This window comes from Oncorhynchus gorbuscha, linkage group LG23 (assembly GCF_021184085.1).
Source record: "Oncorhynchus gorbuscha isolate QuinsamMale2020 ecotype Even-year linkage group LG23, OgorEven_v1.0, whole genome shotgun sequence".
Taxonomy (NCBI): domain Eukaryota; kingdom Metazoa; phylum Chordata; class Actinopteri; order Salmoniformes; family Salmonidae; genus Oncorhynchus; species Oncorhynchus gorbuscha.
Genome location: NC_060195.1, coordinates 40,541,686 through 40,613,774, shown reverse-complemented (window position 1 = coordinate 40,613,774; position 72,089 = coordinate 40,541,686). Strand labels below are relative to the sequence as shown.

Sequence of the window (72,089 nt, the reverse complement as noted above, 5' to 3'; positions counted from 1 at the left end):
GTGGGGGGATGACATGTTTACTGTTGCCTTGGTTTTAAATATAATAGGCACTATTTTACATTTTTATAATTAGTAGGCTGATGCATATATAGCCTTAGCCGACCCCATTCTGTATATTTCTGGTGCCTCTTTTGACACTGTGTTAACTAACCTCCAGACGAGCTTCAATGCCATACAACTCTCCTTCCGTGGCCTCCAACTGCTCTTACATGCAAAAAAAACTAAATGCATGCTTTTCAATCGATCGATTTGGTCGCCTCTACTTCCACTTCTCTGCTGCCAATGATTGGAACGAATTGCAAAAATCAGTGAAGCTGGAGACTCATATCTTCCTCACTAGCTTTAAGCACCAGCTGTCAGAGCAGCTCACAGATCACTGCACCTGTACATAGCTCATCTGTAAACAGCCCATCTATCTACCTCATCCCCATACTGTATTTATTTATTTATCTTGCTCCTTTGCACCCCAGTATCTCTACTTGCACATTCATCTTCTGCACATCTACCATTCCAGTGTTTAATTGCTATATTGTAATTACTTCGCCACCATGGCCTATTTATTGCCTTAACTCCCTCATCTTAACTCATTTGCACTCACTGTATATAGACTTTTTGTTTTATTTCTGCTACTGTATTATTGACTGTATTTTTTTAATTTTTTTATTTTTTATTTTTTATTTCACCTTTATTTAACCAGGTAGGCTAGTTGAGAACAAGTTCTCATTTGCAACTGCGACCTGGCCAAAATAAAGCATAGCAGTGTGAACAGACAACACAGAGTTACACATGGAGTAAACAATTAACAAGTCAATAACACAGTAGAAAAAAAAATGGGCAGTTTATATACAATGTGTGCAAAAGGCATGAGGAGGTAGGCGAATAATACAATTTTGCAGATTAACACTGGAGTGATAAATGATCAGATGGTCATGTACAGGTAGAGATATTGGTGTGCAAAAGAGCAGAAAAGTAAATAAATAAAAAAACAGTATAAAAACAGTATGGGGATGAGGTAGGTGAAAATGGGTGGGCTATTTACCAATAGACTAAGTACAGCTGCAGCGATCGGTTAGCTGCTCGGATAGCTGATGTTTGAAGTTGGTGAGGGAGATAAAAGTCTCCAACTTCAGCGATTTTTGCAGTTCGTTCCAGTCACAGGCAGCAGAGTACTGGAACGAAAGGTGGCCAAATCAGGTGTTGGCTTTAGGGATGATCAGTGAGACACCTGCTGGAGCGCGTGCTACGGATGGGTGTTGCCATCGTGACCAGTGAACTGAGATAAGGCGGAGCTTTACCTAGTATGGACTTGTAGATGACCTGGAGCCAGTGGGTCTGGCGACGAATATGTAGTGAGGGCCAGCCGACTAGAGCATACAAGTCGTAGTGGTGGGTGGTATAAGGTGCTTTAGTGACAAAACGGATGGCACTGTGATAGACTGCATCCAGTTTGCTGAGTAGAGTGTTGGAAGCCATTTTGTAGATGACATCGCCGAAGTCGAGGATCGGTAGGATAGTCAGTTTTACTAGGGTAAGCTTGGCGGCGTGAGTGAAGGAGGCTTTGTTGCGGAATAGAAAGCCGACTCTTGATTTGATTTTCGATTGGAGATGTTTGATGTGAGTCTGGAAGGAGAGTTTGCAGTCTAGCCAGACACCTAGGTACTTATAGGTGTCCACATATTCAAGGTCGGAACCATCCAGGGTGGTGATGCTAGTCGGGCATGCGGGTGCAGGCAGCGATCGGTTGAAAAGCATGCATTTGGTTTTACTCGCGTTTAAGAGCAGTTGGAGGCCATGGAAGGAGTGCTGTATGGCATTGAAGCTCGTTTGGAGGTTAGATAGCACAGTGTCCAATGACGGGCCAAAAGTATATAGAATGGTGTCGTCTGCGTAGAGGTGGATCAGGGAATCGCCCGCAGCAAGAGCAACATCATTGATATATACAGAGAAAAGAGTCGGCCCGAGAATTGAACCCTGTGGCACCCCCATAGAGACTGACAGAGGACCGGACAGCATGCCCTCCGATTTGACACACTGAACTCTGTCTGCAAAGTAATTGGTGAACCAGGCAAGGCAGTCATCCGAAAAACCGAGGCTATTGAGTCTGCCGATAAGAATATGGTGATTGACAGAGTCGAAAGCCTTGGCGAGGTCGATGAAGACGACTGCACAGTACTGTCTTTTATCGATGGCGGTTATGATATCGTTTAGTACCTTGAGTGTAGCTGAGGTGCACCCGTGACCGGCTCGGAAACCAGATTGCACAGCGGAGAAGGTACGGTGGGATTCGAGATGGTCAGTGACCTGTTTGTTGACTAGGCTTTCGAAGACCTTAGATAGGCAGGGCAGGATGGATATAGGTCTATAACAGTTTGGGTCCAGGGTGTCTCCCCCTTTGAAGAGGGGGATGACTGTGGCAGCTTTCCAATCCTTGGGGATCTCAGACGATATAAAAGAGAGGTTGAACAGGCTGGTAATAGGGGTTGCGACAATGGCGGCAGATAGTTTCAGAAATAGAGGGTCCAGATTGTCAAGCCCAGCTGATTTGTACGGGTCCAGGTTTTGCAGCTCTTTCAGAACATCTGCTATCTGGATTTGGGTAAAGGAGAACCTGGAGAGGCTTGGGCGAGGAGCTGCGGGGGGGGGGCAGAGCTGTTGGCCGAGGTTGGAGTAGCCAGGCGGAAGGCATGGCCAGCCGTTGAGAAGTGCTTATTGAAGTTTTCGGTAATCATGGATTTATCGGTGGAGACCGTGTTACCTAGCCTCAGTGCAGTGGGCAGCTGGGAGGAGGTGCTCTTGTTCTCCATGGACTTCACAGTGTCCCAGAACTTTTTGGAGTTGGAGCTACAGGATGCAAACTTCTGCCTGAAGAAGCAGGCCTTAGCTTTCCTGACTGACTGCATGTATTGGTTCCTGACTTCCCTGAACAGTTGCATATCACAGGGGCTATTCGATGCTATTGCAGTCCGCCACAGGATGTTTTTGTGCTGGTCGAGGGCAGTCAGGTCTGGAGTGAACCAAGGGCTGTATCTGTTCTTGGTTCTACATTTTTTGAACGGAGCATGCTTATCTAAAATGGTGAGGAAGTTACTTTTAAAGAATGACCAGGCATCCTCAACTGACGGGATGAGGTCAATGTCCTTCCAGGATACCCGGGCCAGGTCGATTAGAAAGGCCTGCTCACAGAAGTGTTTTAGGGAGCGTTTGACAGTGATGAGGGGTGGTCGTTTGACTGCGGCTCCGTGGCGGATACAGGCAATGAGGCAGTGGTCGCTGAGATCCTGGTTGAAGACAGCGGAGGTGTATTTGGAGGGCCAGTTGGTCAGGATTACGTCTATGAGGGTGCCCTTGTTTACAGAGTTAGGGTTGTACCTGGTGGGTTCCTTGATGATTTGAGTGAGATTGAGGGCATCTAGCTTAGATTGTAGGACTGCCGGGGTGTTAAGCATATCCCAGTTTAGGTCACCTAACAGAACAAACTCTGAAGCTAGATGGGGGGCGATCAATTCACAAATGGTGCCCAGGGCACAGCTGGGAGCTGAGGGTGGTCGGTAGCAGGCGGCAACAGTGAGAGACTTATTTCTGGTGAGAGTAATTTTCAAAATGAGTAGTTCAAACTGTTTGGGTATGGACCTGGAAAGTATGACATTACTTTGCAGGCTATCTCTGCAGTAGACTGCGACTCCGCCCCCTTTGGCAGTTCTATCTTGACGGAAGATGTTATAGTTGGGTATGGAAATCTCTGAATTTTTGGTGGCCTTCCTGAGCCAGGATTCAGACACGGCAAGGACATCAGGGTTAGTAGAGTGTGCTAAAGCAGTGAGTAAAACAAACTTAGGGAGGAGGCTTCTGATGTTGACATGCATAAAACCAAGGCTTTTTCGATCACAGAAGTCAACACATGAGGGTACCTGGGGACATGCAGGGCCTGGGTTTACCTCCACATCACCCGCGGAACAGAGAAGGAGTAGTATGGAGGTGCGGCTAAAGGCTATCAAAACTGGTCGCCTAGAGCATTGGGGGCAGAGGATAAGAGGAGCAGGTTTCTGGGCATGGTAGAATATATTCAGGGCATAATGCGCAGACAGGGGTATGGTGGGGTGCGGGTACAGCGGAGGCAAGCCCAGGCACTGGGTGATGATGAGAGAGGTTGTATCTCTGGACATGCTGGTTGTAATGGGTGAGGTCACCGCATGTGTGGGAGGTGGGACAAAGGAGGTAACAGGGGTATGCAGAGTGGATCTAGGGGCTCCATTGTGAACTAAAGTTTAAGTTTATTCCATGTGTAACTCTGTGTTGTTTTATGTGTCGAATTGCTATGCTTTATCTTGGCCAGGTCACAGTTGCAAATGAGAACTTGTTCTCAACTAGCCTACCTGGTTAAATAAAGGTGAACTAAAAATAAAATATACAACCTGAGTCTACAAAACATTAGGAACACCGGCTTTTTCCCTGACTGCAACTCGGTATTCGGAAGGTGTCTGATGTTTTGTACACTCAATGTATACAGCGCCTTCAGAAAATATTCATACCCCTTGACTTAATCCACATTTTGTGTTAGTCTGGATTAAATATTTTCATCACCCATCTACAGACAATAGCCCACAATGGCAAAGTGAAAACATGTTTTTAGATATTATTGCAAATATATTGAACATTAATACAGAAAGATCTAATTTACATAAGTATTCACACCCCTGAGTCAATACTTTGCGATTACAGCTTTGGTTCATAGACTCAGGTTGGTCTGTATCAGCTTTGCACATCTGAATTCTTCCTTGCATTCTTCCTTGCAGATTTTCTCAAGCTCTGTTAATACTACCCCCCAGCCATAAGAAATTATTGAGTAGCTTTGATGAATAAAGTTGCCCAGAGTAAACTGCCTGCTACTCAGGCCCAGAAGCTAAGATATGCATATTATTTGTAGATTTGGATAGACAACAACCTGAAGTTTCTAAAACTGTTTGGATGATGTCTGTGAGTATAACAGAACTCATATGGCAGGCAAAAACCTGAGAAAAAATCCACCAGGAAGTGGGAAAGCTAAGGTTTGTAGGTTTTCAAGTCTTTACCTATCCAATATGCAGTGTAAAATTTGGTCCGATTACACTTCCTAAGACTTCCACTAGATGTCAACAGTCTTTAGATCCTTGTTCCAGGCTTCTACTGTGAAGGGGGAGCGAATAAGAGGTGTTTGACTAAGAGGTCTGGCAGAATGCCATGAGCCAAGTCAGGCAGGCGACCATGAGAGCGAGCTGCGTTCCTTTTTATTTCTGAAGACAAAGGAATTTTCCGGTTGAAACATTACTGAAGATTTATGTTAAAAACATCCTAAAGATTGATTCTATACATCGTTGACATGTTTCTACGAACTGTAACAAAACTTTTTTGACTTTTCGTCTGGACTAAGTGCCTGCGCCTCGTGAATTTGGATTTGTGAACTAAACGCGCAAACAAAAAGGAGGTATTTGAACATAAATTATGGACTTTATCGAACAAAACAAACGTTTATTGTGGAACTGGGATTCCTGGGAGTGCATTCCGAAGAAGATCAAGGGTAAGTTAATATTTATAATGCTATTTCTGACTTCTGTTGACTCCACAACATGGCGGGTATCTGTATGGCTTGTTTTGGTGCCTGAGCACGGTACTCAGATTATTACATGGTGTGCTTTTTCCATAAAGCTTTTTTGAAATCTGACACAGCGTTTGCATTAAGGAGAAGTATATCTATAATTCTGTGCATAACATTTGTATTTTCATGAACATTTATGATGAGTATTTCTGTAAATTGATGTGGCTCTCTGCAAAATTACCGGATGTTTTGGAAGCAAAACATTACTGAACATAACGCGCCAATGTAAACTGAGATTTTTGGATATAAATATGAACTTTATCGAACAAAACTTACATGTATTGTGTAACATGAAGTCCTATGAGTGTCATTTGACGAAGATCATCAAAGGTTAGTGATTCATTTTATCTCTCTCTTTCTGCTTTTTGTAACTCCTCACTTTGGCTGGAAAAATGTCTGTGTTTTTCTGTGACTTGGCGCTGACCTAACATAATCACATGGTATGCTTTCTTCATAAAGCCTTTTTGAAATCGGACATTGTGGTGGGATTAACAACAAGTTTATCTTTAAAATGGTGTATAATACTTGTATGTTTGAGGAATTTTAATTATGAGATTTCTGTTTGAATTTCACTGGTGTTGTCAAATCGATCCCGTTAATGGGATTTCAGCCATAAGAAGTTTTAAGTTAGATGGGACATTTTTTTCAATTTCTCAATGATAGAGACCACTGTGCCCTTGGAAACTTTCAACAATCTAGAAATTGTTTTATACCCATCCCCAGATATATGCCTCATCACAAATCTCAGAGATCTACTGACAGTTCCTTGGACTTCATGATATCGTTTCTGCTCTGACATGAACTGTCAACTGTGGGACCTCACTGTATATAGACGGGCGTGTTTCTTTCTAAATCATGTCAAAACAGTTTAATTACCTTCAGGTGGACTCCAAATTGTAGCGACATCGCAAGGATGATCAAAGGAAATTGGATGTACCTGAGCTTAATTTGGAGTGTCATAGCAAAGTGGTGTGAATACTTATGTAAATGAGATATTTCTGTATTCCAATACATTTGCTAAAGTATTGTTGCGACATTGTATTAATTAATGTTACGACTGTTGCTCATCGAATGATTAAAGTTTCTAATTGCATGGTTGAATCAAGCAACCATCAAGCAATTATTGACTCATTCACCTGGGGCACCATTGGAAAACTAGTTTTTATTGAGTTTCTATTTCCCAAATTAACTCAAAGAATATCAGAATATCGACTTTACAACAGCCGCTAATTAACCAGTTACCTCTACCATCTCATTCTGAACGTCGTATAGTCCGTGAATCTGCACGGACCCGGGTCTCACCAATGAGTTCGTACCACACCAATCTTAGTTGAATATTTATTTATTAAAAAGCTAAAATGATGATAAAAGATACACATTATAGGCTATTGATTAGAACTTAGTATAACGGGCCAACACACTATGGCGCGTGTTACCCAAAATGGGGATTTCAAAGAGAGAGAGAGAAAAAAGAAATTACACGAGAGAAATATATATGTGGGTGAATTTGTCAGCTATGCTTTTCCAACCCTATCCTTCCCCAAACTGCCGCTCTTATGGGTCAGAATATAATGATGTAATTACGTGGGGAAGTTATCTGTGGATCCTCCGTGTGGACCGTTCAGGCTGCTCGATGATGCACTTCTCCGGTGCGCCTTTCTGTTCGCCCTCACGATGTCAGTGTCTTTTTGGCTTAGGAGTCTGTTCCCTCACCCTTGCTATGGAAGGGGTCTTCTGAGGACAGACGGCTCTGTAGCTCAGAGCTCACAGCATAGGAATGAAACCTCTTAGATACCACGATTCGCTGGGATTGGATGCTAAGGGGTCCGGCTTGAATTCACCCGCTTAGACACAGCTACTCATCCGTAGCTTGGGTAGAAAAATATTTCTTTGTCTTCAAACTTGTGTTGCGTTCTAGATTCGTTGACTTTTTAGACCTTAGCTGCAGCTTGGGTCACGCAGTCTTTACATTTACATTTAAGTCATTTAGCAGACGCTCTTATCCAGAGCGACTTACAAATTGGTGCATTCACCTTATGACATCCAGTGGAACAGCCACTTTACAATAGTGCATCTAAATATTTTAAGGGGGGTGAGAAGGATTACTTTATCCTATCCTAGGTATTCCTTAAAGAGGTGGGGTTTCAGGTGTCTCCGGAAGGTGGTGATTGACTCCGCTGTCCTGGCGTCGTGAGGGAGTTTGTTCCACCATTGGGGAGCCAGAGCAGCGAACAGTTTTGACTGAGCTGAGCGGGAACTGTACTTCCTCAGTGGTAGGGAGGCGAGCAGGCCAGAGGTGGATGAACGCAGTGCCCTTATTTGGGTGTAGGGCCTGATCAGAGCCTGGAGGTACTGAGGTGCCGTTCCCCTCACAGCTCCGTAGGCAAGCACCATGGTCTTGTAGCGGATGCGAGCTTCAACTGGAAGCCAGTGGAGAGAGTGGAGGAGCGGGGTGACGTGAGAGAACTTGGGAAGGTTGAACACCAGACGGGCTGCGGTGTTCTGGATGAGTTGTAGGGGTTTAATGGCACAGGCAGGGAGCCCAGCCAACAGCGAGTTGCAGTAATCCAGACGGGAGATGACAAGTGCCTGGATTAGGACCTGCGCCGCTTCCTGTGTGAGGCAGGGTCGTACTCTGCGGATGTTGTAGAGCATGAACCTACAGGAACGGGCCATCGCCTTGATGTTAGTTGAGAACAACAGGGTGTTGTCCAGGATCACGCCAAGGTTCTTAGCGCTCTGGGAGGAGGACACAATGGAGTTGTCAACCGTGATGACGAGATCATGGAACGGGCAGTCCTTCCCCGGGAGGAAGAGCAGCTCCGTCTTGCCGAGGTTCAGCTTGAGGTGGTGATCCGTCATCCACACTGATATGTCTGCCAGACATGCAGAGATGCGATTCGCCACCTGGTCATCAGAAGGGGGAAAGGAGAAGATTAATTGTGTGTCGTCTGCATAGCAATGATAGGAGAGACCATCTGAGGTTATGACAGAGCCAAGTGACTTGGTGTATAGCGAGAATAGGAGAGGGCCTAGAACAGAGCCCTGGGGGACACCAGTGGTGAGAGCGCGTGGTGAGGAGACAGATTCTCGCCACGCCACCTGGTAGGAGCGACCTGTCAGGTAGGACGCAATCCAAGCGTGGGCCGCGCCGGAGATGCCCAACTCGGAGAGGGTGGAGAGGAGGATCTGATGGTTCACAGTATCGAAGGCAGCTGATAGGTCTAGAAGGATGAGAGCAGAGGAGAGCGAGTTAGCTTTAGCAGTGCGGAGCGCCTCCGTGATACAGAGAAGAGCAGTCTCAGTTGAATGACTAGTCTTGAAACCTGACTGATTTGGATCAAGAAGGTCATTCTGAGAGAGATAGCGGGAGAGCTGACCAAGGACGGCACGTTCAAGAGTTTTGGAGAGAAAAGAAAGAAGGGATACTGGTCTGTAGTTGTTGACATCGGAGGGATCGAGTGTAGGTTTTTTTCAGAAGGGTTGCAACTCTCGCTCTCTTGAAGACGGAAGGGACGTAGCCAGCGGTCAGGGATGAGTTGATGAGCGAGGTGAGGTAAGGGAGAAGGTCTCCGGAAATGGTCTGGAGAAGAGAGGAGGGGATAGGGTCAAGCGGGCAGGTTGTTGGGCGGCCGGCCGTCACAAGACGCGAGATTTCATCTGGAGAGAGAGGGGAGAAAGAGGTCAGAGCACAGGGTAGGGCAGTGTGAGCAGAACCAGCGGTGTCGTTTGATTTAGCAAACGAGGATCGGATGTCGTCGACCTTCTTTTCAAAATGGTTGACGAAGTCATCTGCAGAGGGGGGGAGGGGGAGGAGGATTCAGGAGGGAGGAGAAGGTGGCAAAGCGCTTCCTAGGGTTAGAGGCAGATGCTTGGAATTTAGAGTGGTAGAAAGTGGCTTTAGCAGCAGAGACAGAGGAGGAAAATGTAGAGAGGAGGGAGTGAAAGGATGCCAGGTCCGCAGGGAGGCGAGTTTTCCTCCATTTCCGCTCGGCTGCCCGGAGCCCTGTTCTGTCTTCTATGTAAATTCTATACTCACAGGTTTTATACCCTTGGGTCAGAAGTGGGCATAACCGCCTTTAGGGAAATTCTCTGGGCGTACCAAGTTAATGAGGCAAGTCAAGATTTTACTCAAAGCCAATTTTAGACAACTAACTTAACATTTCATCTTTACCAAAACATTTCCTTTGATTTGGACATTTTCCACACAACGTACAATGTATAAACATCAAACATATACTAGGAAAACTCTTCACATTACAATGTTTTCTTATTAACGTCCTCTATTAACCTTTTTAATAACAAAACAAAAATGACATACATTTTCATATTCCATCTATAGTCATGCACACCATTGTGGCTGATGGAAACCATGGTTCCAAAGTCCCTTTATTTCATGTTTAATGTTATGAGGCTGGTTCTCCATAGTAACAGGACAAAGGAATTTGTCTGTTCCCTGAGATTTACCAGGGGCATGAGGGGTCATAAAACCCCCACATCTTCAGACCCCTAAATCTCTCCTCCTCTGTTGGGGTTGAGAGATAATCTGTAGGGTTGTGGTCTCCTGTAACCTGACCTCATCAGGACAGATATGACAGTATCTAAAAACATGTTTTCACTTTGTCATTATGGGGTATTGTGTGTAGATGGGTAAGACAAAATGTGGATAAATCAAGGGGTATGAAAGCTTTATGTAGGCACAGTATAGCTTATCTTTCATAATATTTCCCCTAATTGTTATGCAGGTGAATGAGGACCCAAAAGCGACTTGGCGAAAACAGAGTCTTTAATCCAGTAAAGTAAAAATACAATCATAAGGCATAATTCCACTCGTAATGACGAGAACAGACTGGAGACTCGATCAAGAACTGCAGGTTGCCTCGGGAAGGCACTTGAACGTAGCAGACTCAGACACCTGCTCACCACGCAGCATCTGAGGGAAACACGACACGACAGGGCGATACACAGACACAGCACGGTGAACAATAGACAAGGATCCGACAGGGCAGAAACGGAAAACAAGGGGAGAAATAGGGACTCTAATCAGGGAAGAAGATAGGGAACAGGTGTGGGAAGACTAAATGATTGATTAGGGGAATAGGAACAGCTGGGAGCAGGAGCGGAACGATAGAGAGAAGAGAGAGAGGAAGAGAGAGAGAAAAAGGGAACGAACCTAAAAAGACCAGCAGGGGGAAAACGAACAGAGGGAAAAGCAAAATGACAAGACAATCTAAGACAAAACATGACACTAATGCTTTGCAAGGTGCGTATTAGAAAGAGGTAGGCTATCTTTATTGTTGTTTCATTCCTTCCTTTCTTTCAGCAGTTAAATGAAATGTTTCGTTGTGCTGATCTTCATAATTGAAATGACATGCTGAATAATATTGGACTAGAATAAGATGCAGATAGATTATTTGTGAAGAGAAGAAAAGGTATCTACACTACCGGTAAAAAGTTTTAGAACGCCTACTCATTCAAGGATTTTTCTTTATTTTTACTACAGTGGGCAAAAAAGTATTTAGTCAGCCACCAATTGTGCAAGTTCTCCCACTTAAAAAGATGAGAGAGGCCTATAAATTTTCATCATAGGTACACTTCAACTATGACAGACAAAATGCTACAATTTTTAGAGGCTGGTAACTCTTAACTTATCCTCTGCAGCAGAGGTAACTCTGGGTCTTCCTTTCCTGTGGTCGTCCTCATAAGAGCCAGTTTCATCACAGCGCTTTCTGTTCTTTTTGCGACTGCACCAGAAGAAACTTTCAAAGTTCATGAAATGTTCCGTATTGACTGAACTTCATGTCTTAAAGTAATGATGGACTGTCATTTCTCTTTGCTTATTGTAGCTGTTCTTGCCATAATATGGACTTGGCCTTTTACCAAATAGGGCTATTACAACACAATGTATTGGCTCAAAGGTATTAAGAAGGAAATAAATGCCAAAAATGTACTTTTAACAAGGCACACCTGTTAATTGAAATGAATTCCAGGTGACTACCTCATGAGGCTGGTTGAGAGAATGCCAAGAGTGTGTAAAGCTGTCATGAAGGCAAAGGGTGGCTATTTGAAGAATCTCAAATATAAAATATATTTTGATTTGTTGAAAACTTTTTTGGGTTACTACATGATTCCATATGTGTTATTTCATAGTTTTGATGTCTTCACTATTATTCTACAATGTAGAAAATAGTAAAAAATAAAGACAAACCCTTGAATGAGTAGGTGTTCTAAAATGTTTGACTGGTAGTCTATCCATCGATCCATTCATCTGTGTACACTACGTGACCAGAAGTATGTGGACACCTGTTCATCGAACATCTCATTCCAAAATAATGGCTATTAATATGGAGTTGGTCCCCCCCTGTGCTGCTACAACAGCCTCCACTCTTCTGGGAAGGCTTTCCACTAGATGTTCGAACATTGCTTGTTGAAAGTCACTAAGCTCTTCTGTAAGGCCATTCTACTGCCAATGTTTGTCTTTGGAGATTGATTGGCTGTGTGCTTGATTTTATACACTTGTCAGCAACGGGAGTGGCTGAAATATCTGAATCCACTAACTTGAAGGGTGTCCACATACCTTTGTATACATAGTATATATGGTATTGATGGAAAGAGAAAGACGGAGAGCTCACGTGCGTGCACTGATTTGAAGCAATGATTTTCGAGTGATGCGTTTTAAAACTCTGCAGCTGCAAAAATATATATCTTTACAATAAAATTGTTTTTAAAGTTAGATGGAGATGTGTAAATTAGAAGCACATTCAGTCCTTATTTTACTGTAGCATATTATGCTGCAGCAATTGTAGGCCTACATGTCACAAGACAAAGACTGACCAGACTGACCATGATGAGATGATACATGCATTGTGAACTGCACTACATGATGAGATGCGCCGTCTTTCCCCCAGCCTAAGCATCGATCATGTAGATAGAAGAGAGAAGGCCATAGATAGAGAAGTCTGATTTAGGAATTGCATATCATTTAACAGTTCCATTTCACATTCATATAAATAGTTTATTATAATTTACCAGTTTCTTGCAGTTAGTTATCCCGGGAAAAGGGAGGGTGTTTGGGCTGGAAATATTGGTAAATCTGGTTCCCGCTATTCAACCCTAATGTTGAACCCTTGTCTCTCTAGAATGAAAAGTTGACAGACAAAAAGGTGAAATAATATGATGACACTTGACATACCTTGTTATTCTGGTGTCGTTCATGAATTTGTAAAACATTGATGCATTTCAAAATGTTGCACATGATTACTGTGCTCTGACAGATGGCAACAATAACTCCGTCATGCTTCACAAATACTTAGCTTTCCCCTTGTTACAAGTGTTGGTTATTGACTAAGTATGCACACTAGGAGGAATAAAATCATGAATTAATACATTCATTAATGAAATAGGTTACACACCTACATGGATGGGTCTTGCTGAAATGATTGTTTAAATTCGGAAACATGTCATGCCAATAATGGAGATTTAGCTTTTGTGTTGCTTTACTCAAATGTAATGTCAACCCGAAATGCTTCCCTGTTTTGAAACAATAGAAACTGAATTATGAGGCATGGACAAAATAAAGAAAATGTATTCCTTTTCATTTCTAGATGCAATTAGGGAACATGGGCAATTGGAAATGGCACTCCCAAACTTTCAGATTTAACCCCACTTTTATTTAGAGTAAACACACCAAACTGAAGAAAAAAAGACTAATAATTTAATGTTTCATAATTTTTTCACTATTTAATGTAATGAAGTTCATATTTAACCATTTAAAAAAAACTATTTTTAGCTCTTCTCTTATGTGGAGGAGAGATGAATGAATCATACGCACATGTACGTGAATTAAGATGCCAACCTTGTGACCTTGTCAATGTAATTCCCCGGAGTTAATCTCTCTGCATTTAGTTTTTAATTTACTTCAGGTTACCAAGGAAACAAACCAAATGGAAGCTGCAAGACTCATTATCAATAGGCAAACTCTGACAACATACACTAAAAAACAGTAAGACTTTATAGTCATTGCTGTCACAGTATTTTCAGATTATTGTGTAATATCATAACATGGCAGCAGGGGGCATTATAGTAAACATATTTAAAGCTGGACAGACTAGTGTGTTGACCTAAAGTCCTAAACGGTATACCTTTTATGGGCATGAAGAGGATGTGAGTTGATTTTGGCAAAGGTAAGAAACAATGTAGGATTCCAATCATTTTGAATAATGAAATATAACCTGATTTATGAAAAATGAGATTAGTTCAACTGTCTTTCCTTACTATAATCAAAGAAGCAAATGGCTACATGAACAGACAAAACTGTTGTGAGTAAAAGAGAGAAAAAACCCACACAGTACAGTACATGCATATATTATGTCACTACCAATACTGTACTCAGACACAATACTCTACTATAATTGAGACATTTCCTCCTTATTTCACTCCAGTTTGGGGTTGTTGTTGAGTTGCTCACACATTATTGACTGCTGTGACATGCAGATGCTAACCAGTGAGGTGTGTCTGTGTACAATTGGGATAGCAGCAGCAGGACACAACAAGCATGAGTCACAGCCCTCAGCCCTTTGCCTAGCACTTGTCAGTGACATGCGCTCAGCCAACCGTCTATGAAGTAATGTTTCTTAATTATGCTTTAATTGCTTTGTGAAATTGCAGAGTCAAGCACTGACAAATTGTTTGTGTCATTTACAGCCAAGCTATTATTATTATTATTATTATTTTCACGCCGGGGCTGTCAATGCAGTTACTTTGCGTTCTACAGTTTGTAACACATTAGCCCTAAGGGTTAGGAAGTCCAAGAGAAAGAGAGAACTGAACAAAATGGGAGGGTTGATGTTTGACCTGTGTTCGGGGTTAGAGGAGGATGACTGATGTCCTAATATGGATGTAAACATTTTTATTATACAAACAGATTCACCTATTTTTGTATTTTTTTGTTTGTTAAAACGCATCACAATACAAGCCTTTTACCAGATAGAGGTGCTGAAGAAGACACATGGCTGGAACTTTGACTATATAGCCTAATGGCTGACCACATAACGTATAGTAACGCAAAACCTGCTGAATTCTTCGGGAAGAGAAGATTGAGAAAACTGAACTACCAAATGCTGTAACATATGCACTCTGTTTATTTGGCTGATTGGTGATGTCACTTCCTCACCAAAATCTCATATATACTTTAAAAAATGCCACCCCAATTCTTATTGTAGTTATATTTCTCTCCTGGGCTTAGTTCTGGTCTCGGGAGGCAGTCCAAAGACAATTATGGATATCTGTGCACATAATTAATTGCACAATAAATCATTTTCAATCTCCAGTGTTTCTCAGAGACAAAGACTTCCATTGCTAAGTGATTTACCAAATATGATTATCTTCCAATGGCAGTAGATCGAGGAATAAGCTTCATCCCTAAAACAGAAAACAAAGACAAAGCTCTGTACCGGAGTCCAATATGACAGTAATCGTCAAACCATAGAAACAGGTGGAGGAAAGCTTACCGTGATCTCCAAGCTGAAATTATAGGTACCGCATAAGAACAAAAACCTCACAAGACTTTTGTGTAAGACACAATTACACTGAAATGTAACCCCACATATTATTGAACCAAAAATACGCATGATAAAAAGGACCTTTTTGAAAGAGTTGTGTTTCTGATGAATATAGACAATGGTCAGGGCGTTATGAAAACCAACGTATGACCCATAAATTGAACTATTGACCTTCAGGACCATGTCTCGGAGAACATCTTTAGTGGGCAATAAAATAAAAAAACTCCAACAATTGGGCGTAACAGTGGTGGACAGTTTTTATGTCCAGGTTTGCAGTGTGTTAACACATGATTTCCCAGATCTGCTTCTTCTAAGCAGCCTCATTTAGATATTCAGGACATAAACAAACAAAAAAAATGTATGAGAGAAAAAAAAAACTGTGACGTTGATGCGTTTCCTCATTGGACCTGGGCAATACCTCTATATCTCCCTCTGCTCTGGTGACGCTAACCACCCAGGGAGATGCTTAAGTATCAGATGTAACCCGTCAACCACATCCTTTGCAAGAGCACTCTGGCTATTTCCACTAGACTCACTACACTTCTCCTCTGTTCAGCCGCTCCCAAACAGCATCCAGGAGCTCCTTACGTAAGACCTAACTTTCATTAGCCGGCCGCCGTCTAGCCTGGGATTGTTTAAACAAGCAAGCCGACCCACTGATGACACCCACACCAATCCCTAGGCAAGGTGTGTTATTCAGACAGAGAAATCAATGGGGACTGCTGGGAAATAGAACACACAGAAATGCATCAAAACACCATCTTACCTGCTGCTAACAAGGTCCTTAAAGAGTGTTGCTGTACGTGGATGTGTGTTTTGTTAAAGGGGGTAGGGGTGGCGGGGGGGGCTGAATCAATTTCACACGAGTGCATCGAGGAGACCTGAAGCAGACATCTTGATCTGTCCATCAGCCTCTGTTTTGAGCCCCACCTTCAGGAAATGGAAGAAATGCACTATTAGGTCAACAGTGACGGAGGGGCCAACGATGTGTGACCTATCTGGGTGATAATAGCCATTAGCATTGCAGGAAACCAAGCATCAGGATGATCACTGACCATGCCTCTGCAGGTGACATCACCTCAGCTGACAAGGCGAGAGGAGAGTTGCCATCGGGGAAAGATTAGACAGAAGTACACTTTCACCGTAAGAGGATGCTATGGATATGGCACATGTCATGGCACAGTGGACATGGCAGAGTGTAATAATTGACCATGTAGGCTTCTGTAACTTATCAGTGGAAATCTGTCCAAAGTTGGCAGAGACCCTATAAAGACCCTCGATACCTAACGACCAGAGAGAATTACATAGCACACTTTCCCACTTCCTCACCAAGTCCCTACCCACTGGGCACAGTGGTTGAACCAACGTTGTAAAAAAATACAAAGTAAACTTTTTTTTTTAAGGTGATATTTAAACCACAGGATTTGTCATCATGGAAACCAATTTTCAACATAGACGAACCTTGTATAAAATATGTTGAATTTGTACCTTTGAAACAATATCAGATCTTCAATGTTAAATTGACTATCAGGAAAAAAACAATAGGCTGAGCAGCACTTCCTATTTGGAGAATTGATCTATCCCTTTGGTCTCACATCTAGTGTTTTAACCAAGCCCAGCTTCGATATGTCACTGACTACTACCAATATGCAATGGTTAGAATGACAATTAATCTCTTAATAACTAAATACATTCTCTGTTGCTATAGAAGTCATTCCAAGGGGTAGGTTTAATAAGGATCTGCCCCTTTTTCCCCAATTTTCACCTAAGATGACATACCCAAATCTAACTGCCTGTAGCAAGGATATGCATATTCTTGGTACAACTTGAAAGGAAACACTTAAGTTTGTGGAAATGTGAAAGAAATGTAGGAGAACACAATAGATCTGGTAAAAGACAATCCAAAGAAAAAACAACTTTATTTTGTATTTTTTTGTACCATCTTTGAAATACAAGAGAAAGGCCATAATGTATTATTCCAGCCCAGGTGCAATTTAGAATTTGGCCAATAGATAGCAGCAGTGTATGTGCAAAAATGTTTTAGACTGATCCAATGAACCATTGCATTTCTGTTTAAAATGTTATATCAAGACTGCACAAATGTGCCTACTTTGTTTATTAACAACTTTTCTTATTCAAAATTGTGCACTTTCCACAAACATTAGCATTGGATATTATTTCACTGTAATAGCATCTGTAAATTGGCAGTGCAGTTAGATTAACAAGAATTTAAGCTTTCTGCTAATATCAGATGTCTATGTCCTGGGAAAAGTTATTGTTACTTACAACCTCATGCTAATCGCATTAGCCTACGTTAGCTCAACCGTCCCGTGGAAGGGACACTGATCACAAAGCAAATTAAATGTAACCATACTTTATAAGTCATATCATCACTGATACTGTTCCGGTCTACAGTAGTTGCCAAAAGTTTTGAGATTGACACAAATATTAATTTCCTCAAAGTTGGTTGCTTCAGTGTCTTTAGATATTTTTGTCAGATGTTACTATGGAATACTGGAGTATAATTACAAGCATTTCATAAGTGTCAAAGGCTTTTATTGACAATTACATGAAGTTGATACAAAGAGTCAATATTTGCAGTGTTGACCCTTCTTTTTCAAGACCTCTGCAATCCGCCTCGGCATGCTGTCAATGAACTTCTGGGCCACATCCTGACTGATGGCAGTCCATTCTTGCATAATCAATGCTTGGAGTTTGTCAGAATGTGGGATTTTTGTTTGTCCTCCCGCCTCTTGAGAATTGACCACAAGTTCTCAATGGGATTAAGGTCTGGGGAGTTTCCTGGCCAAACTCAAAATATTGATGTTTTGTTCCCCGAGCCACTTAGTTATCACTTTTGATTTAGGTGCAATCTTACTGACAGCAATATCCTTGCCTGTGAAGCCCTTTTTGTGCAAAGCAATGATGACGGCACATATTTCCTTGCAGTTATGTAACCGCTATCGCCCTCTTCGTCTGAGGAGGAGTAAGGATCGGACCAAAGCGCAGCATGGTAAGTGTCCATGATGATTTTAATTAAAGAAAGCACTGAACACTGAATCAAAACAATAAACAAATACGTGAATTTACAAAACCGAAACAGTACCGTGTGGCCCAAACACTCACACGGAAACAAACACCCACAAACCAAAAGTGAAACCCAGGCTACGTATGATTCTCAATCAGAGACAACTAACGACACCTGCCTCTGATTGAGAACCATACTAGGCTGAACACTACCTCCAGGTACCTCCAGGCTCTGATCAGGCCCTACACCCAAACAAGGGCACTGCGTTCATCCACCTCTGGCCTGCTCGCCTCCCTACCACTGAGGAAGTACAGCTCCCGCTCAGCCCAGTCAAAACTGTTCGCTGCGCTGGCCCCCCCAATGGTGGAACAAACTCCCTCACGACGCCAGGACAGCGGAGTCAATCACCACCTTCCGGAGACACCTGAAACCCCACCTCTTTAAGGAATACCTAGGATAGGATAAGTAATCCCTCTCACCCCCCCCCCCCTTTAAGATTTAGATGCACTATTGTAAAGTGACTGTTCCACTGGATATCATAAGGTGAATGCACCAATTTGTAAGTCGCTCTGGATAAGAGCGTCTGCTAAATGACTTAAATGTAAATGTAAAATGTAAATGAACACAAAAACCAACATAGAAAGACAAACAGACTGCCCACCCAAACTCACTCCCTGACCATACTAAAACAAAGAATAAAATAACAGAACTATGGTCAGAACGTGACAAGTTAACCATGGTTGACAGAGGAAGAACAATGATTCCAAGCACCACCCTCCTTTTGAAGCTTCCAGTCTGTTATTTGAACTGGAGTGATCTCCAGCCTTGTCCTCGTCAACACTCACACTGTGTTAACGAGAGAATGACTGACATGATGTCAGCTGGTCCTTTTGTGGCAGGGCTGAAATGCAGTGGAAATGTTTTTGGGGGGATTCAGTTCATTTGCATGGCAAATAGGGACTTTGCAATTTATTGCAATTCATCTGCTCACTCTTCATAACATTCTGGAGTATATGCAAATTGCATATACATATAAATTGCAAAGTATCATACAAACTGAGGCAGCAGACTTAGTGAAAATTAATATTTGTGTCATTCTGAACTTTTGGCCACGACTGTATATATCATGTGCAAAGTCCTCAACAGCTACTGTTTCAATTCAACCCAGGGTTCAACTAAAAATACATATAGGTCTAATGTTTCAAACTTTGGTTGATTTTAAAGATTTAAAGTCAACAATTAATGTTGGATACGTGTCTTCATCTCAACCAAAAATCTAAGCTAAAGAATAGTACTAAATCAAACTTTGAATAAAGTGCATTTACCTTTTTGATTTGATTTAGTCCTATGCTTTGACTTGGATTGTTGGTTGAGATGGAGAAGTAAATCCAACATATACAGTGAGGGGGGAAAAGTATTTGATCCCCTGCTGATTTTGTACTTTTGCCCACTGACAAAGAAATGATCAGTCTATCATTTTAATGGTAGGTTTATTTGAACAGTGAGAGACAGAATAACAACAAAAAAAATCCAGAAAAACGCATGTCAAAAATGTTATAAATTGATTTGCATTTTAATGAGGGAAATAAATATTTGACCCCCTCTCAATCAGAAATATTTCTGCCTCCCAGGTGTCTTTTATACAGGTAACGAGCTGAGATTAGGAGCACACTCTTAAAGGGAGTACTCCTAATCTCAACTTGTTACCTGTATAAAAGACACCTGTCCACAGAAGCAATCAATCAATCAGATTCCAAACTATCCACCATGGCCAAGACCAAAGACCTCTCCAAGGATGTCAGGGACAAGATTGTAGACCTACACAAGGCTGGAATGGGCTACAAGACCATCGACAAGCAGCATGGTGAGAAGGTGACAACAGTTGGTGCGATTATTCGCAAATGGAAGAAACACAAAATAACTGTCAATCTACCTCGGCCTGGGGCTCCATGCAAGATCTCACCTTGTGGAGTTGTAATGATCATGAGAATGGTGAGGAATCAGCCCAGAACTACATGGGAGGATCTTGTCAATGATCTCAAGGCTGGGACCATAGTCACCAAGAAAACAAGAAAGCACATATACATGCCCCTCTGAATTTTGCCAATGAACATCTGAATGATTGGAGGACAATTGGGTGAAAGAGTTGTGGTCAGATGAGACCCAAATGGAGCTCTTTGGCATCAACTCAACTCACCATGTTTGGAGGAGGAGGAATGCTATGATCCCAAGAACACCATCCCCACCGTCAAACATGGAGGTGGAAACATTATGCTTTGGGGGTGTTTTTCTGCTAAGGGGACAGGAGAACTTCACCGCATCAAAGGGACGATGGACAGGGCCAAGTACCGTCAAATCTTGGGTGAGAACTTCCTTTCCTCAGCCAGGGCATTGAAAATGGGCCGTGAATGGGTATTCCAGCATGACAATGACCCCCAAAACACAGCCAAGGCAACAAAGGAGTGGCTCAAGAAGAAGCACATTAAGGTCCTGGAGTGGCCTAGCCAGTCTCCAGACCTTAATCCCATAGAAAATCTGTGGAGGAAGCTGACGGTTCGAGTTGCCAAACGTCAGCCTCGAAACTTTAATGACTTGGAGAAGATCTGCAAAGAGGAGTGGGACAAAATACGAAATGAGATGTGTGCAAACCTGGTGGCCAACTACAAGAAATGTCTGGCCTCTGGTATTGCCAACAAGGGTTTTTGCCACCAAGTACTAAGTCATGTTTTGCAGAGGGGTCAAATACTTATTTCCCTCATTAAAATGCAAATCAATTTCTAACATTTGACATACGTTTTTCTGGATTTTCTTTTTGTTGTTATTCTGTCTCTCACTGTTCAAATAAACCTACCATTAAAATTCTGACTGATCATTTCTTTGTCAGTGGGCAAACATACAAAATCAGCAGTGGATCAAATACTTTCCCCCCTCACTGTAACAAATGATTCATTTTTAGATGAGCTGGATATTGAGTTGTGTTTGGAATTCAACGCAACCAAATATTAACATTTGAAGGAGATGTATTTTCTGCTTGGATAGTTGTCTGCCACTGACAGACTGGCTTTAATTCTGGTTTGTCTACAAATTTAGCATTTATATACCTCCATCACAACCAAAACTTAAAGAATCGGATTAAGCCAGTGGCTCAGATTAAACTTTCCAATCATTGGATACAGAACATCTCCATTAAATGTTGATATTTGGTGACACAAACACAATTCAACATGACTTCTGTAATACAGTAAATAGCATGAAGTTAAGGCTATCTTACAAACTAATGTAACAGTATTTATTTAACCTAATATGAGTAACACATCTATGGCCACATTGAGGTTACTGTGACTAAATGTCTTCTGTAATCATAGAAAGCGTGCATGTTCAAGACAGCATGCAAAGGTCGCTGGTCTGTGGAGATCTTCACAATTGCTATAATAATCTGCGCAGAATCTCAACCAGCATCACCTGCATCATGTACTTTTAATGTCATCTCAACTGCAACCCAGGTCATTTGGTTCTGCTATTAGATGAAGCACAGTGATAACACATGAAGTTCTTGTATAAATACAACATCTACCATTGTATTTCCATTTGAACTTTGTTCTGCTTTTTAAATGGCTGAACATGCACTAATAACACATTTAGATGACAACTAAAACCAAATATCCGACATTGTTTTTCCCATTGGAATTTGGTTGTGCTTTCAGATGATTTAAAAGCATAGTGATAACACATTGGGAATTCAACAAACTCATGGCTTTCTTTTTGAGTGGGTGAATAAAGGTTGAAATCTTATTCATCAACCAAATACTACCAACATGTTGAAATGATGTCGTGCGCCCAGTGGGTAACCAACAGAACTTCTGGGCGTGTCCCGATGGACTCATGGTAGTGCACGGCCTTCTACATTTAATAGTAGGAATTTGGTTATGGGGAACGACTCTTCCTCTTCCTCCTCGCACACATGATGCACAATAACAATAACAGGTAGCGGAATCAGGCCCCACATTTGCTCACAAATAAACACTCCCGAACTCAGAGGAAACGTTACCAAACCAAAGGGTTCCTACAATATGTTCCTTTGTAAGTTAACATGAATGAAGAATATTGATTGAATACATTAGTACACAATGTTCCAGAAACTGACCATGTAAAAAAAAAAAAAAACGCTCATCGTTTCATAGTTGACCGTTCAAACAAAGACTTCCTAGAATGTTTTTGGAGGGAACTAATGGGGCTTAGATGAACATTACACCCTGGAAATGTTGTTTGTAGGGTACTGAGTGAAGTAAATAGGCCAGCACCTATGGTATTTGGTATCCTCATTCTATGCTATTTAACAAAGCTTGGTCGAGGTTTGCTGCACAGACTTGGGAGGGCAAATTAAACTTGAATGGCCAAATGTGTATCTACTTTTGATACCAGAACAAATGACAACATACCCAGTCATTTACATCTGGTCATCAATAAGGGAGAAAGTACACCCAAAATCTTCTTGTTCATATGCTCGACACCTTGCGACTTGTGTGACCAGCTCGTCTTCAGTGATATTGTCCTTATCCTTTGTCATTGGAGCAATGCCTGCCAAGACTAGAGGGACCTATTAGCTGTTTACGCTAAGATCAGGTGTTACTGTACTCACTAACATTAAGACAACTAACCAATCCATCAAACCGTTACACACCGTTACTGTATTGCATATTGGATATGGCCATAGTTGTGATATTTGTTTGAATCAGACATTTTTTAAAAATGGTTTTATGTTTTTTTTTTTACCATGCTCATTCTCAGAAGACCTCTCGGAAATTAAACAAACAGATGTGCAGAGATTACTATTCCTGGGTGTAATCTTTTGAGGCTCTTGTCCAGCATATTTGGTTTCCTTGTTAGATGAAAAATGATTTAATCTCCCATGTCTCCAAAGCTTTTTTTCTCCTGTCATTTTACATTTTGTAGAAAAGGATTCCCAAAATGACCCCAAGAGGAGCTAGTAACTAGATTTGGCCTCTAAATTTGGCCTCCATGGTATCTTTTGACAAGTAAACCACCCAGTACACCATGTTGAATGCGCCAAAGGACACCGGGAACAGGATGCGGGCATACTTGTCGATTTTACTGGTCCCACCCATACTGGCGGTGGTCGGCTGGGAGCATGGCGACTGCTTGGGCTCATTTTTGCCCATCAGCTGAATGTGTTCCAGTTTGGGTCCTAGAAGGTCCCGGAGCGAGGAGTCAGCGGTGGGCTGGCTCTGGTTGGCTAGTATTGTCATTGCTTTTTCAGTTGTGGGTGGAGCCAGGGGCGTGTTCATGGCAGACAGGGTCAAGGAGGAAGTGTTGGGTTGGGTGCGGGGCCAGGGCCAGGGCTGGAGTGTGGTAGGATGATAGCGCCGCCAGTTGCCCCTTTGGATGAAGATGATTGGCCAGACTGGGGTTGTTTCCTGGTTACCCCTCTTGCCGCTGCTGTGCTGTTTGACTCGGCTTTCTGGCCATCTTGCTGGGACATATAGTTCATCCGTTTCCGCAGGTTACCATTGGTGTCAGGGTTATGCTGTGGAGAGGGGAAAAATAACCATCAACCCAAAACTGCAGTGATGTGAATGAATTGTGCACATAGTTCACTCATGTGCAACAATAAGGAAGTCCCTTGAAGTGGAGCAATCTGAATTCAAATGTGACCATTTTTCCTTGATTCTTTGTGATAAGGTACAATATGACAATTGTACTGAGCTGAGAAATATCAACTATGCAGAGCTATACCATGTTAACAGTCAGGCACCACTGATTCTAAGCCTTTCCTATGTGCCCGAATATGACTGGCCTACTTTATACCGCCGACACTCTTTAGTCTGCATACATACTGCACTGCGTGGTAGAATAGCCCAGCTCCCAGACGTTATTTGTGTAGGTTTTCACTCATTTCACACAAGCTTATGTCACAAAGTACTGTTCCATGGGGCGGCATGGCAGTACAGTAAAACATCAAAAGAGCTTATCTCCTGAGAGCTAGCATAGGTTTCAGCCCCAGAAGAGGGAGGTGCTGCACTATAGCCTCACCGGTGATAATTCCCCTACCGGAATGTGCTATCTGGCTAAGCATATCGCTTACTGTCTGAGAGATGTGAGGCGCAGTGCTGTGGACACTAGGCTAGGTTTGACATCACTATGGCTGGGAGGTAAAACGTTTTCGATAAATCTGAGCCACATCAATACACACCGCTGGCCCTAATGCCGAGCTGATTTGATTACTGTTAGCCGTGCGGGTCTGGAGCCACAGCTCTGTAGGAACAGAGTTATATCCTGGCACCAGGGCTTCTGAAACTTGTACAGATGTGCCCCAGCAGTGTTGCTGTGGCAACCTGCTAATCCATTGATGTGCAGTTGTCACTAAAACTGCATTCAGGCGCGATTACTCCGCACGAAGACTTGAGATCCACGGGGCACACTTTAAACAGGGGGAATGTATGGCCTTTTCCCGGTCAGTATCAGCCATCAATCAACAGTTGGACTGTGACATGAGAGCGTTAGCATGTCATTTCCCCTTAACTGAAGGATTGTGTTCATACTGCAGTAGAATGCAAATGCATGGAGTAATGAATTCAATGTAAACATGTTTGATCAACCCCCATTACACGCGATTCTGTACAACTACCCTTTCATGAGAACATGCTGTACGCAGTATGACGAGCAAAAACCAAAAACTTTGTCGGAGCCGTTCATTTTTTGGTAATACCGAAATGGCTCTTTGCAAACATGCTTGCATCACATTGTAAATGTAGGTAACAAATGAAAATGGGACGAATATTCTACAACACGGGTCTTCAAAACACTTAGCTTCATGCTGAAGATTTTATTTTTTAAATGATGAGAAAGCAAGCAAATGTAGGACGTTCAGAGCCTATTTTTTTTATTTTTATTTTATAATATTGCTAAGCCTCTGCGCTGGATTACAAATGGCGTGCATTGATCTAAGCAGACAGTTGTGCAGCTGTACTCTAAATGGGACAAACTTAACATGTATTCATCATTTACTATTCCTATTTGACCTTCAGGAAGTGAATGTTTCTAGCTCGTGATATCACGGAGAGAGTGGGAGAGAAGGGAGAGAAGGCTGGCAGAGAGGGGTACAAAGAGAAAGAGAGGTACAAAGAGAACAAGAGAGGCACAAAGGGAGAGAGCCAGGAAAAGAGACCCTCCAAACATAATAAATTATCAATGCTAAAGTAACCTTTAGTTACTGTATTACTGTATTATATTTTAATAAGTCCATTTATCCAATTTTGAGACTTACAATGAATCTCCATTTGATGATCAGCATACAAATTAACGAAGGGGAATGAACAAGTGCATACTTCAGTCTCTGAAGTGGAAAAGGGTATAGGGAATGAGGATAGGTCTTAACACACCTGCAGAACTTCCTCCTTATCCTTCACTTTCACTGGGGTTGTTTGGGGCGCCGGCGGGCATTTTGGCGGCTTCCTTTTCAGTCTCTCCATCTCTGCATTGGTGAAGTAGTTGACGGCAGCGAACTCTATGAGTGCGGAGAAGACAAAGGCGAAGCACACGGCAATGAACCAGTCCATGGCGGTGGCGTAGGAGACTTTGGGGAGGGAGTGGCGCGCGCTGATGCTTAACGTGGTCATGGTCAGGACCGTGGTGATGCCTGAAAATTTGAAAAAGTTTGTAACCTTGGCTGTAAATTGTAACCAAAATAATAGTCAACACACTCAAATAATACATACAGTACTAAAACAGTCAGTATAAGCCTAACCGTCCTATTATATTAGCATTACTCAAACCATTCCTGGGGGACCCCCTGGCTGTTCATTGTATTTAATCTATTCCAGGGCTAGCACACCTGATTCAACTTCTCATATAATCATCAATCCCTTGGCTAATTGAATCAGGTGTGCTAGTTCAGGGATCCAACACACTAATCAATGAATGCCGGCCTTAATATTTAACATGAAAAACAGGAAACTGAACGTTTGACACTAGAATGACCTGTAAACATCTGGTCGATGACCTATTGACCTTTGCTTCCTGTGTTTTCCATCCTAATGAGGTTGCCCAAGCGACCACCTCACATAGCATACCTACTTTCCCTCACCGCAAATTCCTTTTAAAGACAATAACCAAATTGTCTCCACTCTGAGGATTATACCTTTACAATAACTGGGGAGTTATAGTAAGCCTGCAGGTCACTTGGGATTATTAGCAAATAGGTGTAATGTGATTCGGAGAAAATCCCCTTTATGTTAGAGATACAGAAACATAACTTCATCCTCCATCTCCAAAACTCTGCCTACCTACAGCATGCATATGTAAGTGTATGAAGCAGAGGACTTCCAAAGGTACAGTAGATATTAGCTTTAATAAAAATGTCTCTTTCCTTGGATTATAATTGGCAAGATCAGATGCACAATTGTTCCTTGTACAGATTAATGAGGTGTGACTGATGTAATCAGATGAGCTATAATCGTCAAATTAAGGAGTAATCGCAATGACTGCTTCTGTTGGAGTACAGTCTTCATTCCTCATCGTGTGACACCTTGGGTCTTGCTTACATTATATTGGGAGTAGAAAATAAGTTCTAGTCTACACTTGTTGTGTATTGATGTTCTTTAGGGCACTGGTAACGCCCCGACTGCTTTACGTACATTGGAATGATTGGAATGTATTGTTCTGTGAAATGCATTAAACAATGCCCACGTTAGTTTCTACTCCCCTCTCATGTCCTGTCGTTATATTAGTTGTAGAAGTAATACAGTGTACTATAGAACACCGCTACTCTGTTCTGTAACTTCAATTAAAAATCTAATCAAATTGAATTAGTCACGTGCGCCGAATACAACAGGTGTAGACCTTACAGTGAAATGCTTACTCACGAGCCCTTGACCAACAATGCATTTAAAAAAAAATACAGATAAGAATAAGAAATAAAAGTAACAAGTAATTAAAGAGCAGCAGTAAAATAACAATAGCAAGACTATATACAGGGGGCTACCGGTGAAGTGTCAATGTGCAGGGCACCAGTTGAGGTAATATGTACAGGTAGAGTTTATTAAAGTGACCATGCATAGGATGATAACAACAGAGAGCGGCAGTGGTGTAAAAGAGGAAGGGGGGGGGCAATGGAAATAGTCTGGGTAGCCATTTTATTAGGTGTTCAGGAGTCTTATGGCTTGGGGGTAGAAGCTGTATAGAGGCCACTTGGACCCAGACTTGGCGCTTCGGTACCGCTTGCCGTGCAGTGGCAGAGAGAACAGTCTATGACTAGGTTGGCTGGAGTCTTTGACAATTTTTAGGGCCTTCCTCTGACTGCCTGGTATAGAGGTCCTGGGTGGCAGGAAGCTTGGCCACAATGATGTACTGGACCATTCGCACTACCCTCTGTAGTGCCTTGCGGTCAGAGGCTGGGCAGATGCCATACCAGGCAGTGATGCAACCAGTCAGCTCTTGATGGTGCAGCTGTAGAACCCTTTAAGGATCGGAGGAGGACCCATGCTAAATCTATTCAGTCTCCTGAGGGGGAATAGGTTTTGTCGTGCCCTCTTCATGACTGTCTTGGCTTGCTTGGACCATGTTAGTTTGTTGGTGATGTGGACACCAAGGACACTTGAAGCTCTCAACCTGCTCCACTACAGCTCCGTCGATGAGAATGGGGGCATGCTCGGTCCTCATTTTCCCGTAGTCCACAATCATCTCCTTTGTCTTGATCACGTTGAGGGAGAGGTTGTTGTCCTGGCACCACATGGCTAGGTCTCTGACCTCCTCCCTATAGGCTGTCTCATTGTTGTCATTGATCAGGCCTTCCACTGTTGTGTCATCAGCAAACGTAATGATGGTGTTGGAGTCGTGCCTGGCTGTGCAGTCATGAGTGAACAGGGAGTACAGGAGGGGACTGAGCACGCAACCCTGTGGGGCCCCTGTGTTGAGGATCAGCACGGTGGATGTGTTGTTACCTACCCTTACCACCTGGGGGTGGCCTGTCAGGAAGTCCCGGATCCAGTTGCAGAGGGAGGTGTTTAGTCCCAGGGTCCTTAGCTTATTGATGAGCTTTGAGGGCACTATGGTGTTGAATGCTGAGCTGTAGTCAATGAATAGCATTTTCACATAGGTGTTCCTTTTGTCCAGGTGGGAAAGGGCAGTGTGGAGAGCAATAGCGATTGCATCATCTGTGGATCTGTTGGGGCGGTATGCAAATTGGAGTGGGTCTAGGGTTTCTGGGATAATGGTGTTGATGTGAGCCATGACCAGCCTTTCAAAGCACTTAATGGCTACAGACGTGAGAGCTACGGGTCGGTGGTCATTTAGGCAGGTTACCTTAGTGTTCTTGGGAACAGGGGCTATGGTTGTCTGCTTGAAACATGTTGGTATTACAGACTCAGACAGGGATAGTTTGAAAATGTCAGTGAAGACACTTGACAGTTGGTCAGCACATGCTCGCAGTACATATCCTGGTAATACATCTGTCCCTGCGGCCTTGTGAATGTTGACCTGTTTGAAGGTCTTACTCACATCAGTTGCGGAGAGCGTGATCACACAGTCTTCCGGAACAGCTGGTGTTGTCATGCATGTTTCAGTGTTATTTGCCCCGAAGCGAGCATAGAAGTAGTTTAGCTCGACTGGTATGCTTGTGTCACTGGGCATCTCTTGGCTGTGCTTCCCTTTGTAGTCTGTAATGGTAAGAAGCTCTGCCACATCCGATGAGCATCAGAGCCGGTGTAGTACGATTCAATCTTAGTCCTGTATTGACACTTTGCCTGTTTGATGGTTCGTCGGAGGGCATAGCGGGACTTCTTATAAGCTTCCGGGTTAGAGTCCCACTCCTTGAAAGTGGCAGCTCTAGCCTTTAGCTCAGTGTGGATGTTGTCTGTAATCCATGGTTTCTGGTTGGGGTATGCACGTACGGTCACTGTGGGGACAACGTCATCAATGCACTTATTGATGAAGCCAATGACTGATGTGGTGTACTCCTCAATGCCATCGGAGGAATCCCGGAACATTTTCGAGTCTGTGCTAGCAAAACAGTCCTGTAGCTTAGTATCTGCTTCATCTGACCACTTTTTTGTTGATCAAGTCACTGGTGCTTCCTGCCTTAACTTTTGCTTGTTAGCAGTAATCCGGAGGAAAAAATTATGGTCAGATTTGAAGGGCGAGGGAGAGCTTTGTATGTATGTGTCTCTGTGTGTGGAGTAAAGGTGGAATTTTTCCCCCCTCTTGTTGCACATTTAGCATGCTGCTAGGACATTTTGTAAAACGGATTTATGTTTCGCTGCATTAACCTCTTGAAATTAGGGGGCACTATTTTTCATTTTTGGAAAAATAACATTCCCAAAGTAAACAGGCTATTTTGTCAGGACAAGATGCTAGAATATGAATAGGAGAGAAAACACTCTAAACTTTCCAAAACTGTAAAAATATTGTTAGTGAGTTTAACAGAACTGATATTGCAGGCGAATCCAATCAGTAAGGGCCTCTTATTTAGAAAGCTCTGCGTTCCTATTCGTCCCTATTGAGCAGTGAATGGGATATCAACCAGATTCCTTTTTCTATGGCTTCTCTAATGTGACTAGTGTCACAATACATTGTTTCAGGCTTTTATTTTGAAAAATGAGCCTGAACGACAACATTGCGTCAGTGGTCAGCTGGAGGCTCTCAGAGTGATTTGTGCGTAATAGACAAATGCGACCATTGTTTCTCTCTTTCCTACTAAGAAGCCACCTGTCCCGGTTGATATATTATCAAAAAGATATTTGAAAAACACCTTGAGGATTGATAATAAAAAACGTTTGCCATGTTTCTGTCGATTTTATGGATCTAATTTGGAATATTTTTCAGCGTTGTCGTGACTGCAGTTTCCGGTGGATTTCTCAACCAAACGTGAAGTACAAACGGAGGTATTTTGGCTATAAAAATAATCTTTATGGGACAAAATTAACATTTGCTGTCTAACTGGGAGTCTCGTGAGTGAAAACATCCAAAGCTCATCAAAGGTAAACGATTTAATTTGATTGCTTTTCTGATTTTCGTGAACAAGCTGCCTGCTGCTAGCTAGGCATAATGCTATGCTAGGCTATCGATAAACTTACACAAATGCTTGTCTTGCTTTGGCTGTAAATCATAATATCAAAATCTGAGATGACAGGGTGATTTACAAAAGGCTAAGCTGTGTTTCAATATATTTCACTTGTGATTTCATGAATATGAATATTTTCTAGTAATATTTTTTGTCCGTTGCGTTATGCTAATTAGTGTCAGTTGGATCCGGGAGAGGGAGTTCCAAGAGGTTAAAGTCCCCGGCTACTAGGAGCAGCGCCACTGGGTGAGCATTTTCTTGTTTGCTTATGGCGGAATACAGCTTGTTCAATGCGGTCTAAGTGCCAGCCTCAGTCTGTGGTTGTATGTAAACAGCTATGAAAAATACAGATCAAAACTCTCTCTGTAGATTGTGTGGTCTACAGCTTATCATGACATACTCTACCTCAGGCGAGCAATAGCTTGAGACTTCCTTGGATATTGTGCACCAGCTGTTTTACGAAAATACATAGTCCGCTGCCGCTTGTCTTAACAGATGCCGCTGTTCTATCCTGCCGGTACAGTGTATAACCAGCCAGCTGTATGTTGATAATGTCATCGTTCAGCCACGACTCCGTGAAGCATAAGATATAACAGTTTTGAATGTCCCGTTGGAAGTTTAGTCTTCCGTGTAGGTCATCCATTTTATTTTCCAAAGATCGCACATTTTCTAGCAGAATGGAAGGAAGTGGGGGTCAACTACGAATTCTTAGAAGGCAGCCCGCCCTTAGGCGCTTGTTCCCGCGAAAACATTATATCATTCACACTGGGCTTGTCAGACTCGTTAAAGGAAAAAAGGATTCTGCTAGTCTGTGATGAGTAATCGTAGTCCTGATGTCCAGAAGTTATTTTTGGTCATAAGAGACGGTAGCGGCAACATTATGTACAAAATAAGTTTCAAAAATAAGTTGCAAAGAAACTAACAAAAAAAACACAATTGGTTGGGGACACGTAAAACGTCAACCTTCTTCTCCAGCATAAGGGTTCACGTTGTATTGACATTTCTATGCATATATTTTGTGGTGTACAGCAGGTCAGCCACCAGGGGGAGACTCGTCGAGGCCTGGTGACAGACGGAGTATACATCACGAGGTGTTGGCTCCATCTGCTGGACGTGCCGGGCCACAAATGGGCTCTCCGGCCAGGACTAATTGGGGCTGATTGGGAGTTGGTGAGTAATCAAGGGCTGATTGCTCACCAGCTGAACAAGTCCCATAAAGCTGCCAGAAGGGCAGCACACAGGGGAGAGAGTGGGGGAAGAAAGGACTCCTCTATAGTTGGGGACTGTTGCAGAGGTAACAGGAGTGAGTTCAGTTTTTGATCCCCACAGGATACTGCAAGACCCGGAGCCCAGAAGACGGTATCCCGGAGAGGGTCTCATGGGGGAGACCTATTCTTTTCTTTTGAAATATTATGTTAATAAAGACCTTTGAAACTGAGCTAATCCTACTAATATATATATATATATATATATAACAGTAGTGTATTCATAATGTATATGTGGACCCTGAGCCACTCTGGGAACATTCATTGTGACTCCTCACAGTAGCCTACCGGATGTTGTAAGCCATTGTAAGTACATGTTCCCCTGGGGAGGCCCTTCCATGGTTGGTCTTTCTGACATTATAATATATGTGTTCAAACATTGCATCTACTTACAACATCCGGTAGGCTACTATGAGGATTGTGAGTCACAATGAATGTCCCCAGAGTGGCTCAGGGCCCACATGTTAGTGTGTTCAGTGTCTCCTCCCCGTCTCTAATGTTTCAATGAGTGCGTATAGGATGCATTGAGGACAACAAAGATAGAGAAATATTCCAGTAAGCACTCAGGTGGTAGAGAATGATTCATACTAAAACAATGGGTCATTGAGAATTGAAACTGAGAAAAAGGTGAACGGGGGAAATGACACACTCTCAACATAATCACTCACACACACACACACATCCCACACACACATATCCCACACAGAGCTCACGCCATATTAAGTCAAATTGAGGATGGACACAGACGTACCATCGGTCAGTGTATAGGTTAAAAGGTTAGATAGAGATGAAAGAATCTACAAAAACAAGCTGCTATGCCACCTATGAAATGCTAGATGCATATCAGTCCCTCAAATGTATTGAAACATGACCAGTGTATGTCCAAGAGGCAGAACCAGTTTAACATTATTCCAGTCCCAGATCTGTTTGTGCTGTCTTGCAAACCCCTTTGGCCTTCATCATGCCAAACATTGATTGGACAAACACATCTGAGACGAGGTTAGTTTTAGGCTGCAGTTGAAGTCGGAAGTTTACATACACTTAAGTTGGAGCCATGAAAACTTGTTTTTCAACCACACCACACATTTCTTGTTAACAAACTATAGTTTCAGCAAGTCGGTTAGGACATCTACTTTGTGCATGACACAAGCAATTATTTTCAACAATTGTTTACAGACAGATTATTTCACTTATAATTCACTGTATCACAATTCCAGTGGGTCAAAAGTTTACATTCACTAAGTTGACTGTGCCTTTAAACAGCTTGGAACATTCCAGAAAATGATGTCATGGCTATAGAAGCTTCTGATAGGCTAATTGACATAATTTGAGTCAATTGGAGGTGTACCTGTGGATGTATTTCGAGGCCTACCTTCAAACTCAGTGCCTCTTTGCTTGACATCATGGGAAAATCTAAATAAATCAGCCAAGACTTCAGAAAAAATCATTGTAGACCTCCACATGTCTGGTACATCCTTGGGAGCAATTTCCAAATGCCTGAAGGTACCACGTTCATCTGTACAAACAATAGTACGCAAGGTATAAACACCATGGGACCACGCAGCCGTCATACCGCTCAGGAAGGAGACGCATTCTGTCTCCTAGAGGTGAATGTACTTTACTGCGAAAAGTGCAGATCAATCCCAGAACAACAGCAAAGGACCTTGTGAAGATTCTGGAGGAAACGGGTACAAAAATATCTATAGCAACGGTAAAACGAGTCCTATATCGACATAACCTGAAAGGCCGCTCAGCAAGAAAGAAGCCATTGCTCCAAAACCGCCCCAAAAAAGCCAGACTACGGTTTGCAACTGCAAAGATCGTACTTTTTGGAGAAATGTCCTCTGGTCTGATGAAACAAAAATAGAACTGTTTGGCCATAACGACCATTGTTACGTTTGGAGGAAAAAGGGGGAGGCTTGCAATCTGAAGAACACCATCCCAACTGTGAAGCACGGGGGTGGCAGCATCATGTTGAGGGGGTGCTTTGCTGCAGGAGGGACTGGTGCACTTCACAAAATAGATTGCATCATGAGGTAGGGAAATTATGGGGATATATTGAAGCAAAATCTGAAGACATCAGTCAGGAAGTTAAAGCTTGGTCGCAAATGGGTCTTCCAAATGGACAATGACCCCAAGCATACTTCCAAAGTTGGGACAAAATGGCTTCAGGACAACAAAATCATGGTACTGGAGTGGCCATCACAAAGCCCTGACCTCAATCCCATAGAACATTTATGGGCAGAAATGAAAATGCGTGTGCAAGCAAGGAGGCCTACAAACCTGAGTCAGTTACACCAGCTCTGTCAGGAGGAATGGGCCAAAAGTCACCCAACTTATTGTGGGAAGCTTGTGGAAGGCTACCCAAAACAGTTGACTAAGTTAAACAATTTAAAGGCAATTCTATCAAATACTAATTGAGTGTATGAACTTCTGACCCACTGAGAATGTGATGAAAGAAATAAAAGCTGAAATAAATCATTCTCTCTACTATTATTCTGACATTTCACATTCTTAAAATAAAGTGGTGATTTTAACTTATCTAGACAGGGAATATTTACTGGGATTAAATGTTTAAATGTGTTTAGCTAAGGTGTATGTAAACTTACGACGTCAACTGTATATGCCACACATTTCACTAGACAATAACATAGAGCCACCAGGGGGAGCTTCTTAATCATCCCTCAAGTCAATTCCTTTCTTTCCCTCCTTACACACGCATGCACACACACACACACACACATGCACACAAGAGAGAGTACTGTAACAGCCCCACAGCCTGGGGGTTTGGCCAATGCAACAATATTTATGTTCCCACAACACCCTCCTGTCACATATTGGACAGTTTCATTAGCTCCCCGCTGAGACAGGAGGTGGGAGGGGACGCACTGGGGCGTTGCGTGAATCAGTGTGGCTGTGAAATAACACGCACTAGCTTCTACAGCTGCTAGGATATGAGTAGAACCCAGTGACTCAGCGATCATGTGTTTGTCTTTGGAAGAAAGTCAGCAGGCAAAGCAAATAGGCTCATAGATGCAAAAGATGCAGATACACACATGTGGGGTAGCATGCAAAACAGTGCCAAAAGGTGGGTGCTCATTTATCTTTTCATCAACACAGGAAAGGGCAAAAACGCATTGGAAAACAGTAAATGCACTGAAGCATAACCAATTCGCCTTCTTCGCTGCCTAAGCAAGTTCTGTCTGACTCTGGCATCATAACTGAGAAGAACGGGATAAGTGATTATTTTAATCATGATTTTATCTCGGCAGGCTTTTTATTTGAGTGTAATGGTGGTTTAAATTGACTCTGGTCAGTCAATCGACTCTTCACCTCTGTCAGCCTTTTTTTGTTTGTTTTCATTTCAACAATTTACTACCTGTGACGTGCTAGATGCCTTGCTTAAGATAGATGAGAAAGAAAATCGCCAGGGTTATATGCTTGATACATTTTTGCTGCAGCTCTCTGCCCCTTTCATTCCTCTGGACAGGTTTCATTTAAGCTTTCACTTGGATCTAGATGAATTCTAATCGCCCTTCTGGAAGGCAGACCTTTGAAATCCAGACTTGGGCAAGTCAGACTATTTTAAACCATGTCTGAGAAATGCCATTTCAGTTAGTCCAGTTTAAAAGTGCAATTTAGTCGAGGCATCTTCTGTGTCAGTAAAACTGCCCCAATTTCTATCTACAGTGTTAAATCAGGCAACCTGCACTTGCACTTGATGTGTATGTGTATGCTATTGCCCCCACCGTTGACTATTCTCTATCTGAACTACATTCTGCCTTCAGTGTATTACAGAAAATCTTTATTGACCTGACATTAGTACTGAATGATGGTAAAACTAAGTATATGTTGTTCTCTGGAGCGCATCAAAATAAGTCTGATAATTTACTTTGGATGGTGTCCATACTGATCATGTCCCTGCTTACAAATATCTGGGCATCTGGATAGATGAAAAGCTGTCTTTAAAAACCATATCGATGGGTTAGTTAAGAAGCTGAGTATAAAAAGTGGCTTCTTCTATAGAAATGGATCCTGCCTCTCGCTAAACAACAGAAAACAGATACTTCAGTAGACGTTCCTATCTATATACACGTAGCTGCCACTTCATTAAAGTCGTTAGATGCAGTTTATCATAGGACACTGTGCTTTGATTACAGGTGTGCTGTTACAGAGGGTTGGCCCTCTTTTGATGTCGTGTAGGTTTACATTGCTATGGTTTCATGTAGAAAACCCTTTTACAAAAACTCCCGCTGTAAACTTTAGACATATGAGTTACCACACCCAGTCTCAGGAATGGCTAACTTTAGAAATTCCTTTGGTCTCAGTTAGGTAAATCAGCTTTTAGTTTTCTTGCACCTTATTTGTGGAACAATCTTCAAAATGATCTTAAAATGTTATGTTTTGGTGCCCCTAGGGCAATTCCGAAAGCTGATGGAGGAGTTTTTCTAGTGTGGCTAGCCGCTGGATAGCCACTGAATTTACTGTTAGCATGCAGCCAAGTTACTAGCTAACCATTAACTAGTGCTCTAAAATCGTATCCTGAGGGCGAGATAACATGGCTAACTTAGCTAGCTAACATCCCTAGCTGTGTCCTCAGAGCATGTGCAGACCAGGTGGCTGGAGTGTTGACAGACATATTCAACCTCCCCTTATCCCAGTCTGTTGTCCCCACTTGCTTCAAGATGTCCACCATTGTTCCTGTACCCAAGAAAGCGAAGGTAACTGAACTGAATGACTATCGCCCCGTAACACTCACTTCTGTCAACATGAAGTGCATGAAGTGCATTGAGAGGCTAATATCATATCATCTCCACCTTACCCTAGACCCACTACAAGTTGCATACAGCCCCAACAGATCCACAGATGACACAATCTCCACTGCACACTGCCCTATCCCATCAGGACAAGAGGAATACCCGTGCAAGAATGCTGTACCCCCTCCTCGGCTCCCGAGTGACGCAGCTGTCTAAGGCACTGCATGTCAGTGCTAGAAGCGTCAGTACACACCCTGGTTCGATCCCAGGCTGAATCACAACCAGCCGTGATTGGGAGTCCCATAGGGCGGCACACAATTGGCCGGTTAGGGTTTGGCCGGTGAAGGCCGTCATTGTAAATAAGAATTTGTTCTTAGCTGACTTGCCTAGTTAAAGAAAGAAAAAAAAAGAAAAAAAGGAATGCTCTTCATCGACTAGAGCTCAGTCCTCAACACCATAGTACCCTCCAAGCTCAATTCTAAGCTAGGGACGCTGGGTCTGAAATCTGCGCTCTGCAACTGGGTCCTGGACCTCCTGGCGGGACTTCCTGCTGATCCTCAACACAGGGGCCCGACAAGGGTGCCACGCACGTCTCTAACTCAATCATCAAGTTTGCAGAGGGCACAACAGTAGTAGGTCTGATTACCAACTACGACGACACAGCCTACAGGGAGGGGGAGAGGGCCCTGGCGAAGTGGGGCCAGGAAAATAACCTCTCCCTCAATGTCAACCAAACAGAGCTGATCGTGGACTTCAGGAGACAGCAGAGGGATCACGCTCCTCATCCACAATGACAACGGGGCCGCAGTGGACATCACCAACAACCTGAAATAGTCCATTCACACAGAGAGTATGGTGAAGAAGGAGTGCCTCTAAAACTTCCATTCGGGCTTCATCACCACCTGGTGTGGCAACTACAGGGCTGTTCAACCCCTACCATCTAGAAGGCTAAGACAATACAGGTGCATCAAAGCTGTGGCCGAGAGACTGATAAACAGCTTCTATCTCCAGACCATCAGACTGATAAACAGCTTCTATCTCCAGACCATCAGACTGATAAACAGCTTCTATCTCCGGACCATCAGACTGATAAACAGCTTCTATTTCCAGACCATCAGACTGTTAAAGAGTCACCACTAGACGACCTCCGCCCAGTAACCTGTCCTGAAGTTTAGTTACTGTTACTAGCTGGCTACAACCCGGTACTCAACCCTGCACCTTAGAGATTGTTGTACATAGTCATTGAAAACTGGTCACTTTAATAATGTTTACATACTGTTTTACCCACTTCATATGTATAGTATATACACTGTACTCTAGTCAAGGCTCATCCTCTATATCGACTGCTGTACACACCTTTTCTATTCATATACTGTCCATAATGTCTATAAACACCATCATATATATAATATATACAGTACCAGTCAAAAGTTGACACACCTACTCATTCCAGGGTTTTTCTTTATTTTTTACTATTTTCTACATTGTAGAATAATAGTGAAGACATCAAAACTATTAAATAACACATATGGAATCATGTAGCAAGAAATACAGTTTTAAACAAATCAAAATATTTTGTATCCACCCTTTGCCTTGATGACAGCTTTACACACGCTTGCCATTCTCTCAACCAGCTTCATGTGGTAGTCACCTGGAATGCATTTCAATGAACAGGTGTGCCTTTTTTAAAGTTAATTTGTGGACTTTCTGTCCTTCTTAATGCGTTTGAGCAAATCAGTTGTGTTGTGTCAAGGTAGGGGTGGTATACAGTAGATAGCCCTATTTGGTAAAAGACCAGTCCATATTATGGCAACAACAGCTCAAACAAGCAAAGAGAAATGACAGTCCATCATTACTTTAAGACATGAAGGTCAGTCAATCCGAAATTTTTAAGAACTTTGAAAGTATCAAGTGCAGTCGCAAAAACCATCAAGCGCTATGATGAAACTGGCTCACGAGGACCGCCACAGTAAAGGAAGACCCAGAGTTACTACTGCTGCAGAGGATAAGTTCATAAGAATTACCAGCCCAAATAAATGCTTCACAGAGTTCAAGTAACAGAATCATCTCAACATCAACTGTTCAGAGAAGACTGTGAATCAGTCCTTCATGGCTGAATTGCTGCAAAGAAACCACTACTAAAGGACACCAATAATAACAATAGACTTGCTTGGACCCAGAAACACGAGCAATGGACATTAGACCGGTGGATATCTGTCCTTTTGGTCTGATAAGTCCAAATTTGAGATTTTTGGTTCCAACCAACGTGTCTTTGTGAGATGCAGAGTAGGTGAACGGATGATCTCACTATTATTCATCAATGTAGAAAATAGTTTTGTTATGTTGCAGCCTTATTCTGAAACGGATAAAGTAATAAATCCTGATCAATCTACACACAATAGACAATAATGACGATGTGAAAACAGCAGGTTTTTAGAAATGTTTGCATATTTATTAGAAATAAAAAACATATCTCATTTACATGAGAATTCAGACCCTTTGCTATTAGACTCAAAATTGAGCTCAGGTGTTTTCTGCTTCCATTGATCATCCTTGAGATGTTTCTACAACTTGGAGACCACCTATGGTAAATCCAATCCACAACTGTCCATATAAGTTCCCACAGTTGACAGTGCATGTCAGAGCAAAAACCAAGCAAAGAGGTTGAAGGAATTGTCCGTAGAGCTCTGAGACAGGGTTGTGTCGGGGCAAAGACTTGGGGAAAGGTACCAAAAAAATGTCTGCAACAATGAAGGTCCCCAAGAACGCAGTGACCTCCATCATTCTTAAATGGAAGAAGTTTGGATTCACCAAGACTCTTCCAAGGGCTGGCTGCCGGGTCAACCTGAGCAAGTGGGGGAGAAGGGCCTTGGTCAGGAGGTGACCAGGAACCCAGTGGTCACTCTGACAGAGCTACAGAGTTCCTCTGTGGAGATGGGAGAACCTTCCAGGAGGACACCATCTCTGCAGCACTCCACAAATCAGGCCTTTATGGTAAAGTGGCCAGACAGAAGCCACTCCTCATTAAAAGGCACATGACAGCCCGCTTGGAGGCACCTAATGTCCTCAGACCATGAGGAACAAGATTCTCTGGCCTGATGAAACCAAGACTGAATGAACACTTTGGCCTGAATGCCAAGCGTCACGTCTGGAGGAAACCTGGCACCATCCCTAAGGTGAAGCATGGTGGTGGCAGCATCATGTTGTGGGGATGTTTTTCAGCGGCAAGGACTGGGAGACTAGTCAGGATCGAGGGAAAGATGAACGGAGAAGTACAGAGAGATCTTTGATGAAAACCTGCTCTTGAGAGCTCAGAATGATGATGGTGATGTAGACATACTCGGTATTCATATCACAAAATATATAAATAAGCTCTCCACAATGAATTTCAATAGAAAACTTGTAAAAATAGACAAGATCCTGCAAACCTGGAGAGGTAAATACCTGTCTATTTATGGAGAAATTGCTCTGATTAACTCCTTAGTCATATCTCAGTTTACTCACTTACTTACTTATGGCGCTGCCTACTCTTAATGATTCGTTTTTCAAATCACATGAGCAAAAAATATTTTGCTTTATCTGGGACGCTAAACCAGACAAAATAAAACGATCCTATCTATATAATGAATATGAATTGGGTGGTTTGAGATGATTAAATATATAAGCACTAAACCTCTCTCTAAAAGCTTCACTCGTTCAAAAGTTTTATTTGAACCATAAAATGGTTCTCAAGTAGATTAATAATAAAATCTCATCCATTGTTGAAAAATGCCTTTTTGTCTTTGTGCAGATTGCCATGTCTCATTTTCGAATAATTGAAAATGATACTTTGAAAAAAGTATCTGTCTTTTTCAAGCAAGCATTGCAGAGCTGGCTATAATTTCAATTTCATTCCCCTGAAAAGATAGAACAAATATTATGACTGAACTCAAATGTGCTGGTTGATAAAATACTTGTATTTATGGGAAAGAAGTTTGAAAAGGGTATTTTGTTCTTAAATTATATTGTAAATTGTAATGGTAGAGTTATGTCCATCATGGAGTTATCAGAATTGTACGGGAAGGTCTGCTCAATCCAAGAGTATAACCAATTGATTACAGCATTGCCCCAAAAATGGAGGAGGAGGAGGGTGGCAGCGGGAGGAGGTAGGGAACTGGTCTATCTGCCCAACATAAAGGATCAAAACTGGCACAGGAATATAAATAGGAAAGTATACCAGTTTCATTTGAGGACCAGGATATTGACAACTGTGCCATACAGCAAAATAGTTGAGAAGAGATTTGTACCGATTCGATGGTACAGGGTGTATGAGTTGATATATAAAACAACACAAGATTCAAGACTTCGTGCTTTTCAGCTGAAATTATTATATAGAATTCTTGCCACCAACAAAATGTTGAATATTTGTGGCATAAAATCATCCAAGCTCTGCATATTTTGTTGTGAGGATACAGAATCAATAGATCATTTATTTGGTGTTGCCCTCAGTTAGCCTGTTTCTGGTCTCAGGTTCAGGAATGGCTGAAAATGCATCGCATTGATCTAAAATTGACCCCAGAAATAGTACTGTCACGGGATCTGGAGAGATTGGTCAGTCAATTACCAATATACTAATACTCTAAGTAAAAGTATTTATCTTCAACAAGGCAATCTGTAGATTATATTCGATTAGATAGATTGAAATTGTACGTTAAACATCATAGCATAGTTGAACGATATGTGTTGCGTAGAAACACGAAGTGGGTGGCCAGCAGCGGTAGATGGGATGGGCTGAGGGTTGGTATGTGGAATTGGAGACAAGTGGGAGTGGAGTTGCTGTGTGAGAGAGAGAATGATGGTCAAAAGATAAAGGGAAAAAAGTCTAAATAAAACATAATAAAAGTGCATTTGAATGACACTAAGTGGCAGTATTTTTACAACTCATGCCGGTTTGCCTGAGGCTGATGCCGTGCAGGTGTTTGTACACATGCATATACACACACTCTCATTCAAATAAACACATACAAGAACACACACACACACACACACACATGGTAATAGTGCCAGACATGAACACAAACACATACAGTTGGCATTGCTGTTATGATTTCAGTTGTCCTCGATGTCCCTTGTTGTAAATTTATTATTTTATTTTAAAAAAAAACTGCATTGTTGTTTGCTGTTCTGTCATTTCCTTTTTTCTCTTTAGTTCAATCTTTTGGTTGTTGGTGCAGTGGGGGGTTCTTGGGGGTGGGGAATGGAATTAATTGTATTTTTTATTTCTTCCGGGGGGGACTGTGGGAGGGGTCACGAATGGTTGAGGGACAGCTATTAGGGAACTGTGGGGGGATCTTTCACAAGGTTGTGATCATGAAAAAGGAAACTATGACATATTTTATATCACTATCATGCACAAGCACCCTCACACAGAAGGATGGCTCTGTTGCGGAAGGACTGACACGTTTGATAGTGTCTTGATGCTATATTGTTTGTCCTTCATGTTTTAATAGTTTAATGTTACACCTTCCTTGTATTTTTAAAAATATTTTTTTTTTTAAAGCACCCTCACAACATGATGCTGCCAGCCCCATGCTTCACGGTTGGGATGGTGTTCTTCGGCTTGCAAGCCTCTCCCTTTTTCCTCCAAACATAACGATGGTCTTTATTGGCAAACAGTTATTTTTTTAGTTTCATCAGACCAGAGGACATTTCTAAAAAAGTACGATCTTTGTCCCCATGTGCAGTTGCAAACTGTAGTCTGGCTTTTTAATGGCGGTTTTGGAGCAGTGGCTTCTTCCATGCTGATGTCGATATAGGACTCGTTTTACTGTGGATATAAATACTTTTGTACCTGTTTCCTCCAGCATCTTCACAAGGTCCTTTGCTGTTGTTCTGTGATTGATTTGCACTTTTCGCACTAAAGTACATTCATCTCTAGGAGACAGAATGAGTCTCCTTCCAGAGCGGTATGACGGCTGCGTGGTCCCATGGTGTTTATACTTGCGTACTATTGTTTGTACAGATGAACGTGGTACCTTCAGGCGTTTGGAAATTGCTCCCAAGGATGATTCAGACTTGTGGAGATCTACAATGTTTTTTCTGAGGTCTTGAAATACATCCACAGGTACAACTCCAATTGACTCAAATGATGTCAATAAACCCAGATGATGTCAATTAACCCAAATGATGTCAATTAACCCATCAGAAACTTCCAAAGCCATGACATCATTTTCTGGAATTTTCCAAGCTGTTTAAAGGCACAGTCAACGTAGTGTATGTAAACTTCTGAGCCACTGGAATTGTGATGCTGTGAATTATAAGTGAAATAATCTGTCTGTAAACAATTGTTGGAAAAATTACTTGTGTCATGCACAAAGTAGATGTCCTAACCGACTTGCCAAAACTATAGTTTGTTAACAAGATATTTGTGGAGTGGTTAAAAAACGAGTTTAAATGACTCCAACCTAAGTGGATGTAAACTTCCGACTTCAACTGCAGCCTAAAACTAACCTCGTCTCAGATGTGTTTGTCCAATCAATGTTTGGCATGATGAAGGCCAAAGGGGTTTGCAAGACAGCACAAACAGATCTGGGACTGGAATAATGTTAAACTGGTTCTGCCTCTTGGACACACACACACACACACACACACACACACACACACACACACACACACACACACACACACACACACACACACACACACACACACACACACACACACACACACACACACACACACACACACACACACACACACACACACACACACACACACACACACACACACACAGTGCCTTCGGAAAGTATTCAGAACCCTGCATTCAACCGAAATGTGTCTTCTGAATTGAACCCAAATCTATATATTGAACGCTGTAATACAGTATGTGATTTCCCTAGCTCAGGGGTAACACATAAGACAGGCTGATTGACATGGAGTACTTGTAAAACCCAGGTTAATGAAAGTAATGGAAATTTGCTGTGCGATTGAGAAGTTCTAGAGCAGAGGTTCTCCAACCTTTTCACTCAGGCCCCCTTTACAGCATTGGGGAACATCTCCACCCCCGTTACGGGTGAGCACGCACCACACATTTCTATGGGCACAAGCACTGTTCATGACAAACTTTTCACACCCCTATTATTGGCGGAGAGAACATTTTACAGGTTTAAAGCTCATTTTCTTGCAGTTCTGTACATTTTGCCATGTCTAATGTGTATTCATTCAAAATCTATGGGCTAAAAAACCTGGCTAAAAAAAAACGTTACCTGGCATGGGCTGGTTGAACAGGACATTTCTGAGAGGTTATAAATAACTCTTTAAGGTATGCAATGACTGACATGACAAGAAGAAAACTGATGATGGACTACCCAATTTGAAAATTGCACCTTGTGCATTCTATGACAACCTTCAAGGGTAAGATGGAAGCCCATTTGTTAACAAACAGAAGTGTGGGTGGAGTCAGAGATTGAGGAGTGCACCTTTAAGCCGGGAACCTTGTGCACCTTGCATGGAATTAGAGTACCTTTAAGGCTACCTGACCTGATGTTAAGTAAATATCCTCTGTTTGCTTGGTCTCCTCTGGACTATACACCCTAGCACAGTGTTTCCCAAACTGTGGGGTGCACCCCCGGGGCCCCACCGTTTGGGAACCACTTTGCTGGAGTGTATAGTTCCGGGTTTAAAAAGGTGCACTCCTTTAATATTTGACTCCACCCACAGTGGGGCCCTGCCATTTCTTTTTATATACAAATGGGCTGGTTTTGGCAAATGCAACTGCCACTTGATGGATAACAACAATGGAAGTATAACACACATTTAATAAATCATAGCCTTTAATTGTTATATAAGAGGCTAAAGACAGCCAGGTCCATTGCTCAGCAGCATGTAGTCACAAAATGAAAATGGAGACAAAGACACACAGACGAGGCACATCACTCTTCACACACTTTCACACTTTCGCATATTCTCTGCCTCTCAGAATAAGTATTTTACAGAATGGCGGGATTTGTGTGCAATACGTACCGAAGACTGTTCGAGCCGGGACCGATTCTTTATTTATCCAGAAGGACACTTGGGAGAGGATTACTGTCATGATGCAGGGGATATACGTCTGAATCATGAAGTAGCCCATTTTCCGCTTCAAGTGGAAGTGCACTGTCATCACCACGTATTCACCTGGAGGATAGCCATAGATGTGACGGTTGATTTGTTCCATAAAACAAACCGACTGACGTGAGACAGTGAGCACAAGCACAGAAAATGATGGACTCCTGCTAGTTTGTATTGTGTCTTCACTGTTCTCGGAGGGATACAGCGTCAAACAAAATCATGCATTTTTACTGACACCATAGAGAGTGCCTTTGGAGACAGTAGCGTAAAAGTAAATCATGATAAAATATAACTAGACAAGTTATTTTGGACAAAGCTACAGAAAACATTCCAAACTGAATTAAGAACTGAAAAATAAATTCCAATGTTTATTAACAAAGAATGGCGTCACTATCATCCGAGTTTGGGATATCTACTGTATCTTACCAATGGCCTACCATACCTGTGATTGACTTGACCTCCTCACTGCTGACAGTGTGGCCAATGAGATCATACTGCACTAGGCTGGATGATTCTGGGGGAACCTCCACTGAATACTGTGGTCCTTTGGTCCAGGTATAAATCATCTCTGTTTTAGGGTATGCATCTGGGGGGAGAGAAGGAAAATATATATATATATATTGAACCCTCAAGTGGGGGGTTAATACAAATTCAAAATTGTAGCTGTAACGAAAAAACATGTACGAGAGAGAGAGAGAGAGAGAGAGAGAGAGAGAGAGAGAGAGAGAGAGAGAGAGAGAGAGAGAGAGAGAGAGAGAGAGAGAGAGAGAGAGAGAGAGAGAGAGAGAGAGAGAGAGAGAGAGAGAGAGAGAGAGAGAGAGAGAGAGAGAGAGAGAGAGAGAGAGAGAGAGAGAGAGAATAGGGCCTTTATTGTGAGAGAGAGTCATTAAGTGGAAATGTTAAAATGGTAGTCATATGAGAGTATGACTACTGTGTGCAAGTGATATCCTCTCCTTAACGCTAAGCTTTGTGAACACGAGAAACGTTTCTATCTCCCTCATCTAGTCAGCTGATCACAATGCATTTGTACGACACAATGATGTGTGATGTGATGGTGTGCAGTCCAGTTACGCATGGTTCCCCCACTTTATCTGTACATCCCTCACTGGCTTAATACATACAGACGTTGAAGATGACCTGAAATAGCGCACTCTGGATTTTGAGAGACCTTTTCCTCGTAATTTGATTGAAAATGAGTGGTACAGTAGCATGGTAATAAAGGGTGTGGGTGTCTACTGTGTGCTCAAAAGGTAGACTTATGTGTGCTCAATGAGTCTGCGTTCAAACAAACTGCCAGGTCTCAGAAGCTCTTTGTTGCATGGAAAAGTTTTTGCATATCCAACGTTGCAGAAAACGGTGCAAAAACGTTGAAATGTGACATGAGGGTTCATACAAGAGGGCTGAAAGAAAAAACAACAACACATGCTTGGGTTCATGTCGGGGTCTGTTGTTCCCGTTTGTCGCTTCCCACAGGGGACTCAAAGTCGGCATGACACCAACTGCGCAGGGAAAATGGGCCGGCTGGGGCGTCGTGGAGTGGACTGCTGCCGGGGGCGCCGACTCACACTAGCTCTGGAGAGATCCAGAATAGGTCTGAGCTAACCTGGGGCGGGAAGAGTGATTCTGACCTTTCCCGAGCTACAGGCCCCATCGGATGCAGCGTCTGCTTCCCTGACTCTGGGCCAGGATGGGAGGATGGGATTTGGGGAAGGTGGGGGGGGGGGGGGTACTATGTTAAACCAAGAATAACGTAACTGAATGATAACTGAGGAATCTATTTTGTCCTCTGCCTCTGCAAATGTCACAATTGCTGATAATAGATTGGGGGAGGGTTGGGAAGTGCATGGGAAACCATCCTCCGATCCTTTCTTTTGCTTTTCCCTCAGTAGATGCTATCTTTAAATCGCTACTGTTTTCTGATAAGACAGAACCCTCATTTGAAAACTTCTTCCATTTGGAGATAAGTCACTGTTTTGCTGACCGTTACACTCATTATGAACAATAGTGCTGAATTTGGGTTTCTTTGTTCTGTTCTTGGTACAAAATGAATGTCATGTATTATTAGCGTCATTGTCAGAAAAAAGAAAATGACTTCTTACTTGAGGAATATGTATGAAATTCCAAAATATGACAAAACGGGAAGAATACCACAAGCTTGACACTGCATAGGGTAACGGTAATGGTAGTATTTTTCTCAAAACAAAACTAGTAATTTTGTTGTTGTTGACAAACTGGGATGTATTGAGTACATCTACACATTTCAGACAGAAGATGTGGTATATTATCTGTAACAAATACAAGGCAGTGTTAATAGGACCACCTAATAGGACCAGATCCTTATTTAACACTTTATTTGCTGGTATACCCCTTTTAAACATATCACTGGGTAGCTGGTGGATTTGGGGGTGTTGTTAAACCATGGGGGCGGTTTGCATTTAACATTATGGAGGTGATAAGAAACATAAAAAGAAAAGTCTGCAAAAAGTTGTTGAAGTTGGCGGAAAAACATTGTGTGAAATGTGTATAGGTGGGTTTAAATTTGTCATGTTTTTTAAAATCCCTACCCCTTTCAGATACAACAAAAAGCAGGGGAAAAGAAGCCGGCTGGTAAATTGGTGTGATCTGTGTATTCAAATATACATTTTTATAAACATTGCAAACTAAATCATTTTTATAAACATTGCAAACTAAATCAAACAGGACAAAGAACTGGTAGAGCATGTAAACACATACACCGTGTCAGGTTTAATATCTGCTAAGAAACGGTATAGTCTGATTTGCATTGGGGTGTATTTCAATGCATAGTGTTCCGAAGAATGCATGGCCCACCATTTATTAGTCTCATGAGAAGAATGAAGAACCGCTTTTTTTAAAAGTCACTTCTCAAGTCACTTCTATTACAATAGACTTAAAGTATATCATATCATACTTACAGCTTCCAAACTTGAGAGGGCATGCATGTCCATCCATGGGGAAGTCCACAAGCTTCATGGGACACTCTGCACTGATAGTCAACCTATGGGGATACATACATCTAAACATATTGAAACTAATGGGAGTTGGAGAGAGTAGGGACCCCTCCAAACAGAAGACAAACATGTATCATATCCATAAAGTGGAGAACTACCTTTAGGATGGATACTGTAGGTAGGCTGAGTAGCACATGCTGACTAAACCAGCTCCATCATGCGCATGTTGATTTTGTCTATCCCCACCAGATGCGTTCATGACACGCAGGTTAAAATACCAAAACCAACTGTGAGCCAACTATATTATTTTGGGGAATTTCCATTTTTTTTTTGTAGCCAAACATGACGCAGGAAACGGACCGATTTTCTCCTGCACAAATAATCTTTCTGGAAAACTGAACATTTGCTATCTAACTGAGAGTCTCCTCATTGAAAACATCCGAAGTTCTTCAAAGGTAAATGATTTATTGAATGTTTTTGCTGGTTTTTGTGAAAATGTTGCCTGGTGATGCTAACGCTAAATGCTAATGCTAAATGCTAACGCTAAATGCTAAATGCTAGTTTTGCTATGGTAGAGAAGCATATTTTTGAAAATCTGAGATGACAGTGTTGTTAACAAAAGGCTAAGCATGAGAGCTAGCATATTGATTTCATTTCATTTGCGATTTTCATGAATAGTTAACGTTGCGTTATGGTAATGGGCTTGAGGCTGTAGTCATGATCCCGGATCCGGGTTGGCTCGACGCAAGAAGTTAAGTTAGCCAGGTGTGTCTGGGGGGATTATTTCATGAACATGTGTACATGTCTGGACAATAGTGACCCATCCACTTAGCGAGATGTGGCTGGGGGGTGGTTATAGCATTTCTTTCACATGACTTATCAATGTCTGGGTAAGCATCATCAAATAATGATAAAATATGTGTACAATAGGTTTATCTAGATGCTTTCAAAGTCGGATTAGGATATAAGCCAAAGACTAGATAAAGTGTTTGTTTACCTGGTGTTTTTCCTAATTGTAAAGAGATGGGTGGGGCTAAGGCTTAAGGGGGTGTGAACAATGTTGAATAGTTGTAGACAAAGAGCAGCTCTTCAGTGGGTGTACCAAAACATTCTAGGGCCATTTTCTCAAAAGTGGGGTTACAAACGGATCAACTTTCAAAGCAGAATTACTTTCCCATTATTCCTCAACATCAGTGTATGATATAGCATTTTGTAGCTCTGCATCTCTACTCTTATCCAATGTAAAAAACACAATTTAAAAAAAATTCTACATAAGACTGAATAGAGGCGGTGGGTCACATATGTTCCTTTTTTTGCTGGATCTTTCTAGAATTTTGAGTCACACAAAATTGTATGTTCTCTACTCTGACCTTTATCCACAGATAAAAGGGGAAACTTAGTTTTCAGTTTTTCTTTGATTAATTTATCCTTGTTCATTCTCCTTCTGATCCCCCTCCTTCTTCTGCTTCTCCTTCTTCTGTGGATTTTATACAGCGTTTGGCAACCAACTTTAAGGTGCATTTCCACCACCAACTGGACTGGATTGTGGCTTAAACTCTCACTCACCCAGGTGGGTTAGTAGGTGTCTAAAAACCAATGAGTAGATGGGAGAGTCAGGACTTGCAGTGCATCAAGCATCTAAAATATAATATATTTTAGCACCTGGCTTCGCAGATGCCCGCGATCAGTTTGGATGTATGTGTACATTTATTTTGCAACGCTCACACACCCAACGCTGATTGTTTGGACAGGATGTTAGCATGGTGAAACACTGGCATGCTGGGTAATGTATGCATCATGGTGTAAAGCATTTTGGTATATGTAGTACCTCATGGTATAAAGAATCGTGCCGTTCTTCATGATGCGGAACAACCTGTTGGGGGCAGTCATGTTGTGTGCCACGGACTTCTTGCCATTCCTGAAGAAGGTGTCAGGAGTCCACACATTGGCGACCATCATGTTGTTGAGTCGGAGGATCTCAATAGGACCCTCATACCTCAGCCTCCTGTCGACCCATGTCTGTCTGAAGAACACGTCCATGGTATACTCCTGAGGAAGCAGAAACCAAAATCTAAACAGTTAATATTGTCTAAGTCTTCTTCTATGAAACGTTAAGTGTATTGTCTACACGAATCAAACTTTTTTTTTTAGGCTATTCATCTGTATCAAGTTGTTGATTCGGTACATACCATTTCAACATCAGAGACAGGCCCGAAACTTGTCACATAAATGTCTGTTTTCACCTCTGTCACCGGACCTATTGAGAGAAAAATTCTGTCAGTTTCACAATATCTAGAATATCCTAAGTTTATCACAGCATAGCCCCAAGCCACTGTGCTTCTGCATCTGCATTGGTTGCTTTTTGGGGTTTTAGGCTGGGTATCTGAAATGCAATTTGTGACAACTGCCGATTTAAAAAGGGCTTTATAAAATGAATGTGATTAATTGATTGATTTGAAGTGATCGTACAGTGCTTTGAACTTTTTTCACATTTCGTTGCATTACAAAGTGGGATTAAAATAGATTTCATTTTATTTACACAAAATACTCCATCATGTCAAGGTATGTTAGTGTTTTATTTTTCATGAATCCTTCACAAACGCTACAATTGTTCTTGCACTTTGATATTACAGAGTATTTTGTGAAGATCGTTGACATAAAATGACAAATCCATTTTAGTCCCACTTTGTAACAATATAATGTGAAGAAATCCAAGGGGTCTTTAATACTTTCTACAGGCACTCTAGTTCTGGTTTATTAGGCTACTCTTTATGAATCAATCCTCAATTGATTTTATGTAGAACTTGTGTTATTCACATGTAGGCTTGTCATGGAATAATATGTCAAACATAAGACCTCAGTAACAGCATAACATTGGCAAAAGGTTGGGTTGATAGTGCTGTGGAGATGTGTGCCAAAACCCTACAGTATATGCAATAGCATGCAACGTACCTAATAACCCGCATCAGGTTATAAACTTTTATATAATGGAGTGAAGCTGAGATAAATAGGTTTAAATCGTACATTTCTGGGAGTATCCGTATCTAACCTATGCACACTTGGTGAGTTTTGAAGTTTACGCGCACGAAGGTAGAATCTTTTTGAGGGTGGAGTTGAAGGACGTATCCTAAAGTAGGCTATTTTCAAACGCACCGTCAAGTCTACAATGAACGGAAAATAGGTTACTTTTTCGTTATTAATTAACATTCAAGCATACAGTCTTTAAACACGTGTGTGTCTGGTACTTGGAGCTCGTGGAGAATTTGACACAAGAAAACGACACTGCACTCGTTCTATTTAAATAGTGCAATAAGCGGCTTTCCCCACGGCGATTAGAAGACATATCTAAACTCACTTAAACATTTGAAGGTAGCCTACCGTTTTCAGTCGCACACAAGAATCAAAGCAGTGATTATAAGAAAGTGTTAATTCAGGTCATGAACGACTAGCTTTTGAAACAAGGAATGTCTGTGGGAGGCAGTAGTCGTGGCTCAGTGGAGGAAGATGTTTCATTTGTAACAGTAGGCTACGGAAAAGCTCATGCCCTCTGGTTGAAAAATACAATGTGATTTTGATCTGTCAACCGCATAGCCTATTTAAACAACTCAAATCAATAAAAATGGATTTAGAAACCCCTTTTTACATCAGCAGATGTCACAAAGTGCAATACAGAAACCCAGCCTAAAACCCCAAACAGCAAGCAATGCAAAAGCTTGGTGGCTTGGAAAAACTCACTAGAAAGGCAGGAACCTAGGAAGAACCCTAGAGAGGAACCAGGCTCTGAGGCATTGGTACAATAGTGGAAATCATAGTCGCTCATCTCTTTGAGCCACTGTAGCACACAAACTAATTGGACAGCCGAAAACTGTCACCGTTTCAGGTATGTACCTACCCCCAAATCCAGGTCGCAGTCTGTTGTCATACCCGTCCAGGAGTCTGTCTAAAATGCGTGTGAAATTCTCGGGATATATTCTGTCATCCTTTTTTATCGTTCCAGAGATTCTCTTTACACTGAAAAACGACACAAATAATCAAAATGATTTGTTATCGTGAAATCGTGACAAAATTAGCATTAGGGAGTCGATTTTATCACAATTACAGCACTTTCAGATTTCAGCATCTAGAGTCTTCAGGACCATGGGCAGTGGCACCAGCGCAGCGCCAATCTGACAGGAAAAATGATTCCCCCCAGATCATGTATCCTCGGAACTCACCAAGCAATCAAGCAGAAAAAGTAGAAGAGATTCGAAATGTAACTGGGGTACATCGCAGTTACCATCTCCTTCTTGGCAGAAACCATCTTTGCATGCCATACTTTAAGCCTCTTCACATCTCCATTCGCTAAATGTATTGTCCCAACATGGAGAGATTGAAGCCAGAGAGACAGAGAGAGCGGAATGGCGCCAAAGCAACTCCAGCAGCATCTCCCGCTATCGCCAAGGGGGAAAAAAGCCAGGGTCAGCTGAGCATCTGAACGCGTGCACCTTTCCTGCTGTCGCCCGATGACTAAACCAAAAACAATCTTCTCTCAGTTGTTGGCATCCACCCCAAGTCTAGTAGGTATCCTCTGTTTCACACCACGGTTTGACTTGAGAGATGAGAATAGACGTGAACTGTGCTGCGTTGAAACGCAAGGTTTTATGGAAAAAAATGGGTTGTCCGTCTACCGCGCAATAAATCCAGTGGCGAGACCAATAGGGAGAGAATAAGGACGCAACAACCAGCTTTCGATTGAAGATCTGGCTGCTTGTAGTTAGTTACTCCCCCACCCCCAGAGCTCAATGAAACACATCTGATGTTGTCAAAGCCATGATCACAATCGTGCTTTTACACTTTTTCGTTTTAGAGTGGGCCATATGCTCAGCCATATTAGGCTAAATATTATTTGCCGATAAAATGCCAAATACTCCGTTTTAGATTGTGAACTAAATTTATGTTCGTCCATCACTTCACCTCACCTAAAGTAATTGATGAGAAGTAAGGAGTCCTGAGTCTGTATAAGACTGAAGAATTTATTAATCTACAGCCTAAATTCAAATTGGTCAGTCTTGTCGCAATATGCAGTCAGGAATACACACACACAGTAGTGTAGAGGAACTGGCCACAAGCCACGGCACCACTTCACAGATTTCTCTGCACCCGAGAGAGGAACTTCAGAGTGCGTGTGTCATATCTTTACAGATAAGGAGGGCTTTGGCAAAAAAAAGTGTTTGTGCCTGTCACAGTTTATAGTGAACCCCTAACTCCACACAACACATTATTTAAAGTGTTCCAGCACACAGCCCCACACAGACGACCAGGACAGGTAAGTATACTCAAAGGCAAGTTTTATTCCCAATTCATAGGTTAACGTACTGGACTACTCCCTTTCCTACCTCCCACAGCAGACTGCACTATTCCTCCAGACTGTCAGCACAGCAGAGCCTCCCCTCAGGCCCGTCAAACGTTGCGAACTCACTGCCGGTGCTTCTACACCAGCCCCGCCACCCACTTATTCTATCAATCTGTCTCATCTCATTCCTTGACATGCCCGGGTCTGTGTGTGCCCTTCTGAGTCTACGCCCCTGAAGGTTTGGTGCGGGTGAAATGTTAAGGGACAAACAAGATGTCTGGTTTCCACAAACCTGGTTATGCTACTTGGCTTTTAAAGTGCAGCTGCTCTGCAACCAGACAGGACATAACTGTCCAGGCTCTTACACAGTACTGCCTCTAACAGAGGAGACGCTATAGGACTCGACGGTTGGGAGGCTGAACGACGTGTTTGGCAACTCAGGAGGTTGTTTTGGAGCTAGAAATGTGCATAGAGTGAACAGAGTGAACCTGATATGATTCCCTGTTCCAGGAGTCATCATCTAGATTCAACCGCTGGGCCGTTTTGTCCTCGAGTGGATGGTCTGGGGGCCGAAACATAATTACAAATCATTTATTGATTACATATTTAATGTATGAAGCCCAAAACGGATATCATGTTTGACTCAAACGTAGTCATTTCAAACCTTACTTACATTTGTATACGATCACGAGTGCCTCTGTTACGTGTGGGAATACTTGGGAACAGATTTCTTCAAGTAAAATCACTTGGAACACATTCCCTGGTGTTTTTACAGTCTTTTATGTTCAACAATGGAAATGTAATAAAAACTATATATTAATTAGATTTTCTCAGAAAACTTGAGGGGCCACCAATTGGGGAACCCGGCCCTATTCCCTATAGTGTTTTACTTTCGGCCAGTGCCCATAGGACTCTGATCAAAAGTAGTGCACACTACAAGGAAAAGTAGTACACTATATTGGGAATAGGATGCAATTTGGCATGGAGACTTAGAATCATGTGGTAACAGAGCAGTTCCCTAACTTCTACACACAACCGCGCCGCTAACTATGGTCCACCAACCATACACTGAAGCATCGCTTCTTTCATTGTGGGGCTTTGATCCAACTACAACACGTTATATTGTTGTTAATCCATTCGGCAGGTAGCCTAGTGGTGTGGCCAGTAACCGAAAGGTCACTGGTTGTAATTCCAGAGCTGACTTGGTGAAACATTTGTCAATGTGCCCTTGAGCAATGGCACTTAACCGTAATACCTCCTTTAGGTCGCTCTGGTCTGCTAGAATATACAAATATTAAAACGTGTATGTTTCACTTGAGGACTCTGGGCATGAACAGAATTAGACATATATGTATTAATATTCATAAATGTGTGCAATGGAATGTCGTAAAATGTCATATTGTGATTTGGTTCAAATGCACGCGAGGTTTTTATGCTATCTTGACCTTTCCTAGTATGTCCTGACCTGTGTTAGAGAGAACAACATGTATTGTACTGTGCATTTTCTAGCCAAAAAACAAGGGATGTTGCTTTAGCCTTGAGACAATAACTTGTGAGGTTAGGATGGTGATGACAGAAATCAACATATTTTAGTCTATGTATACCTTGTGTGTGTTTGGTAGTCCACGTCCCAGGACTCCTTGAAACATGTTCCCTTGCTCTGTAAGCTATATACCCTGCAGCAATAATGACTGCTATGATAACCTAGTTTCTCACCAATGTGTGTGTGTGTGTGTGTTCCTTCCATCCCGTGTATGCATGTGCATGTGAGTGTGTGAGATGTGCGTGCGAATACATGTGTGGTGTGTGGTTGTTTTTGAGCATGTGTGCAGACGTGCGTGTAGGTGTGTGTGGCTATAAGCCTGTGCGTACATCCATGCTAAAAAATATGCTTGCTTAAAACCTAAATGCCAGAGAGAAAATATATATATTTCTGTGTGCAGAGTGCAAACCCCAGACATTTTCCCCCGATTATAGATTTACAGTCAATCTCCACATTTTTGGTGTCTTAACACAAATGCCATTGTAGCTGTGTATTTTCTATGTCATTGTGTGTCATTTGTTTAGGTAATTGCATTGGGCACAAAGAACGTAATGGGCAGGTAGAGAAAGAAAGCAGCCACTTTGCACCGGGGGGTGCGATTGATGAGGCAACATGGCGGCGTTGGCACATGGAGCTAATGAGTTGGAACTGTGAATCAAGCTGTCTAGTGATCACACCCCAGCCAAAGACTGACATGTTGTGCCTCTGTTCAGCGAACAAGTATAGGCAAAGAGAGAAAGTGGAAAGATAGTATGTTTCTGAGCTAAAACACTCCGCAGGAAGAATGAATATGTTATTGACTGGGTGATCGTCGTGATCATCCAATTCCTCACCAGCACCATCATCATCATCATCATCACTAAAAGAGATCTCCAACAGTGAAAACCTTTCTATTTATATATTTATGAAGATTTCTATTCAGTTGATAATGTGCCGACATTCTAAACAACGTGTCTAAGATAAATCATCAAACCTAGCATGAGCTTTGAAAGCTCACTAGAGCCACATCATGTAATGTTATTACATTTGGGAATTTCTCTGAATTGTGGGGCATCTTGTAGACCAGCGTTTCTCAAACTGCCCCCCCCCCTCTAAAATCAGCTGTGATGTGCTATGGCAAAAACCAAAGAGTGCACTCCGGGGGGGCCTCAGGACCGTGTTTGGGAGACCCTGTTGTGGACTAGCGCATTTTAATTAATTGAACATCTTTCGAATAGATTTACAATGGCAGGAAATTACAGTCTCATGTGGCTAACCATAATATGCACATTAGATCTGATGGCAAGCAAAACAAGGCTCCACATGCTGCAGCATGTCGTGGTGCTTCAGAAACTAAAACGATGGCACAGTTATTGTAACACGCAGAGTTTGGTGTGGTGTGTCAATGTTCTATCTAACTCAAGTTTATGATGATGTCACTTGGTTTCCATCCCATTTGCTGTGGCTCAGCAAAAAAGCCCCAGCACAAGTGTTGTGCATACATCTGCTGCTACTGGTGGGGGGGTGCTGCCGTGGAAACGGATGAGGAAGTGATGCAGGATGCACACTGTGACCATGTTTCCATGATACCCTCATGAGGAGGCAAGGAGACGTGTACAAAGAGTAAAAAGAGAAAAGAGCCGCTTACAGCGCCACAAAGCAGTCTGATAAAACTACACAAAGTGTTGTGTAGTTGTTGTTTTCTGGCTGCCAGACTTTTACTTTACGCGTAAGATCCAACGCAAAGTGACTTAGAAACCAAGCAAAATGATAAATTGTGCCCTGGGAAGGTCACACCTCTCAAAGACAACTGATAAAGGAAGAAAAAGAGGATGATGTTAAAGACCAACAGAGGAAATCCCTGACGGTGACTGTAAGTACCATCTCACAGCCCCCTTCTTATTATTATTGCTCTGGGGTTATTGTCGGTAACATTAGCCTTGCTTTCTGTCCATTACAGAACCACAACCATTCCCATTCAAATTCCATGTCTGTTGTATGTCAATAAAGTGTCCTCGTGTGTTACTTTTTGAGGTTGCCTCATCCCCCCTGACCGGGCGAGGTGCTAGCAGGTCACAGATCAGCCGAAACAGAGTCGCTCTCTATCAAACATGTTTCCTACATTGAGCCCAAACTGAAATAGTTAGTGCTGTGCGTAGTGGTTGGAACGCAGAGCAATGCCCTCAAAGAGAAAGCCTTTTTGGAAACACTTCCATAGACACCCACACAGTACAAGTATACTGCCAATGTCCAAGTCAAAAAATGAGAAATTTGACAAACCCATGCAACTCAAATTATTTTGTCTCTGTAAGAGGCGTTTATGAATCTGGGGTGGTATTTGGGAATAAAGAGATTTGGGAATAAAGGTGACGATTGTCTGAACCAGATAAATACATATTTACCTAAATGTCTCTATCAGGAAATTACTTTAAAATGTGCACTAGGAATGTGTGTGTTTAGAGTTACTCTCACACATAAGTATTGACATGTATCGTAGGAAAACGTGCTCACGTCTCAGAAGGAGACAATTCTTTGCAACAAGTTTGAGGCCATTGGTCTACAGGTAGCTGAAATCTCTCCAGTCTATCTAGAGCAATCTCATCTGAAGGTCGTTGAGATGGTGTAGTTTTAAATCAGGGACGGTTGTCATGCTTCTCATGAAGGTGCAAGGTGCATTGCAGAAGCCATGAGGTAGTCTGTCAAACTCAGGCCAAACAAATCAAAACAAATTTTCCTTACAGTGAAATGCTTACTTACAAGCACTTAACCAACAATGCAGTTTAAAGAAAACACCTACAAAAAATATATTTAAAAAATTAAGGGATAAGAAAAACAAAGAATTAAAGAGCAGCAGTAAATAACAATAGCGGGGCTATATACAGGGGGTACCGGTACAGAGTCAATGTGTCAATGTGCGGGGAACTGGGGTCAAGGTAGTTGAGGCAATGATGTACATGCAGGTAGGGTAATTAAAGTGGCTACGCATAGATAATAACAGAGAGTAGCAGTAAAATAGTCAATGTTAATAAAATAGTCTGGGTAGCCATTTGATTAGCTGTTCAGGAGTCATATTTTTTATTTATTTTTATTTCACCTTTATTTAACCAGGTAGGCAAGTTGAGAACAAATTCTCATTTACAACTGCGACCTGGCCAAGATAAAGCAAAGCAGTTCGACACATGTAAAAACATGAAGTTACACATGGAGTAAAACAAACATACAGCAAATAATACAGTGAAAAATAAGTCTATATACAATGTGAGCATTGAGGTGAGATAAGGGAGGTAAAGGCAGTAAATAGGCCATGGTGGCGAAGTAAATGCAATATAGCAATTAAAACACTGGAATTGTAGATTTGACAGTAGATGAGTGTGCAAAGTAGCAAAATAAAATAATAAATTAATACAGTAGGGGAGGAGGTAGTTGTTTGGGCTATTTATAGATGGGCTATGTACAGTTGCAGTGATCTGTGAGCTGCTCTGACAGCTGGTGCTTAAAGCTAGTGAGAAAGATAAGTGTTTCCAGTTTCTGAGATTTTTGTAGTTCGTTCCAGTCATTGGCAGCAGAGAACTGAAAGGAGAGGCGACCAAAGGTAGGAATTGGCTTTGGGGGTGACAAGTGAGATATACCTTCTGGAACGCGTGCTACGGGTGGGTGCAGCTATGGTGACCAGCGAGCAGAGATAAGGCGGGACTTTACCTAGCAGGGTCTTGTAGATGACCTGGAGCCAGTGGGTTTGCCGACAAGTATGAAGCGAGGGCCATCCAACGAGAGCGTACAGGTCGCAGTGGTGGGTAGTATATGGGACTTTGGTGACAAAACGGATGGCACTGTGATAGACTGCATCCAATTTGTTGAGTAGGGTGTTGGAGGCTATTTTGTAAATTATAAGTCGAGGATCGGTAAGATGGTCAGTTTAACAAGGGTATGTTTGGCAGCATGAGTGAAGGATGCTTTGATGCGAAATAGGAAGCCAATTCTAGATTTAACTTTGGATTGGAGATGTTTTATGTGAGTCTGGAAGGAGAGTTTACAGTCTAACCAGACACCTAGGTATTTGTAGTTGTCCACATTTGTAGTTGTCAGAACCATCCAGAGTAGTGATGCTGGACGGGCGGGCAGGTGCAGGCAGCATCTGATCGGTTGAAGAGCATGCATTTAGTTTTACTTGTATTTAAGAGAAGTTGGAGTCCATGCAAGGAGAGTTGTATGGCCTTGGCCAGGTCAATGGATACGGCTGCACAGTATTGTTTCTTATCGATGGCGATTAAGATATCGTTTAGAACCTTGAGCATGCCTGAGGTGCACCCATGACCAGCTCTGAAACCAGATTGTATAGCGGAGAAGGTACGGTGGGATTCGAAATGGTCGGTGATCTGTTTGTTAACTTGGCTTTCGAAGACCTTAGAAAGGCAGCGAAGGATAGATATAGATCTGTAGCAGTTTGGGTCAAGAGTGTCCCCCTTTGAAGAGGGGGATGACCGCAGCTGCTTTCCAATCTTTGGGAATCTCAGATGACACAAAAGAGAGGTTGAACAGGCTAGTAATATGGGTTGCAACAATTTTGTCAGATAACTTTAGAAAGAAAGGGTCCAGATTGTCTAGCCCGGCTGATTTGTGGGCATCCAGATTTTGCAGCTCTATCAGAACATTAGCTGACTGGATTTGGGAGAAGGAGAAATGGGGAAGGCTTGGGCGAGTTACTATGGGGGTTGCAGGGCTGTTGACCGGGGTAGGGGTAGCCAAGTGGAAAGCATGGCCAGCTGTAGAAAAATGCTTATTGAAATGGTCAATTATAGTGGATTTATTGGTGGTGACAGAGTTTCCTATCCGCAGTGCAGTGGGCAGCTGGGAGGAGGTGCTCTTATTCTCCATGGACTTTACAATGTTCCAGAACCTTTTTGAGTTTGTGTTGCAGGAAGCAAATTTCTGTTTGAAAAAGCTAGCTTTTCTAACTGCCTGTGTATATTGGTTTCTAACTTCCCTAAAACGTTGCATTTTACTGAGCTGTTCGATGCTAATGCTGAACGCCACGGGATGTTTTTGTGCTGGTCATTGGCAGTCAGGTCTGGAGAGAACCAAGGGCTTTATCTGTTCCTGGTTCTACATTTCTTGAATGGGGCATGCTTATTTAAGATGGTGAGGAAGGCATTTAAAAACAATTACCAGGCATCTTCTACTGACGGGATGAGGTCGATATCCTTCCAGGATACCCAGGCCAGGTTGATTAGAAAGGCCTGCTCACTGAAGTGTTTCAGGGAATGTTTGATTGGGATGAGTGGAGATCGTTTGACCGCTGACCCATTACGGATGCAGGCAATGAGGCAGTGATCGCTGCGATCTTGGTTGAAAACAGCAGAGGTGTATTTAGAGGGCAGGTTGGTTAGGATGATATCTATGAGGGTGCCCGTGTTTACGGCTTTGGGGTTGTACCTGGTAGGTCCATTGATAATTTGTGTGAGATTGAGGGCATCAAGCTTAGATTGTAGGATGGCTCGTTGTTAAGCATGTCCCTGTTTAGGTCACCTAGCAGCACAAGCTCTGAAGATAGATGGGGGGCAATCAGTTCACATATGGTATCCAGACCACAGCTGGGGGCAGAGGGTGGTCTACAGCAGGCGGCAATGGTGAGAGACTTGTTTTTAGAGAGGTGGATTTTTTAAAGTAGAAGTTCAAACTGTTTGGGTACAGACCTGGATAGTAGGACAGAACTCTGCAGGCTATCTCTGCAGTAGATTGCAACACCGCCCCCTTTGACCGTTCTATCTTGTCTGAAAATGTTGTAGTTAGGGATGGAGATTTCCGAGTTATTGGTGGTCTTCCTAAGCCAGGATTCAGACACGGCTAAGAAATCCGGGTTGGTAGAGTGTGCTAAAGCAGTGAATAAAGCAAACTTAGGGAATAGGCTTTGAATGTTAACATGCATGAAACCAAGGGTTTTACAGTTACAGAATTAATCAAATGAGAGCGCCTGGGGAATAGGAGTGGAGCTAGGCAATGCTGGGCCTGGATTCACCTCTACATTGCCAGAGGAACAGAGGAGGAGTAGGATAAGGGTACGGCTAAAAGGCATGAGAATTGGACATCTAGGACGTCCGGAACAAAGAGTAAAAGGAGCAGGTTTCTGGGGGTGTTAAAATAGATTCAAGGTATAATGTACAGACAAAGGTATGGTAGGATGTGAATACAGTGGAGGTAAACCTAGGCATTGAGTGATGATGAAAGAGATATTGTCTCTAGAATCATCATTGAAACCAGGTGATGTCGCATGAGTGGGTGGTGGAACTGAAGGGTTGGATAAGGTATAATGAGCAGGGCTAGAGGCCCTACAGTGGAATAAGCCAACAAACACTAACCTTGACAGCAATGGACAAGGCATATTGACATTAAGGAGAGGCATGCTTAGCCGAGTGATCATAACTTCCTATGGCTGCAGGGGCAGTATTGAGTAGTTTGGATGAAAGGTGCACAGAGGTGCCCATATTCAACGGCCTGCTCCTCAGTCATAGTTGCTAATATTTGCATATTATTATTAGTATTGGATAGAAACTACTCTGAAGTTTCTAAAACTGTTTGAATTATGTCTGTGAGTATAACACAATTCATAATAGCAGGCAAAAACCTGAGAAATTCCACTTCCTGTTTTTTTTTCCTTGGGGTGGCAGATTTTCAACCAAGCTGTCATTGAAATGACAGCGAGATATGGATGAGTTTTCACTTCCTACACCTTCCACTAGATGTCAACAGTCAATAGAACGTTGTCTGATGACTCTAATGTGAAGGGGGGTCGAATGACACAGGAAATAGTCACCACTGCCACGAGTTGACCATGCATTCACTCTGTGCGTTCACAGTACCTGCGTTCCACCGGTCATATAAAGTCGTTCTAATTCTCCGGTTGGAACGTTATTCAAGATATCTGTAAACAATATTCTAAAGATTGATTCAGTACATCGTTTCACATGTTTCTACTGACTGTTACGGAACTTTTGGACATTTCATCACATTATAGTGGACGCACTTTGTGACTTTGGAATTGTTTACCAAACGCACTAACCAAAGTACCTAATTGGACATAAATAACGGACATTTTCGAACAAATCAAGCATTTATTGTGGACCTGGGATTCCTAGGACTGCATTCTGATGAAGTTCATCAAAGGTAAGGAAACATTTATCATGTATTTTCTGGTGTCTGTTGACTCCAACATGGCGGCTAATTTGGCTTCTGTTCTGAGCGTCGTCTCAGATTATTGCATGTGTTGCTTTCGCCATTAACTTTTTTTTTGAAATATGACACAGCGGTTGCATTAAGGAGAGGTATATCTATAATTCCATATGTATAACTTGTATTATCATCTACATTTATGATGAGCATTTCTGTTGAAACGATGTGGCTATGCAAAATCATTTCAAGTTTTTGGAACTAGTGAATCTAATAAGACAATCTAAACTCAGATTCTTTGATATAAATATGAACTTTATCAAACAAAACATGCATGTATTGTGTAACATGAAGTCCTATGAGTGTCATCTGGTGAAGATAATTCAAGGTTAGTGATTCATTTGATCTTTATTTCTGCTTTATGTGAATGCTATATTTCGCTGGAAAATGGCTGTGCTTATTGTGGTTTGGTGGAGACCTAACATAATCGTTTGTAGTGCTTTAGCTGAAAAGCCTATTTGAAATCGGACACTTTGGTGGGATTAACAACAAGATTACTTTTCAAATTATATAAAACAGATGTATGTTTTAGGAATTGTAATTATGAGATTTCTGTGGTTTGAATTTGGCGCCCTTTATTTTCACTGGTAGTTGTCATATCGATCCCGGTATTGGGATTGCAGCCATGACAAGATAAGGGTCCAGTGAGTAGTGAGGTTGGTTGGGGTAACGGCGATTCAGACAGCTAGCCGAGCCATGGGTAGCTAGCTAGCAGAAGATGGAGGTCTGTTTTTAGCCACCCCATGCGTTTCCGTCAGTAGATTAGTGGGTTACGTGTGGTAGAGGGGACCAATCCAATTGTCAAAATAGTTATAGTTATAGTGGCCCAAGAAGATTGTTCGATTTTTCGAGACCTGTTCAGATAGCAGCCGATATGCTCAAGACAGATAACGATTAGCGGGCCGCAGTTAGCAGATGGGCGTTAAGGTTATGTCGCGATGGAGGGGTCAGTTGAATAACTCCCTCGGGCAGATAACGTCGGTATTTCAGTCATGAAGGCCCGGTGGGGCTCCGCATTGGCAGTAAAAGGGACCGGATAGGTGATTGTAGCCCAGGAGTGGCTGATGGATCTCTTCAGCTGGCTAGCTCCGGGATAATTGGTGTTTGCTCCGGAATCGACATTAGCCAATAGTCACTCGGATAGCAGCTAGTTAGCTGTGTTACTTAGTTACTTATGGCTTGGGGGTAGAAGCTGTTTAGAAGCCTCTTGGACCTAGACTTGGCGTGCCGGTACCGCTTGCCGTGCGGTAGCAGAGGTAACAGTCTATGACTAGGGTGGCTGGAGTCTGACAATTTTTAGGGCCTTCCTCTGACACTGCCTGGTATTGATGTCCTGGATGGCAGAAAGCTTGGGCCCGGTGATGTACTGGGCCATACTCACTATCCTCTGTAGTGCCTTGCGATCGGAGGCCGAGCAGCTGCCATACCAGTCAGTGATGCAACCCGTCAGGATGCTCTTGATGGTGTAGCTGTAAAACCTTTTGAGGATCTGAGGAACCATGCCAAATATTTTCAGTCTCCCGAGGGGGAATAGGTTTCATTTTCCCCTCTCCATCGGTGGGGGCGTGCTTGGCCCTCCTTTTCCTGTAGTCCACAATCATCTCCTTTGTCTTGATCACGTTGAGGGAGATGTTATTGTCCTTGCACCACATGGTCAGGTCTCTGACCTCCTCCCTATAGGCTGTCTCATCGTTGTGGGTGATCAGGCCTACAACTGTTGTGTCATCAGCAAACTTACAGACTCAGACAGGAGAGGTTAAAAATGTCAGTGAAGACACTTGCCAGTTGGTCAGAGCATGCTCGGAGTACACATCCTGGTAATCCGTCTGGCTCATCGGCCTCGTGAATGTTTACCTGTTTGAAAGTCTTACTCAGATCGGCTGCAGAGGGCGTGATCACACAGTCATCTGGAACAGCTGATGCTCTCATGCATGTTTCAGTGTTACTTGCCTCGAAGCGAGTATAGAAGTAATTTAGCTTGTATGGTACGCTCGTGTCACTGGGCAGCTCTCGGCTGTGCTTCCCTTTGTAGTCTGTAATAGTTTGCAAGCCCTGCCACATCCGCGTCGGAGTCGGTGTAGTACGAGCCGATCTTAGTCCGGCATTGACACTTTGCCTGTTTGATGGTTCGTCGGAGGGCACAGCAGGATTTCTTATAAGCTTCCGGGTTAGAGTCACACTCTTTGAAAGTGGCAGCTCTACCCTTTAGCTCAGTGTGAATGTTGCCTGTAATCCATTGCTTCTGGTTGGGGTATGTATGTACAGTCACTGTGGGGATGATGTTCTTGATGCACTTATTGATAAATCCAGTGACTGATGTGGTGTACTCCTCAATGCCATTGGAAGAATCCCAGAACATACTCCAGTCTATGCTAGAAAAACAAGCCTGTAGTTTAGCATCTCTTTCATCTGATCACTTTTTTATAGACCGAGTCACTGGTGCTTCCTGCTTGAATTTTTGCTTGTAAGCAGGAATCAGGAGGATGGAGTTATGATCAGATTTATAAAATGGAGGGCGAGGGAGAGTTTTGTACGCATCTCCGTGTGTGGAGTGAAGGTGGTCTATAATTTTTTCCCCTCTGGTTGCACATTTAACGTGCTGATAGAAATTCGGTAAAACTGATTTAAGTTTCCCTGCATTAAAGTCACTGGCCATTAGGGGAGCCGCCTCTGGATGAGCATTTTCCTGTTTGCTTATGGCACATTGAGTGCGGTTTTAGTGCCATCCTCGCTCTGTGGTGGTATATAGACAGCAATGAAAAATACAGATAAACTCTCTAGGTAGATAGTTTGGTCTACAGCTTATCATGAGATACTCTACCTCAGGCGAGCCAAACTTTGAGACTTCCTTAGATATCGTGCACCAGCTGTTGTTTACATAAATGCATAGGCCCCTGCCCCGTGTCTTACCAGAGACTGCTGTTCTGTCTTGCCGATAGAGTGTATAACCAGCCAGCTGTATGTTCTTAATGTTGTCGTTCAGCCACGACTTGGTGAAACATAAGATATTACAGTTTTTAATGTCCCGTTGGTAGGATATACGTCCTTTCAGTTTGTCCCATTTATTTTCCAGTGATAGAACATTAGCTAGCACAACGGAAGGCAAAGGCATATTAGCCATTCGTCGCCTGATGCTCGCAAGGCACCCTGATCTTTTGCTGCGAAATCTCAGTTTCTTTCTCCAGTGAATCACTGGGATCGAGGCCTGGTCGGGTGTCTGCAGTATGTCCCTTGCTTCCGACTCATTGAAGAACCCCTCATCCAATTTGAGGTGAATAATCCCAGTTCTGATGTCCAGCAGCTCTTTTCGGTCACAAGAGACGGTAGCAGCAACATTATCTACGAAACAAGTTACAAACAAAGCGAAAAAACAAACAAAATAGCATGATTGGTTGAGAGCCGATAAGACGGCAGCCCTACCCTCCGGCACATCATAACAAAAAAACTGTTCAAGCAGTGCATTTCTTGTCAACCTAATGGAGAAAGGTGCTGGGGAATGCATCTTGAAAGCCCAAAATACCAACTTGGGGTAGTTAAGCAGTAATATACTCTTCATCGTTAATTGTTATAGATGAACAGTAGCCGCCAGGGGATTTGTGAATTGCTGGGGAAAGGACAAAGCTGAAATCTAATCAGACCATTTTATGCATTTGTCTTTCACATTGGCTTTCATTATAAAAGTTAACGATTCAATTGACAAAATATGATGACAAGGAACAAAGTAATTAAGCAAGTAGACCATTCAAGGGTCACCAGTGAGGCATTATAAATGTATCCATAGATTACATTCTACATGATCTGAAATTCAAACAGCTCTGGAAAAGGACCATTCTATATGATCCAATATTCACAGGAGGAGAGAACTTGGGCATGCTGTGTTTTGACTGCGTTTGGATGCAGAAAGAGAGAAGAAGAAAAGACTGCCTTGCAACAATCACCAGTTTCCAGTCTCACTGGAGTTATGTGCACCAATCGATTGGAGAGGGGGTGCTTCATAAAGTGCACAGTTGATGCGCTGGAGGAGTAATGCATTCACATAAAGTGGAGAGGGAGGAGAGAGAACTACACTTGCACACACCATTAGCTCCAGGGCAAACGTTTGCCCACTAACTTTATTTTAATGCCTCTCCTTTCATCTCCCACCGGCCACGTACCCCAGAGACGTGCGAGTTCCTCATTTCCGCCCTTGTTAAAGACGTAAATACCTGTCGTCTACAAGTGCAAGTGTAGCACGACACTGTAAGTTAGCTTGTGTGTTCAGAAAACAAAGCATGGATCAACAAGTCTCAATGTCCATTAGGTACAAGGGAGAAAGAGAGGTCACCAGCTGCTTAAATGCCTCCAATAACAAGCTTGAAGACTTTTAATGCGTTTCATTGTATGTTTGGTACGTCTTAACTTTGGATGTCATAATAAAGTCTAATGGTCCAAGAAAAAAAGAAAAGTTGTCCATGTGACTTTAGGTTAAGTTTTCATTCTGGAAGTTTATTTTTAGTGTCTTCCTTAATGCCTCTTCCTTAATGCCTAAGCATTAATGTTGTTTGTGAATTTGTGTTCACTACATTCAAGAACCATGGAGGACTCCACCTCATTAGAATCTGTACCCTGAAGCTGCTGCAAACACATCCGGCACAGTTGGTGACTTTACATCAGAAATGGTTATGCACGCCAAGCACACACAGACATAGCAAAAGGCTAATGAACTCAATCACTTCCTCTAGAAAAGGCGTTTGGGTATGATCCTATTGCGATACACTTACCTACTTTATTGAGGTGATCATGACCTCATAAGTCTGAGGATTTAAACGGACCTGAACACCCATAATACTCAAGCAAGCTACAGTTTTGATTCAACAAAGCCCTTAGTCGGTCAGATTACTGGCCTGATTGCTTGGAAGATCCGGTTCATTTTGCCTCTCTATTGAGACAAGCAGCACTCTATAAATAGCCTAGCACACTGGAAATAGCCCTGGGTTCTCATAGGAGGCTCTCAGGAGATGGCTGAACCCATGGCCAGATACCAAACTGCTACCCTCAACATAGAGCTATAGGGCTTACTGTAACTGTAAGACATTCAAAAGGGGATGTTTTGTGGAATCCTTTAAAAAACAACAAGTTAAAAAAAAACATGGTTTTGTTGTTAACATGTACCAGATATGTAGGTGCAGTGAAATGAGTTGTTTTACAGGGTCAGCCATAGTAGTGCATCACCCCTGGAGCAAATTAGGGTTAAGTGCCTTGCTCAAGGGCACATCAACATATTTTTCACCTTGTCGGCTCGGGTAACCTCCCACTTTGATAGTTTATGAAGTTGTGTTATTTTGGTAGCATATTTGAAGTGGGTGTCATTCAGCAATTGAGACACCCTCTTTTGAATCACGTGTACCCTATGTAGAGGATCTGGAATGAAGGATAATTTATTCTAGACAGGTTTAAGATGGTTACACAAATAGCCAAATGATGCATTATTATGCATAACTGCAAATCAAAAGGTTTGCCAACTGCAAACCAAAAGGTTAGCTACAAGTATGTCTGGGTGTGCGTGACATTTACCCTCGTCCACTTGTTCAATGCGACTCTTCCAGCTAACAGGCATATTTCCCTCTATCTTTCCTGTCCTGAACATTGTTTATGTGATTATGTTGAGCATTAAATGCGGAGAACCATTAACAGACATGTTTAACGTTCTCCCTCAAGTAATTCCACGGTCTCTGCAGCCCAAAGGTGCTAACGAATATTTATTTTCCCACTTTCATCGCAGACATAAGCTGCAGTCTCACTCACTTCTTCGTCCTAATTCGTAATGACCACACGACTCCCGGCGATAACTTCCAAAGACTCAAATCAAGCAACTTTTGTCCGCTGTCATTATTGTCTTCGCTCACGCACACAGTAGTTCGGCGCATGCAATTGAGCAGGGCGCCCATGACTTAATGAGAAAAGATTGGAAGTGATCTCGTTTTTTTTTGCATGTAAAGTGCGAAGGTTTTCCACATCACTGCTGCCCTTGCAGCGGATGTGTACGCAAACAGAATGCGAGCGGTCGACACTCTGGGATGGTGAATATTGACCTCATTTGATACTGCTGAACTGGGGGCCAAGGCATGAGAAGCACAGTGTCTGTCAGTGGTGTCCTTCATCTGCTGTGACAGGTCAGTGACATGCAATACGTGTGCCCCTTATAAAGCATTTTTGACTTCATTGTTAGTAGTTTAAAGCCATCTGGGTGTAATTCATATCTTTCGGCCTGTGATAGTGGACTGAAGCTGCAGGAACCTGGGTCAAGCATAATGTAAAACATCCCTCCTGTGGACTGACCATTCAGCTGACCATAACAGCAGGACCCGATGAGCAATGACTTGTGATAATTGCCAGCCGGATGGAGGGAAGCAGAACCTATGTCAGAATTGCAATGAAGACTTGGAACCTGCAGTTTACCTCTGGATTTCTAAACGCATGACTAACAGAAGATGACATAGCGCTCAAAGCTAAAAACCTGTGGAATAAAAACTAGCAGACCAACTGATCTGATGCTGTTACCAAATATAGTTATAACTAACCCAAGATAGTTTATCTGCGTTGTTTTCAATGGGAGCAAATGAAGCATAGTGGGCAGAACAAGCAAGGTGGTGGGCAGAGCCAAGCACGAGCTAGCGAGATTCTAGCATGTATTTGCATATTTCCGTCGGGGGAACAACTTTTCTGTGAAGTACACGTGTGCAATAAATCAATTCATAGATTGTTATAAAATACTTTATTTCAGTTGTATGAAATGATTGTCAAATAGATACATTGCCCTTTGTCTGCTCAATAAGCAAGAATATAAAATGTTCCGATGATAATTTCCCCCTCTGGTGGGTATTGTCTTGGAAATGATTGGTTGCGATCAGAACTAAAGATAACCCCCGACATCCGTGTTATGGAACGGTGAATCGGTGATGGTTGCAATTGAGATCTGTACGATTTGATTTTTTTTTGTTGTTGAGCGTATTGATGTTTTAACGAGAGATCAGCTGGCGATAATCTGGTTGCCATCAGTGGTTGCAATTGGCCCAATCTTTCCGGAAAGCAAGAACCCACTGCCTGGGCACTGACATCACTTCTGTGCCTAGATTGTGTCACTATTTCATTAAGCTGTCAATCAAAGTCATTTGAAATTGTTTGTTGAAGGTTGGGTGGAAAAAAAAAAGTTCTCTAAATGTGTGTACGTTGATCACTTACAAATTCATGATGTTTTCCACATGGCTACAACATTGTCTCATGGAAAATGGGTAGCTTGTGCCCAGTGGGAGTAGTGTCAACAGTGTACAAGGGGGGTAAAGCTGAATAGTACAGCTCACCTCATGACATTTGCATGTAAAGTGCTACTGCAATAACTTACCTAAGACAGACTCCTCACGAGTCAGTAACTAACTGCTTCAATCCTCCACCCCAAAACAGACATATTGAGAAGAGTACATTACCAGTATCTACAATAACTCCAATATATAAATAACGCGCCCTGATGCTGTACTTACTTAATAGTGACTCATAGCTAACATTAGCACAATGGCTTTATGTGTGGGTGAATACAAATCAAGGAATCCCAGTGGACTAAAATGACTGCTGAGTAGATCCAACCTAAATCTCCCTCACTTCTGTCCCCTGGGCAGCTCAACCCTTCAAGGGAGACTGATTTGCATGCAATTGTCCTCTGATGAAATCCCAATCTATTTTTACCACATTGATGAAACAATCTTTGTGAAGAGTCCTCTTTTAAAATAGAGCTGGAGGTCTTTTCAACTCCATACCGATACAAAAGCCATGCCACGAATCTGTCACTGCTTCAAAGCAGGTGACGATAAAGTAAGTGTTTGGGTCAAGCATAAAGATTTCTCATTGATGGCGTGGTCTTGAATGATTGCCAGGCCATCACCACTCTAGGTCAACAGGGAGCCTAGTGGTTAAAGCATTGGGCCCGAAAGGACACTAGTTTGAATCCCTGAGCCGACCAGGTGAAGAATTGGCCAATGTGACCCTGAGCAAGGCACTTAACCCCAATTGCTCCAGGGTTGCTGTTAGCAGACCCTGGCAGTGACCCCACTCTCTGAGGGTGTCTCAGGGTGATTTGGGATATGAAAGAAACACATTTCCAATTTGCACATTCATATTTAACACACTTGTACATGTGTGAAATAAGACAGATATAAGCACCCACAATTTTGTATTGTCTATCATAAAGAATGATACATGGTCAATATATTACAAGAGTAACCTTAGCAACACCTACAATGTAAAGAAATGGGCAATAACGTGACCATTAAATAACGAGACCATTAAAACATGTACTGGGCTTTTGATCGTTGGGAAAAATAATAATTGAGTGTGTCCTTGGATAAATTAAATATGTTTTTTTGAGGTCAAGGTGAAAGGTTACATCATCCTTAGTAATTTCTGTCAGAATGGTGGATTGAGCAGTACTCACAGTAAGTCTCACTGGCAATTAATTTATCAGCGGCACAGTGTATTAATAGTTTATTTATTTTAAACCTGTTCTCTACGCTTCACATTACGTTATTTTAGAGACTGTATGAGGATTAAAACCTGTCACGCCCTGAACTTAGAGAGCCTGCTTATTTCTCTATTTGGTTAGGTCAGGGTGTGATTTGGGTGGGCATTCTAGTTTTCTATTTCTTTGTTGGCTGGGTATGGTTCACAATAAGAGGCAGCTGTCTATTGTTGTCTCTGATTGGGAATCATACTTAGGCAGCCTGTTTTCCACCTGAGTTTGTGGGATCTTGTTTTTGCACAGTAGCTGTATAGCCCTGTAGAACATTACGTTAGTTTATCTTTTGATGTTTTTGGGTGTTCATTTTGTTTTGGTGTTCACTTTCCAACCTGCGCTTTGGTCTCATTCCGACGACGGGCGTAACAGAAGATCCCACCACCAAGTGACCAAGCACCGTGCCCAGGAGTGGAGGACATCCTGGACCTGGGAGGAGGTAATGGCAGGGGACAAGACCCTGCCATGGAAGCAGGCAGCGAGAGAGGAACTACGAAAAGACCAGGAATATAGGACTTGACGCAGGCACGGGAGGGGGGCACACGGAGTGGTCGGCAGAGGGAGTCGAGTGAGGAGCTTGACGCAAGAATCTGGAGAGAGGTGCTGGCGTTGAGAGGGCTGCAGAGCTGATGTGTGACACTAGTCTGTTGTCATGTGCACCGGTTTCACCCATCTGGCCTTTGGTGCGCCTCCCCAGTCCGGTGCATCCTGTGTCTCCTCCTCGCACTCGCCCTGGGGTGTGTGTCACAGTTCAGGCACCATGTTATGCGGTTCTACGCACCGTGTCTCCATTGCGCCTTCACAGCCCAGTGCATCCTGGGCCAGCACCCCGGGCTAAAGTGAGCATGCAGCCAGGACGGATTGTGCCAGCTCTGTGCTCCAGACCTCCAGTGCGCCTCCACAGTCCAGTACGTCCTATGCCTCCTCCCCGCACTCACCCTGAGGTGCATCTTATCAGTCCGGAGCAAGCAGCCGAGCGTCAGCCCATACAGTGCATTCTGAAAGTATTCAGACCCCTTGAATTATTTTACATTTTGCTACGTTAAAGCCTTAATCTAAAATGGATTAAATTGTTTTTTCATCAATCTGCCCCATAATGACAAAGCAAATTTTAGCAAATGTATTAAAAATAAGAATAATTTACATAAGACCCTTTACTCAGTACTTTGTTGAAGCACCTTTGGCAGCGATTACAGCCTTGAGTCTTCTTCGGTATGATGCTACAAAATTGGCACATCTGTATTTGGGGAGGTTCTCCCTTTATTTTCTGAAGATGCTCTCAAGCTCTGTCAGGTTGGACGGGTTAGTGTCGCTGCACAACTATTTACAGGTCTCTCCAGAGATGTTCGATCGGGTTCAAGTCCGGGCTCTCTGGCTGGGCCAGAGAGGACATTCAGAGACTTGTCCCAAAGCCACTCCTGCATTGTCTTAGCTGTGTGCTTAATGTCATTGTCTGTTGGAAGGTGAACCTTCGCCCAGTCTGAGGTCCTGAGCGCTCTGGAGCAGGTTTTGATCAAGGATCTCTCTGTACTTTGCTCCATTCATCTTTGCCTCGATCCTGACCAGTCTCCCAGTCCCTGCCACTGAAAAACATCCCCACAGCATGATGCTGCCACCACCATGCTTCACAGTAGGGATGGTGCCAGGTTTCCTCCAGACGTGACACTTGGTATTCAGGCCAAAGAGTTCAATCTTGGTTTCATCAGACAGAATAATCTTGTTTCTCATGATCTGAGAGTCTTTAGGTGCCTTTTTGCAAACCACCAAGCGGGCTGTCATGTGCCTTTTACTGAAGAGTGGTTTCTGTCTGGCCACTTTACCATAAAGGTCTGATTGGTAGAGTGCTGCATAGATGGTTGTCCTTCTGGAAGGTTCTCCCATCCCCACAGAGGAACTCTGGAGCTCTTTCAGAGTGACCATCAGGTTCTTGGTCACCACTCTGACCAAGGCTCCTCTCCCCCGATTGCTCAGTTTTTTTTATTTCACCTTTATTTAACCAGGTAGGCTAGTTGAGAACAAGTTCTCATTTGCAACTGCGACCTGGCCAAGATAAAGCAAAGCAGTTCGACACATACAACAACATAGAGTTACACA

The 72,089-nt window shown here is 42.6% G+C and overlaps 1 pseudogene; it reads right to left on the bottom strand.

The window, feature by feature from the left end:
• Positions 1–21,055: 21,055 nt before the first annotated feature.
• Positions 21,056–51,874, bottom strand: LOC124010964 (annotated as a pseudogene).
• Positions 51,875–72,089: the final 20,215 nt, after the last annotated feature.